The sequence below is a fragment of the Uranotaenia lowii genome, chromosome 2, assembly GCF_029784155.1.
Source record: "Uranotaenia lowii strain MFRU-FL chromosome 2, ASM2978415v1, whole genome shotgun sequence".
NCBI classification, from domain to species: Eukaryota; Metazoa; Arthropoda; class Insecta; order Diptera; family Culicidae; genus Uranotaenia; species Uranotaenia lowii.
Genome location: NC_073692.1, coordinates 197,113,736 through 197,185,824, shown reverse-complemented (window position 1 = coordinate 197,185,824; position 72,089 = coordinate 197,113,736). Strand labels below are relative to the sequence as shown.

Here is a 72,089-nt window from a genome sequence, read left to right as displayed (position 1 = left end):
GACAAAGCTGAAGTTTTATAAAAATCTATGTATATTATAATTTTATGGAATAAAACAAAAGTTAGGGTTGCCATACTATGGAGGCAGTTCATCTATAAGAAAAACTTTATCAAATCTGTTTTTAAATCTTCAATTCTCTCTTAAGATGTTATTCAGAGCTTAGATTTGAAGGTTCAATGATAAAAATCAATTATTTATTCTATTTAACCTGTTATTTTAGGATGGAGGCATTTTACAAACATGATGGGGGCATACAAAAACACTCTATTATTCCACCATATAATCATTATTAAACCTCCACAAAAGCTGAAATATCTTTTATTTCTAAAGTTCATTTAAGTAAGAAACAAAAACCATCCTAGTTTTTGTTTTAAGCATCTTTACGTCTAATTTTTAAAAGTCGAAATATTACATCAAAATATATCAAAACCTTGTATGATTTTTTAAATTTTTCTGAGTTTGAAAATTCATAAAATTCTTTCTTGCCTTATGTTCTAAGCATATCACCCTCAAAATGCATTGGTCAGATATGCTGTCTAGTCAGCCATTTCATCAAACAGCCGTAGGGTCATTTAACCCGATAGGCCCATTTAGGAAACCTTTCCCCTACTTGAAAATGCATGAGGAACAACCCATATGAGTCCGGCTTTGATCAGCGAAAAAAGCCGAAAAGTGAACTAGTCTAATATAGGGGAGGAGCGGGCTATATGCGCCTATTAAGCAGAACACTGATTTAATCAAATATCACATCGAATATGTGTACAAAAACTATATACACGTGTGCAGGCATCTGTTTTCTATACAATGGAGTAATTTTCATGTTAAAATTTTCTTCTGTTTCCAAGAAAACGATTTTATTGTAAGTGTTGTCTAAAATGTCGAACCTCAAACCGTGCGGGCTAAATGCGCCTAATTATGTTTTGAACAAAATTTCTGTTTTTTGGGCAATATTTCCGTATAACTTAATTGAAACTGCTAGAAAGTAATAATTTCCGTACGACAAAGCTGAAGTTTTATAAAAATCTATGAATATTATTATTTTATGGAATAAAACAAAAGTTAGTTGCCATACTATGGAGGCAGTTCATCCATGAGAAAAACTTTATCAAATCTGTTTTCAGATCTTCAATTCTCTCTTAACATGTTATTCAGAGCTTAGATTTGAAGGTTCAGTGATAAAAATCATTTATTTATTCTGTTTAACCTGTTATTTTAGGATGGAGGCATTTTACAAACATGATGGGGGCATACAAAAACACTCTATAATTCCACTATAGGGGAGGAGCGGGCTATATGCGCCTATTAAGCAAAACACTGATTTAATCAAATATCACATCGAATATGTGTACAAAAACTATATACACGTGTGCAGGCATCTGTTTTCTATACATTGGAGTAATTTTTATGTTAAAATTTTCTTCTGTTTCCAAGAAAACGATTTTAATATAAGTGTTGTCTAAAATGCCAAACCTCAAACCGTGCGGGCTAAATGCGCCTATTTATGTTTTGAACAAAATTTCAGTTTTTTGGGCAATATTTCCGTATAATTTCATTGAAACTTCTAGAAAGTAATAATTTCCGTACGATAATGCTGAAGTTTGATAAAAATCTATGTATATTATAATTTTATGGAATAAAACAAAAGTTAGGGTTGCCATACTATGGAGGCAGTTAATCCAAGAGAAAAACTTTATCAAATTTGTTTTTGGATCACCAATTCTCTCTTAAGATGTTATTCAGAGCTTAGATTTGAAGGTTCAATGATAAAAATCATTTATTTATTCTATTTAACCTGTTATTTTAGGATGGAGGCATTTTACAAACATGATGGGGGCATACAAAAACACTCTATTATTCCTCTGTATAATCATTATTAAACTTCCACAAAAGCTGAAATATGTTTAATTTCATAAGTTCATTTGAGTAAGAAACAAAAACCATCCTAGTTTTTGTTTTAAGCTTCTTTACGTATAATTTTTAAAAGTCGAAATATTACATCAAAATGTATCAAAACCTTGTATGATTTTTTAAATTTTTTTGACTTTGTAAATTCATAAAATTCTTTCTTGCCTTATGTTCTGAGCGTTTCACCCTCAAAATGCATTGGTCTGATAAGCTGTCTAGTCAGCCATTTCATCAAACAGCCGTAGGGTCATTTAACCCGATAGGCCCATTTAGGAAACCTTTCCCCTATAATCATTATTAAACGTCCACAAAAGCTGAAATATGTTGAATTTCTTAAGTTCATTTGAGTAAGAAACAAAAACCATCCTAGTTTTTGTTTTAAACTTCTTTACGTATAATTTTTAAAAGTCGAAATATTACATCAAAATGTATCAAAACCTTGTATGATTTTTTAATTTTTTTTGAGTTTGTAAATTCATAAAATTCTTTCTTGCCTTATGTTCTAAGCGTATCACCCTCAAAATGCATTGGTCAGATAAGCTGTCTAGTCAGCCATTTCATCAAACAGTCGTAGGGTCATTTAACCCGATAGGCCCATTTAGGAAACCTTTCCCCTACACACCAAATTCGTTATTTCGGTTGAAAAACGTTTGCGTTTTAAGTCGCTTGATATCGAAAGTGTTTATCGGAACTCGAAGTGTATCTGGCAGTGATAGCTGTTCGCAAAGTGCATCGTGCGAGGCTAATAATAGACTATTTAGTTTGCCGTGGCTAGTGACAGAAGCTGTGTATTGTTTTTGCTCGCTGATTTCACCACAAGCCAACTAGAAAGCAGCTGCGTGCAACATTGTGTGCAAGCAAAGCTTGCTTGGCTCAAATTCAAGCCCTCTAGTTGCGAGCGAAACAGTTTCACCTACAGCAGTGACTCTTTGACGCTGGTGAGCCACCTGCTGTTAAGCGGAGGAACTTCTACCACCTACTAAACGTAGCCTACTTTAAGGCGCATTGCAATTCGTCGTGTGCATCCCGAGCTTGCTTGCACCTTTTGGTCGTCTTGGGCAAGTCTCGTTGGGAGAAGGGTAAAACGTCCCTACTTCAGGTTGTACCTTGAACGCTTGGCCGAAGTAGTGTTTAAAAAGGTTAAAGCGTAGTCGTTACCCGCCCCGGCGGAAACGCAGATCCGATCACCTGGACCTTTAACCCTTGGGTGAATCGAAGATAGTTGAGGTCTCACTTCGGTGAGAACGCACTGACATTTTATTCTTGCTCTCGTGAAAGAAAAAATCCTGTTCTGAGGTTAAATTACAAGCTTTCTCAAGCCAGGCAGCCGGCATGGCTGCAAAAACTACCCCTTCAGGGGTAGCAACTACAGCAGACCCACCCGACAAAAACGACCGCACTCTTCCGGAATTCATGGATAAAGATGGCATGTTTGGAAAACTTATCGTACTTTCCTTAAGCCCAGCTGATGAAAAACAACCCTTACCGAAAAACCCTTTCCTTATCAGCAAATCCATTGATCAATCAATAGGAAAAATCGATGCTGCTTATACGGAAAATAATGGTACAAAGTATGTCATCAAAACCCGCAGTGGAAAACTTGCCGCTAAACTGATTCAGATGACAGAGTTGATTGATGGAACCTAAGTTAAGGTCATCCCTCATCCCGTTTTCAACATTTGCCGTTGCGTGATAAGTTGTAAGGAAGCAATAGATCTGACCGAAGAGGATTTTGAAACAGAACTGAAAGAGCAAGGAGTACTTAAAGTTCGTCGGATTACTCGTACGGAAAATAAAAAACGAGTAAATACCCCGACAGTCGTGTTAACCATTTCAGGAACAGTTATTCCTAGAGAAGTTCGGGTGGGTATCATCAACTGCAGAACGCGCATATTCTACCCTTCCCCCTTAGTCTGCTACCAGTGTTGCTCCTATGGACACACTAAGGAGAAATGCAGCAACGAACCAACATGTCGGAATTGCTCCAGAACACACAAGCTCGATAAGGAAGAGGAATGTAAGGACGATCCTTTCTGTAAGAACTGTTCCGGAAATCACTCTCCAACTTCACGCAAGTGCCCTCTGTATCGAAAGGAGGAAGAAATTATAAAGATAAAAGTCGAGAGCGGAATAACATTCGGGGAAGCCAGAAAAGAGTACGCTAAAAAATATGCGGAAAATTCTTATGCCAGCGTCTGTGGCGCACAGCAACGCCTTGACCAAACACGCAGAGTACAGGAAAAAGACCTGCAGATTGCAAAGCTCATTGCAGAAAACGCAGCACTCAAAGAAAAACTCCCACAAATTCCTGAAAAAGAAGAACTTGAGAAACTGAAACAAGAAATCGTCAATCTTCGCAAAATTGCAAAAGAATTTTATCTTCTGAAGGCACAGACCAAAACTGTTGATGATAATTTAACTATCTCTGACAGCGAGTCCGAAAAACAGATGGAATTAGAAGATGAGTCCATTCCATCTTCTGTCCAGGAAAAAACATCTACGAGCGAAGATACACCAAGGCTTAAAAAACAAAAACTAAGCTCAAAAAACTCACTCCCACTCCGCCAATCCGTGGAATCTGAAGAAATGGATGCAAGTCAAGATCAACCTGAAGTAGTTGTTAAGCGACGAGGACGGCCTCCTAAAAGCAAAAATGAACAGCCAAAGTAACTACAAGACGAACGACCCTGCACCGGCAAATGAACTTGACCACGGAAATATGAATACTGAAACTGAGACAAACGGCATCAACCAACGCAACACAACGGACAATTCTAATGGAACGAATGGAATAATCTCATGGAATATTCAAGGGTTAAGACCCAAAAAAGCGGAATTGGACATCCTGATCCAAGAATATCAGCCACGAATAATTTGCTTGCAAGAAACGATGTACAAACCAAATCACCACCCACGCATCACAGGATTCAAAATATTTCATCACCCACGCTTGACAGGTGATCGAGCATCGGGCGGAGTCTTGATAGCAATAAAAGAGAACGTAGACTGCGAGGAAATAGAGCTCGAAACTGCTTTGGAAGCTGTTGCTATAAAAATTGGAGCTCCATTCAACATGAATGTGGCGAACATTTATCTCCCACCGAGTGCGAACATAGAAAAGGCAGAACTTACATCTCTAATCAACCAGATACCGAATCCCGTCCTCCTGGTTGGAGATTTTAATGCCCACCACTCATTGTGGGGATCAGATCAAGTCAGCACGCGAGGCCGAATAATTGCCGAATTTGTCGAAGAAAATAATCTAGCAATGCTGAACACTGGAGAGGCCACTTACGTCGACCAAAGACATGGTACCTTGTCCTGCATAGACCTAGCCCTATGTTCAGACGAGTTGGCCGAGCTACTTGAATGGAGTGTTTTACCAGACACTTACAGCAGTGATCACATACCGTTAAACATTAGTTTCCCTGGTCCCTGTGAAATACCTCATAGCAGTCGACCGAGATGGAGAATGGAAGATGCCAACTGGGAGCAGTACCAAGGCGCGCTAAATTTCGAGCGTGATGAAAACATAGAAAAACAAGTGGTAAAAGTAACCAAGTCTATGTTAGAAGCAGCTGAGCTTTCAATCCCTCAAACGAAAGGATTCGCAGGAAAAAAGAGTGTCCCTTGGTGGAATGCAGAAGTAGCTGCGCTTGTCAAAAAAACAAGGAAAGCGCTGAGATTATTGAAGTCCAACCGGCTAAACCCCGAGCAAACGGAAAGTAACTACAAAAATGCAAATGCTATTGCAAAGGAAGCTATCACCAAGGCTAAACAGAAAAGTTGGGAAGAGATGGCAGAAAGTTTTTCATCACAAACTCCGTTGAAGGAGATGTGGGGAAACTACCAGAAAATCCAAGGTAAGAAGCGACGAACCCTAATCAACGCAATCCAATATGAAGGCAAAATTGCTACGGATCCAGTAGCCATATGCGAGTTAATAGGAGACGCATTTCAAAAAGTGTCTAGTGCGACTGCATACAACGAAATTTTCCTGGACCACAAACGAACTGTTGAATCAAACCCGTTACGCGTACCTATCGATACAGGCCCGCATAATCGGGAATTTAGTATGTATGAACTCGATGAAGCATTAGAGGGATTGAAAGGCTCCTCTCCAGGACCGGATAACATACATTATGAGATGATTAAACACCTACCGTTAGATGGGAAAGTTATCCTTCTCGAAACCTACAACCGTTTGTGGGAAGAATCCGTCCTCCCCCGGGAATGGACAAAATCGTTCGTTGTTCCTATTTTTAAAAATAAAGGTCGCCGTTCAGATCCTCAAAATTATCGCCCAATCTACTTAAACAGCTGCGTGGGAAAGGTGTTTGAGAGGATGATAAATAATCGTCTAATGCATCTGCTTGAAACCAAAGGACTATTGTATAGCCACCAATATGCATTTCGAAAAGGAAGAAGTACTACTGACCACCTTTGCACCCTAGAGGAGACCATTAGACCGCTGCAGGCTTTGTATAGGAAATCTGAAATTTATAAGTTATCACAACTCCCATACCATTTTTTGACGGAATTTCCACATACAAAAATCTCCGTAAAGTTTGGAAGCGATACATTGAGTCCTGATTTAGCGTAACGAGTTTTAATTTTGTATGGAGAATTACATGGGGAATCAATTTTTTTTATTCAAAAATCGCTACAGATTTACAGAAACATCGGAAAAATAAAGAAAAGGCTGAATACTATTCCTCGAGTTAATATCTACAAATGATGTGAAGGTTCTATGATGCTTAGTTGTAACACAACAAAGATATTTGGAATTTAGAAAAGATTTATTAAAAACTCAGACGAGTTTACTTCACTCATGGCATCGCTGACTGAAAACTTGCATGCAAGTTATTCCTTCCCAGATCGAAGAAACAGTCCCGAATCGGCCCGAAATCGGTCAGAAATTAGTCCAAAGTCAGTCCGTTTAACATGTGAAGATTTATAATGTTGAATTCTTCATAAACTAGTTTAGTAACTTTACTTTACACTATGGTGGTGTTATTTAGAGAAAAAGCACCATTTTTACAGTGAAAAAAATCATAACTTATATAATTTTCAATCGATTTCGGTAAAAAACCTCTTGAATCATTTGTTTTCACTGATTCACAGAATCCACAGGAAATGAATTTTTTTCAAATGTTAAAATCAGGTCCAAAACCATAACTAAAGTTGATTTTTCTAAAAAAAATGCGTTATTTATCGTGTTTTCTATCATTAATTCACAAATACTGTGTGTATTGTGTTAAATTTACCCAAAAATGAAGTTCAGATGATCAATTGCAAATTTAACACTAAACATACCGACATTTTTTTTTATATATTGTGCGTTTAGATAAAAATTTTATAAACGTCGTTGGTGAACTGGCATCATGGCTGACTTCCGACCAAAACATATTGAGTCGTTTTATTTGAGCGTGCGCCACGAAATTTTCTGTTTTCAAATTCACATAAAATCAACGTTGCCAAAAATTCATTTCAATCGTTTGTGTATCTCATTTCTGTCCGTAATAGTGTAATGTATGTAGAGAAACTCAGGTGGATACAGATTTATGTGTGGCAACGTTGCTTATAATACACTTTTATTTTTTAAAACACAACTGTCAAAAGTTTGGAAGTAAGTTCGGGATCGGAAGTCCGGACTTCCGAAGTAAAATTTAGTGCTGGCGCTATTATATATTCATACCGCGAGCAGTCATATCTTTTCCGCTAAAACTCTCTTGTTTATTTACCGATTTCTACAAAGTTTATAGTTTTGGAAAGCTCGTAATGTGACTCAAATACGGTTATTCAAAGTTGAAGAAAAAAAAATCGAAAAAACAGGCTTCGGGAAAAAGGCTTTAAATCAGTTATTAACTACTCGAAAAAAAAAATTCACTTAGTGCCTGAGAACGCTGAAGTTAGAAGCTATATGTTACACATATGGAAATATTTTTTGAAATTTTCTTAAGATCATGGCCACTGAAAATGTGAAAAAGTGGTGTAAAAATCGTAATTTTTATTAAATCAACCGCCAAAGCTGTTCTCGTTACAGTAGAAAATACTAGTAAAGTAAACTGGAAATTTGACGTAATTGACATTTTGGCATCTTTAGATTTCTAAAACACAGAATTTTTGACGACTTTTCAAAGGTAGCTGTTTCTTTTTTTGCAATCTGCCTTTTCTGAGACTATTCTAGCACCTAGATTTGGCTTTGCACTGGAGCGCAGCGTTCTCAGGCACTAAGTGAAATTCTTTCTGAGTACCTAATAACTTAATAACTGATTTATAGCCTTTTTCCGAAGCCTGTTTTTCGATTTTTTTTTCTTTGACTTTGAATAACTTTGAGAAAAATAATTGTATCTAAATTTTGTTTGAAAATCGTATTTGAGTCACATTACGAGTTTTCCAAAACTATAAACTTTGTAGAAATCGGTCGAGAAACAAGAGAGTTTTAGGGTAAAGTGTTTGCCGTCATTTGATCGCTCGCGGTATGCAAAGGTATACCATGCGTAACTTAATCTTATTTTTCAACTTGGTTGTGAATTTCGGGATCGTTTCACCACATCTATCACCGTGTATCTCCAATAATCTCAAAAAGTTTGTATCTTACTTTCTACATAGTGCTGCAGTTTTTTTTTCTATCTGCGTTACCCGATTAAAAACGCCTTTGTGTATGCCACGCATTAGCTTGTATTCAAGAATTCATCTAGGAATATTGCATGCAAGTTCAGGTTTCCAGTGCTGCTGACAGTTTTGACTGTTGATCTACTATGAATGATTTTTTTTTACAGATTGCTTTAACTTTTTTCTGGTAGCATCTAGCTGAAAGTAACCTTAGTAAAAATTGAAGTTTAAGAATACAGTAACCCATTGAAGAAGTTATTTTTTGCATAAAACCCAAAATCGCTTCCCTAGCGATTTTAATCTGAAAAAAAAAACTTTCCCCATACTAATTTCCATACAAATTTAAAACCCGTTGCGCTAATTCAGGGATGAACCAAATAATCTTATATTTAACAGAGATAATTGGAGAGCAAAAAGGAATCGAAAAAACACATGGGAGCAAAAAGTCAGTTTTTGCAGCGGTCTAGAGACCATTCGAGAGGCATTTAACAACAACAAAGTAGCTCAGGTAGCTTTCCTGGACATAAGCAAAGCTTATGATACAACATGGCGTAGGCTTTGCTTAGATCAGATATCAAATAATAACATTGGTGGGAAAATGCTGCGCTTCCTAGAGGCAATGCTAAGCTCCAGATCGTTTCAAGTGATGATAAACGGTAAAACATCCGGAACAAAAACAATGGAAACTGGCCTTTGTCAAGGATCGGTTTTAAGCGTTACCATGTTCCTAGTAGCTATCAATACTGTCATCGATTATCTCCCTACAAACATCAAGTGTCTAGTATATGCTGACGATGTGGTTCTAATTGCAACGGGTAATGATGCCAAGGAGACAGAAATCAAGCTCCAGGTAGCCTGCAACCGATTAGAGCAGGGGTGAGCAACCCGCGGCCCGCGGGCCGCATGTGGCCCGCGAGACCCTTTTGTGCGGCCCGCGAAGCTTTTTTCAAATGTTTATGCCTTAACTCTTTTATACAATGGATAGTTAGGAAAATTTCAGATTGTTTACTTTTTACTGGCATTTTAAGTGTTCTTTATGTTCTATACTAGGCTTAAATGCAATATTGTTTATTGGCATAACGTAATATTGGAGTGTTTTTTATTCAGTATCCTTTTTTCCTTATTATCTTACTCCTACCACTTTGAGACCAAAATCCATTAAAGTGAGTCGGAAGAACAGCCAAAAATAGGAACCTTCACATGATCAAAGGAATTTCGAAGCCCGTTTAGTGAAGTCATTACAAAAATAAAGTTAAATGATAAAAAATATGTTCAGCAGATAATTTTTTTTTAAATTATTCTATCCAATTCGGAAAAAAACTTGTTCTGTTAGCATTCAAATACTGGCTGAAAAATTAAACCAAAAACTTGTGATATATTTTTAATTTCTGAATATTGACAAAAATTACGTAAATTCAATAATAAAGCCTGGGTGAACGATTTTTAGATAGTTTATCAACATGAATCAGCCGGCATCAAAGTTACCCACAAAAATAACTTTGACGATTATCTGTGAAGGTTTTTTCAGAAATTTGATTGAAAATTTATCACAAACAACAATAAAATGAGTTATTTCACTTATAATTCGCTATTCACATTACCAGAGTCAAAATATAGCTTTGAAAATCCTATCGCAAAGATATCTAAATAAGATAAAAATGATAAAAATGTGGATAAAAATTCTAAAATCAAGAATGAAGATAGTTGCCTAAAAATATGTGATGTTTAACATTTTTCTGGACAGGACTTCAATTTAAAAACAGGGTTGTTAACGTGTGTAGAAAAAAAGAATCTAGGCTTTGAGGACAATTTTTAATTGTGGAAAAAAACCACAGAAAGTCAAATAACGATTCAATGTCCAACGCTAAGAATACTGTGATTTATATAAAAATATATTTATCACACTCTAAGTTATCACTGTGATAATCTTCAGAAGATTTTTAAATGGAAGTGATGATGAATAGTATCTTCGGTTTAAACAAGAATGTTGTAAGAACGAATGTTCGCCAAAAGGTTCTATTAAAAAATTGAGAGAATTTAAAGATGACAAAGATTTAGCAGGGTTCCTTTTCAATATCGGGTACCTATTTATAAAGCCTTGTTGAATTACTGTTTTTGAACACGTGAATTCGTTTTATGTTTCCTTTTTCAGATTTGTATTCGCCAAATTTTGTAGTTTTGAAAAATGATGTGAAGCACTGATAATTGTCACAAAAAAAAATATTTTAAGTGCGGCCCGTCGGCAAGATTTCAAATTTAAATTGGCCCGTTGGTTCAAAAGGTTGCTCACCCCTGGATTAGAGGATTGGCAATCTAAAACAGGTTTTCAAATATCGGCACAAAAAAGTGCTTCAGTTGTGTTTCGTAACCCACGTCAGAACAAACCGAAAACAATAAATAAGCTGAAATTGAACGGAATTATCGTGCCCCGAAGAGATAGCTACAAGTGTTTGGGTGTAACTTTTGACCAGCACCTAAAATTTCGAACCCACGTTGAAGAGGTTAAAGCAGCATGTCATCAAAGAGTCCTTTTTATTCGTAGCATAGCTGCTAGGACTTGGGGAGGAGATAGGAACACGCTTATAAAACTGTACCGGGCGACTGTGGTGGAAAAGCTTCTGTATGCTGCCCCAATTCTATCAGCAATTGACGACAAAGTCCTTCAGTCTCTAGAAACGGTGCATAACGCAGGACTTCGAACGATAATTGGAGCATTTAGAACGAGTCCCATCTTAAGTCTCCAAGCAGAAGCAGGAATCCCCAGCTTGAAAACACTGATCAATCAGCGAACTATTCTTTACACAACCCGTCGAGCAGCTGTTGACCGTCTTGAGGAAACGCTCGAAGTAGAAGACACATCAATCGAGGTTAGCAGCGATAGCAGCATAAGTGACGTAGATGTAAGTTCCGGCGAAAGGTGGGGTGAACAAATCAGATCTCAGCCCAATTCTTATAAAGTTAGAGGGCAAAATATGATGGCCGAACTAGACCTTCGTCTACCCAGAACAGCTACTTTTAGAATCCCACAGACCCCACCATGGCTAAGATCGAAGCTTCACGTTGACAAAAGCCTCCATTACAAACTGTCTCAAGGTGCATCTGCAAACGAACTCAGGTGTATGTTCAACGAACTCCGAGCATCGGAATATCGAATCCATAGAACGATTTACACGGATGGATCGAAAAAAGATTCAAAATGCGGATTTGGAATAGTCAGCGAAGATTTCGTGTTCCGAAAACGCCTTAGTGATATATGTAGCATATATGCAGCGGAGAGTGAAGCAGTCAAACAAGCACTGTTATGGATAGCAGACCAGCAAAGACCTCAAGCTTATCTCATATGCACCGATTCTATGAGTGTAATAACCAACCTCCAAAAGTGCAAGATTAAATCTAGATGGAAGGATAGCATACAAAACCTGAGTAATCGGATCGCTCAAACGGGCGCAGAAATAGTTTTTTGCTGTGTCCCAAGTCACATCGGGATACAGGGAAATGAGAAAGCTGACTTAGAAGCAAAACAAGCGCTGGATCTGCCACTTGCAGAACAAGAAACCGTTGAATTTATGGAAGTGCGGAAAGTTGTGAAAACACAAATTACACATAAATGGCAGATGGAGTGGCACAGAAATTTAAATAATAAACTACGTGAAGTGAAAAACACTGTTCTACCTTACAAATCAGTGTTCTCAGGAAAAAGGAGAGACGACGTTATTTTAGCCCGCCTGCGGATCGGACATACACTGCTCACCCACGCGTTCCTCTTGGATCGAGTCGAATGCCCATTATGCCCAAGATGTAACGAAACTCTAACTGTAAAGCACATCATCGTAAACTGCCCACAACTAGAAGAGGAGCGTAGAAAGCATGGCATCCCAGGAAACCTACGCGAAGCATTATCAGACGACAGCGATATGGCGGAAAAAGTGATAAAATTTTTAAAAACCCTCCAATTGTACGAAAAAATTTAAAAATGTATTGTAATTTTCGAATAAGTTTTATGGACCCGAATGATAAAAAAGGTCCCTAATAAAAAAAAAAAATATACACACATCTTTTTTTATATAAGTACAACTTTCATCAGCAATAAACTTAATAAATAATTGTAAATTTGAACTTATTCCCAAAAAATTGTTTTTTGTCCAAATATAGAGTAGTGAAAAGTTGAGTCCAAAGTTCCAAAGGTAATTTTTGTTGATGGTTCTCGAAGGTTCCAAAAATTCCATTTTTAAAAAAATACACCTTTCTCTAAAATATTACTCGAAATGACATTCCAACGCAAAATAACAATAACCGAAAAATTTGGTTCACCAGCCATTTGTTGCAGTTTGTCGTCGTCAACCCATAATCATCATCATTTGTTTTAACAACCTTATTTCTGTACCAACGGCAAAAGAATACATTCCGCACTTAGGGGTCGGGAAACCTCAAATTCAACCGTCAGACTTTTTGGCAGATGAAGTCGTTCGTCCGCACAAACATACTTACACACGCCGAGTCGACTGACTGACTGTAACTTGACTCATTAATCTAATTGTCTTTTCCGGCAGTTTGCGTTCAGCAGTGTGAGGGTCAAAACATATCGTTCTGAGAGCACTTTGAGTGGAATCTATTCCGATGTTTGAAGGCTGTTGGGGATGGGAGAAAAGGGTGACCAGATGAAAAAAATAGCGGTTTTCGTACGAGCTACTTGCAAAATATTGTTTTTGGAATAGCTTGTATTGGGGATATTCATTATTTTGTTAATTGTCGTCATAATTATAAAATCATTTACTTACTTACTTAATGGTCCCGCGTCGATTCTCCGACGCATAGAGCCGTGGTAAAAGACCTACATTTTTGACGATCCGGAGCCAGCGTCTTCAGTCAAGACTCTCGTCGACTGTTCATATTTCGGCGGCTAAGCTTCGCTGCACGAGTCGTTGAGATATCTGATGTGAGCGCCAGATGTTGCGGAGACTCGCAAATGCAAATCGGGCTTTTCTGATCCGGGTTTCGATGTCTTTCACCATCAGGCGTTATCTGGCTACCAAAATACTGGAAGCACTCCATTTTCTCAACCTGTTGCCACTGGAGGGATTTCCTGTGTTGATCTCCATCGACTTGGTCTTTCCTACATTGACTTTGAGATCTGCTGTCTTGAAGCTTTAAGTGAGGTCGTCGAGTTTTTTCTGCATATCTGGTTGTATTTGGGCGAGCAAAACAATACCGTCTGCCAGGTCAAGGTCGTTCAGCTGTTCCATTGTTGAAGGATTCCAAGGTTCGGTTTGCTTCGGTGCACAGTCGATTGATCCAGTAAGAATCTCATCCATTACGATGAAATAGAGCAGCGATGATAAGATACATCCTTGTCTCACTCCAGCAGTTACCGGGATTGGATTGGACAAGACACCGACCAGCAGAAGAGAGTCCTGGAATTTGTTGATTTGTTCCAATATGATTCGTAGCTTTGTGATGTAGTCCACACATGGTCGCCCGGATCGGATTTCAGCTTATTGCCGTCGAAGGGTAGCGTCGATTTTCTCCTGGATACTGTTCAGGATCACTTTGCAGAGTTCTTTGAAGGTTATACAGGTACGGCAGGTAATTTTGCAGTATCCCAGATGTCAGCGAAAACACGGTGCAACATTTGTGCTGACAAGGCAGGGTCGGTTTTCAGCATTTCAGCAGGGATGCAATCGATCTCATGTGCTTTGTTGGATTTCATGTCTTTGATTGCAGCTTCTTTTGCAGCCAGCGAGGGCGCTTCCGACTTGAAGCCATTAATGCGGCTTACTGTTGGCGCTTCGAGCTGCGGGTTCTGTTGGCCATTGCTATTCGTGACTCGGAAGAGTTGTGCTCAGTCCATCGTTTGAGCTGATCTGTTCGATCGGTCAATAACTGACCTGCTCGGTCTTTCAGCGGCATTCTTGCATTAGTCCTTGCACCACTGGCGGCGAGAAATGTCATAAAGTAATAGAAAATCTCCATTGGCGGCGGCTCTTTCTCCCTCTTCGGCTAGGAAGTTTGTCCAGGCTCTCTTGTCTTGTCTACGAGCTCGTTTAACTACCTTTTTCTGCTCCGCATATCGTAAGCGGGCGGCTGCCTTGGCTGACCCGGTACATGCCTGCTCAATTCCGACTTTCGCCTTTCTCCGATCATCGACCATCCTCCAAGTTTCATCCGACATCCATTCACTTCTTCTTCCACAAACTTCACCGAGCGTACCATGCTCGTCGTGGTAAAGGCATTCTTGATTCCACACCACTGTCCTTCAACTGTTTCGTGTGTCGGCAAATCCGAGGCTCGGGATTCTAGCTGTTCAACGTATGCCCTTTTCACCTCTGGATTCTCCAACCGGCGGACGTCGTATCGATACCCGACTATCTCCTCGCGCCGTTGGACACGCGCAACTCTCAGTCGTATCTCGCCAAGGACGAGGTGATGGCCAGATGCAATGTCTGCGCTTCGTTTGTTGCGTACATCAAGAAGGCTCCTTCTCCATTTTCGACTGATGCAGATGTGGTCAATTAGATTTTCTGTTCAGCCATTTCGGGATACTCAAGTGACCTTATGTGCTCGTCGATGGGGGTAGAGCGATCCACCGATCACCATGTTGTTGATGCCACAAAATTCTACAAACAGCTCTCCGTTTTCGCTCATCTGTCCTAGACCATGGCACCCCATGATGCGCTCAAGGTCCTGATTTTTGGAGCCAATCTTCGTGTTGAAGTCGCCCAAATAGATTTGAATGTCACCCTTTGGATTTTTCTCTACCATGCTGTTCAGTTGACTGTAGCACTCCTCTTTCTCCTGCAAATCGGCAACGTCAGTCGGTGCATAACACTGGACCACTGTAAGGTTTCTGCGAGCTTGCGAGAGCTTACATGTATAGAATCTTCCATAGTAGGGTAAATGTACCCGACCTTGGCACCTAAGGCATGGTTTACCCTGTTTTCCAACATTCCAACCTTCCTGTTGAGTGCACCATAGAACATCCTTTGAAGAATTTACTTGCTAACTTGCTTAGAGTTCAACAAAAATATGTTTTCTCTATGGAACTTTCATTAATATGAGCAAAATGCATGCAAAGTTCTCACTGCGGTGCTCCAATTACTTGGCCGCCGTACCAATTGTTTGCCATTTCGATGATCCGATTCTTGGCCACCAGCAATGTGCAATAGATCTTTACCAACGATGCTCAATTGACAGTTAACAGAATCGTTAGCTATTCTGAATATAAGGCCACGCTGACAGAATGACCTCAGCTGAGCGTAAAGTTCTATGCGACGATAGAACACCGGGCTTCACTCATATACAACAAAAAGGCTTCTGAAAACATTGATGAAATTTGGTTGGAAGGGAAGCAAAAAATAAGCTATCTTTTCAAAAAGTCGGAAGTCCAGAATTTCCGCAATTTTTTTTAAATTTTAAAACTTTAAACTTTTCACTCACAAAGTGATGATCATAAACACCTCAGGTTGTTTCAAAATATTTGTGTATGAACAAGAATCATTGGTTTATGAATGACAACCAAACCTTCATCAGGGACCGATAAAAAAACGAATTATGTCCGCGAGTGGTTTGAACTGTCTCTTTTTTATGAACATTAAATCCCTTTGATGAAATCTAAACTAACATATTTTGTTAGCAAACTTTTTAAACTGAACACTTCAAAAAATTTCTCCAATATGTTTACAGTAAGTTACTTTGGAAAGACTGATAAAATCTTGATAATGCCAATCAATCTAGGAAAAGTATTTGAGATGACATGGGCTTATCTAGACTAGCCCAGGTTTTCAATGTAGAGTTTAAAAAAAAAAGTTTGTTTGATCCAGCTGCCAGAATATTGAGGTAAAATATCCGTATCTGGCCCCGATTGATTCACATTCCTCATTCCACATTCCTTTTTTAAAGAGAGTTCACAGTTCACAGTTGCAAAGTTTTTTGAGACCAGTTCATCAAAATAAAAATCAAATACGACTTGAACGGGAGTAATACTGAAAGGTTTGAGCCGTGTCAAATAAACGAATTATTAAAAAAACTGCTTGAACAGCAGTTGTTGTGAAAGTGGTATTGTAACGTTGAATTGAAATATCTTATTTTGAACTTTTCTCAACGATTAGATTTTTCCAAATATTGGAAAATTTTCTTAGATTTTCTCAGTTTTTTTGGAAAAAATCCTTACTTGAATGCTAAATGGATAAATTCAGGAATGCTAAGCCTAAGTACAGATTCATTTACGACATTTATATGGTTTTGTGCATCATGATGTGTTGTCATTTATATATTATTGTTTGAATTATTCCTTTTGAGTTTTTATAGACCATAAGTTGATAGTAAAAATACTTTAGGAGATTGTCAATGGCGACACATAGGGTTATTTTCACTACCAAACAACTATCTTCATATTGTGGAGTTTGGTTTCATAAAGTAAGAAATTGAAAAATTCCCTGAATGGTATTTTGAAATTTTGCCCTTTTGAATTTATTAGCTGAGATTATGAGCTTCTAGCAAGAGCCACCTCGAATGCCCGGGGCGTTGCGCAGTGGTTTGACACGCCAAATAGATGTTAGAATGTAAACCTTGCTAAAACATTTTTTTTTAATTCGACTCACATCTAATATTTTAAGGAATAATTGGAAAGAAAACGATATTTTCCTGTACTTCCAACTTCTGTTTCCAAGAAAAAAATAGAAGAAAAATCCAAAAAAATTAATATGAGTATATGGCTCCCAAGCAAAAGAAAACGATTCCAAAACTCAATCAATTATGAATTTTATATACTAAAGTCATAAATTGCCTTCGATCTAACAGTTTTTAGATAAGAAAAACATCTTAAGTCTTGTGAGTTGCTTGATTTCACTTATTTTTTTTTATTTCGAACCACTGTGTTCTGTAGGAGACACCGTGAAATTTGCTCGGCAGACTGCAATGCAAATGCTATTCGCACGCATACCAATGTACCTTCGATTCATGGTTCCCAAATAGCGATTTTTGCATTTTCAATGCTTGGATATGACTTTTAGTTAGTCGAATCACTTATGTTCTCCAACTTATTTCGAAGCTTAAGTTGATAGAAATGGTCTTATCATACAACCCAAATAGTATGAAAACATTTTTGTGTAGTTTAGAATGAATTTTTAGGGAAAACATCAGCCCAAAAATACCTCTTTAATGAACATGTATTTTTTTCAGCTTCCAACACTGGTGGTGTATTTCGATTGAAGTTGCATGCCAAGAAAAGGAACAAAATTAGTTTTAAATTTTTATTCAAAACCTAAATAAATAATCATTCTTTTGTCTTTCTAGTATTTTTTGATTTTTTACCGAGTTTAACTGTAGCTTTATTGCAAATTTTTCAAATGAATGTCCGCGTTTGAAATCGCATGTGAATTTCACAGTTACACTAGAAGGGTGAGTTCATCTGATTTTCATACGGTGATTTCCAACATAATTGCCTCGGATGTAGATCGAAAAAAATTAACTGCTTCAATAAAGTACAAACAATCAAAAAATTCGGTATGCACAGATTTGAAACAAATTATTTTCTTCGCAATGAAAATATATTCAAAAATTTTTAGCTCAATTTGGACCTGAAAAACATGAAAAGACATGTTGGCATGCCAAGAAAAGGACCATGCCAAAATAGGGCTCACTTACCCTTAATTAATCGAAAAAAAACGATTTTCGCCCAACTTTTAAGTGGTTTTGACTCCTTTGTCATTTATGGTTGCAGCTAAAGTTTTCAGAATTTTTAAGTTCAGACCTGAAACATGGATAAAATTAAGATTTCTGTCCTGACACTAGCTGGCAAAAACAAAAAGCATCCAAAAACTTTGAAATTTTGAGTTTTTTTTAACTTTTACTTTGTCTCATGCGTTTTCTTCCTTTTTTTCTTTAAATGTATTTCAAAACCGAATGTTTTCGAAATTCTTATTCATTTATTGTACAACGATGTAACATACTTAGTTTTTTTTTGTCATAAGTGCTCTCAAATATCCGGTTGCAAAATATTATCCATTTGAAAAATTTTCATTATTTCCATTTTTATCTTTATTCATCAATATCTTGACTATGGTACCCCTTACAGCCCCAAAATTTGGAACGTCTTTTAATCAAAATTTCTTCTTTCCATAAAAAATATAGAAACATATATTGGTGACAACACTTTTTTGATTTTTGTCCGCCTGATCTCTTATAGTGTCTTATAGGGTCTTCGTGTTCGCACATTATCCATCATTCGCTAGCCCAACTCATGGTAACCCCTTACAACTTCTACCAACGCACGATGTAACTACATATTTGCCCTCTGGAAAAGACAACACCGCTTCAAAGTGAAAACTATACCTACCGCAAGCAAACTCGGCCGGTCGAAAAAGCGAGCGAGTGAGTGAACTTCAAGTTTTCCCATCAAAAGCCGAAATGAGGAAAACCACACTCACTGCAGCAGTGAAAATGTGTAGAAGCTACCCATCTCGAAGAACCCTCCCTCCCACAAACTACTGACTGAACTTCTATCGTTCGGCGGCGGCGTATGTGGAATTAGAATATTTCGCAGATTGGCAAATACCTCCATATGACCCTCCGTGCCCCACCATCAGCATCATCTTCATCATCGCATGTAGCTAACCCTTTTTCGGGGGAGAAGTAGTGCCTATTTGAAGAGTAGACATCCATTTGTCGACAAGTAAAACCCACGGCGGCGAGCGCACCACATCCGTAGCACGGGAGTCGGGAAAGCTCGATGTTGTTTTTGTTGATGGTGGTTTGTCTTGGGCAAAACTGAGTTGTGCAAATATTTGCATTTCGTGGTAGCACTCCAATGAGGAGCCCCCAATTGCTGCCGAAATACCTACTACGTGTTGTGTAGTCAAGTGTTTCGGGCAAGTGTTGCCGACTTCTTATGGTGATTATCTTTAGTGTTTGAAATCAGAATTTAGAATTAAAACTAAAAAAAAACCAGACAAACGGTCTATCGTATAGGTTTAGTTAAGTGATTTTTCAGTTTTTTGGAAAATACATCAGATGTTAGGAGAAGACAAAGGCACACCAAGTAAAAATGTAAGCGTTATTACGGTCATAACAACTTCGTTTGAGCCCCAGACAACCATTTGGTGGGTATTTCGAATTTACAACACAAATATTCGTGTAAACATATCGTATATGATGCAACAAAACCAGTATATACGTATCATTTTGGAGGCCATATAGGTACATTAGCACACATATTCTTGATTTCGATTGTATTGTCGTAAAAAAGTCATGCAATGTATTCAAATATGATAAAGAATATGCATGGGCCGCACGTTGTAGGTGCAGATATACGAAAATAAGTTTATATAACATTCTATACGATTTAATCTGTAAAATAAAATACGACCTCTGGTTGTTAGGGGCTATTTCATTAAACTTCATAAAAAACTAAAGTTGTAGAATGCGCATCACCTAAACTTGGACCTGAAAGCTTGATTCTGGATGTTTGGCTATGTTCTAGAAACGGCATCATGACTAGTTTTTTAATCTATAATATAAAATTCTCTTGTAACGGTGTTTGTAGTACTACTCCTCCGGAATGACCAAGACGATTCAAATGAAATTATTTTTAGAATATTCTGTAGATATGCGAATCGGTTTATATCGAATAAAAATAACAAAAAGTCGCATCCATTGTCCGTAATTTTTAAATTTGTAGTTTTATAAATCAAATTAAAGTCATGGCTTCCATTTTTCGATTTTTTTTCCTTTGGGCGGTTTGTTTTTCGTTTCCAAGGTCGAGGCGTCGCGAGCAAACGTCGCAAGAGAATAGTAACCATGGCATAGCATACTGATATGTAGGAACATTTGGGCGCGTATTTCTCAACCAAGCATATTCTCAATGCATGTGCTGGCGCTATGAAGCCTAGATGTGATTTTTTTCTTCCTGATTCCTAGATCATTTGTACAGCACATTGTAATGAATGACGCCTAGATGTGACTTGGATTGACATTTTGCCAATCGAATCAAAACCGTTTAAACGATTTTTAAATTTAAAACTATTTTGACAGACACACGGCAGACATCCCTTTAAATTGATCATATGGGATTGATGTATTAAAGGCCGAATGCAGAGAACTTTTTGATTTTTTGCAAGCAGTTATCAATAAAATAAACCACCTTTTCATAACAAAAAGTGAGGATATGCATTCTCCGGAAGAAATTTCAGTTGAGAAGGTACACTAGAACAAGTGCAAACGTTCAACATTTTCATAAAATGTATAAATTATTTCTTCATCTATATATTGTTAGGCCCACACAAACAATCTGACTAAATAATTTCAATTTTTTTAAAGTAATTCACCGAAAAACACTGTATTGTGTTTTTGTTTTACATATTTTGGCTTCATAGAAGAGACTTTTGATCCGCGTTTTTGTTTAAATGTTTTTTTTCGTGATTGATGTTCCAGTGGAAGCAGAATTTGTTTGATAAATTTTAATCTGACCTGAATGTGTTGAAATTAATATAAACTTCTGTCATTTCACACGAGGGAACAAGTTCAAATGGGCCTTTTAGCCAATAATAATCCATCTTTAAAAAATTTCCTCTCCAAAATGATTCAGCATTATGTGAGAAAGGTCAGAAAGGGGTATCCCGTGTGTTGAATCTGAAGTGGATATTCAAAATTATTAAATGTCTATGTGAATGATGGTCTTTTGCTTAAAACAGTATTCAGTAAAAGTGGAGCATCAAACATCAACAAATACTGCAGAAAAACTACAGATATATCAATAAAATTTGATAAATCATCCAGGAACATGTATTAAACTAATTTCAAACCCTTTACACTATGTTACGCATCTATGAATAAGTTCAGAAAAAGTATTGTGTTTTCACTTGCCTCAATAAACAGGACAAATGTTAACTTATAAACATCTTTTTGCCAACATTTTACATTCAACAAGAGTTTGTTTAGAACTGATTTAGTTTTGCAACAAACTAAAATTGATTTGTTTTAAATAAAGATTCACATATTTTTCTTAATTGATAAAAGTTAAACTATGGTAATAGGAACAGAAGAAACTTCGAAAACTGTTACCCTTCTCGGCACAAAAATCATCATTTTAAGGTTTTGTGTGAGGTTTACATGGAAATTTTTGGAAAATATTCATACCACCGTCGAAGCATAAATAGAATTTTTTTATCCATTCAATTTTCGAAAATCTGCTTTTCAATCAATGATAATGAACATATCAGGTCAGTAAGTTTAAATTTTGAAAAGTTTTAAAATGGAAAAATAGAGAAAGTAGTTGTGATTCAGTTGAAAAACAAAATTTCTTCTTTGAAAACCATTCTTTTCCTTGGTTCATTGGGTAGCAGCTTTTTCTTCAAGGGAGTTTAACTACCAAGGTCATTCTTTCTTAATTCAACATCTTATCCATTTGAATTTAGTTTGCACTTTATGCTCAAAGAAACAAAAATATAGTAATTTTCAGTATCAAAAGTCGTCAGATTTCATATTATGACAAGTGCTGTTTGGTATCACTTGAAGTTGTTATATGTCATGTCAACAATTTTGGTACATGGCGCAAAAAAAATTATTAACATGATTCTAACATAGTAAGGTATTTGGGTACGAGATGTATTTCTATGATTGTTACAAATTTTTCTGCATTGCAGTGTGGAGAAAGGATGGACAAAGGGAGTTCCATATAAATTGCGTTGTTTAGCTTGCTCACTTATTAACCAATCAGGGCTTCCATACAAGTTTGTTGGCATTAATCGAGAACTTATCAAGCATAAGGAAGAAAGGTTGTTTGCGTACGAATAATTTAAGACTCCCTTATTTCTGGGTGGAGTCGAAAAGAAGGAGGCGAATCTTTGTTCATATTGTGTTTGGCACAATTTGAAAACTTACCAGACAAATAAAGTGAAATGTTACGCCATTTGGATACTAAAAATGATTTTATAATAGTTCGTGAGCACTTCTTGCATTGTAAAAGGGAAAGGGCTGGAAGTACAAAGCATTAAAACATACATTTTGACATCATTATAAACTCTATGAAGTTTATAAAAACAATGTGAAAAATTCAGATATTGAAAAACAAATTCAGTGTTCAATTTAAAGAAAATATTATTAAAGCATCTTTGTACTGAAATTCTAAACTCCAGTTGCAGCTCTCTTTTAAAAGCGTTTGCTTTATGTTGAAATTTGGTTTGAATGCTGCCTAGGAAATAAACCTAAATTTCAAATATTTTCCCAAATTTAATACAGTTTTGGAAGGTGTAGCAAAGCACACCGGGTCAGCTAGTCTTCGATAAAATCATGATGCTTCTGAACACCGAAGCTTTTATAAAACATGAAATATTACCATAAAATAAATGCGCCTTTGTCAAGCCTTTGGAATAGAGAAATTGTAATGAAATTTTTTTTACTATGAGAAAAAATAAAATCAAAAATATTTCGAGGTAATGATGTCATATACGACATAAAAACATCGCAGACATGATATAATTGATTGAAAAAAGGCCTGAAAATATTTTCAAAAACTTGACAATGGGAACCAAGACCATGCGAACGGGAGAGATTTTAGGGATTGAACTCCTTTTCCCACATGGAGATTTTATTGCAAGAAAAATTTTCAGTTCAAGAAATGAATCCACCTTAGTAACGGAATATAACTCGATTCCAAAGGTATTCAAAACTGAGTGTTAACAAACATGTCAGAAAATTGGCACGCCTCCGGCGGAATTTAGTCCTTTGTCACTCTAAACCTAAGTATTTTATTCACAACACTATAAGGCATTCACGATTTGAATCTAATTTTTAATTTTATATTTTGATTTGCAATTTAAAAAACTTTTGTATTGATACTCAAATCTAGACAAATAAATAAATTCATTCATCAAATACTTATTTAACACTTCAACTTCAACTTCAACTTCAAGTTGGTAGCCACGTGACAGGTGTTCAAATTTTCACGGTAGTCCACAGAATAAGCAAACTAAAATTCTAAAGAAAACTTTCTATTACTTTATAGCTAAAAACTTTGATAATAAAAAATTGGGTTTTGTCAATACAAATTTTGATGCTGATATGAATTTACTTTGTGTTTCTTGTTCTTCTAAATGCTCAACTCCACATTCAAAAGGATTTCGAAAAAATTACACAAGGCCACAAAATTCTCTTTTTTCCAAGGAGCAGACAATTTAAGAACTATTTTTGATAAATTTGGGTGCCCTGAATCCAAATGTGCAAGTTTTTTAAATCACTTTTGTAAGTATTTCAAAAACATATGAGAAATCTCTGCACTTTGTTATCACTTAATTGTAAAAAATATCTTAAAAAAATTAGGGTTTCAAATCAATTTTCAACTTTCCCAAAATTCGCAAATTATTTTGACTTCTGAAAAAAAAGTTTATAGAAATGTTCTTTGTCAACCTTTTCCCATTCTCAAAAATACGGAAATTTTACCGAATTTTAAAACTATGAAACTTATTTGAATTTAAAATGATTTTTAAAGCAAAAATCAATTTTGAGAATCTAAAAAATGGTTAAATCAAATAAATCCTTTTCTCACATTCTTTTGTCATGACAGAAATACTTTTAATGGTATGATTCGTAATTGTTTAAAACGGTTGAATTTAACTTTTACAGATCATATTTTTTTGAAATATGCATATTTTTAGCCAAAATATTATTCCTTGAGTGGATAAAGCATAAAACATATACAAATCCAGAATCAGATTTTTTTTTCTTTCATGTAAGTTTGTTAGTTCTTCAAGTATTATTGAATGATTTCACTCAAAACTCCATACCACCAAAACTAGTGATAATAAACAAAATCTTACAGAAGATTATTAGCATGATTTTTTTTCAATTTGGCTTAATTATAATAGTTTTAAACAGTAAAAACATGAATTTTACCATGTTTTACTGGTTAATCTAATATAATTGAGTCGAATTGAAAAATTTTATGCTAATATAAGTTTTTACATAAATTTTGACTGATTTGAAATAAAAATCAAAAATAAAAAAGTGACAAAAAAACCGTTCGATTTTGGCAACATTCGATTTTGGAAACATAAAATTTACGGGCGTGTTGCCAAAAACGAACGAACGTCTGTATATCTTCCGTAATTGTTAAAAACTGTAGTGTTTTACTTCAACAGATTAATTTTGTTAAATAAGAATGTTTTAGCCAAAATATTATTCCTTGAGTGGATAATGCATAATAAACAAATCCAGAATCGTTTTTTTTCTTAAATGTAAGTTTGTTAGTTCTTCAAATATCAATGAATGATTTCACTCAAAACTTTATATCACCAAAACTAGAGGTGATAGACAAAATCAAACAGTAGATTCGAGTTCAGAACGTCAAAATCTTTCAAAAATATCAGAAAAAATACGCACTTGATACACTTTTTCCTTGAGTTATCATATAAATTTTATAAATAATTTTTAAAAATGGTAAGACGTTTTCATTAAAATATTTTCCTCCAAATATGTAAAAAGTCTTTAATTTTTATCTTAATATTTTGTTGTAACTTTTGTTTTTGTTGAATTTACCGAATTTTAAAGAAATTTTTAAATTTTTAAATTTATTTACCAAATTTTAAAGTCAATCTATTTAATTTTTTTGGGATTTTTTTTAATAACTTGGCGATGTTTTTCAATTCAGAAGTTTTGTATGTGATTAAGTTATTAATAAGAAAATCTTCAAGATTTCGTAGATGATGGAAAGAATTACAGAAAAATGAGCTATCAAAGAACGAAAGAACATTAGCCGTAAATATCATGAATTTTTTGAAAAAGATACAACGGCTCACCGGCAGGACTCGAACCTGCAATCTCCGCTTCAGTACAACAGCGCGTTAGCCAATTTCACCACGGTGAACGTGATAAAACCGGCGAACCCGAGCAATCGAGCTCTGCCGATCAGCTGCTGGGCTGGACCTTCTATCGAAAACACCACAGCTCGGTTGCTCGGGTTCGCCGGTTTTACCACGTTCACCGTGGTGAAATTGGCTAACGCGCCGTTGTGCTGAAGCAGAGATTGCAGGTTCGAGTCCTGCCGGTGAGCCGTTGTATCTTTTTCGAAAAATTCATGATATTTACGGCTATAGAGCCATAGAAATAGCTAAAATTTGATGTTTTTTCACAAGCCAATCAATTGCACCCGTAGAATAAGTTCCTCTTATCTGAATTGTTAATAATTAGTACAGTAAATGAGGAAAGACTTTTCAAATGAAATAAATAAGGGATTGGTTGTGAGTGTCCGGTGGGATGAGAGTTGAAGTCAAATTTCGTTGTCTGGCGCCATCTTGAAATCCAGAAGAAGCCAGCTTCCGTATAAATTTAATATGTTCCAAGGACTTAAAATCGCATGAAGCTATCAAAATATGGGGTTTGGGTGAAAGGGCAAACTAGAAGAAGTCGAGTTTCACTATCTGGCGCTATCTAAAAATCCAAGATGGCTGCTTTTTCTTAACTTTATGATGCTGTTAATAATTGCATGAAATTCACACAATAATATTATTGGGTGATATGGCTTAACTAGAAAACGTCGTATTTTGCTTTCTGAAGCCATAAAATCCAAGATGGTGGCTCCCGATTAACTCTAAAATACTGTGAACGACCAAAAATCACATGAAACCCTCACAATATGGATATTGGCGAAAGGGCTAAACGAGTAGAATTCAAATTTCACCACCCAAGATGGTGACTTCTATTGATCTTTAAAATGCTGTAAATGGTCGAAAGTCTCATTTAAATTTCATGTGATCAGTGATTTAAAGCACTTTCCAGCTTAATGGAAGCCGCCATCTTCGATTTCAAGTTGACGTCAGATAGCTAAATTTTACATCTTCTAGTTTACCCCTTCAACTGATACCCATATTATGGGGGTTTCAAGCGTTTTTCAATAAATTACAGATAGATAGCGTCAGAATATAAAATTCGACTTCTTGTTGTATTTAGGCTTTTCACCCAATTCTCGCATTGTGGGGCTTTCTTTGATTTTCAGTGATTTACAGCATTTTAAGCTTAAGCGGATGCCGCCAATTTGACTTCTTCTTGTTTTTCCCTTTCTCCCAATATTATGGGGCTTTCAAGCTATTATCAGTAAATTTACTGGTTTGAAAAGAAAAGATTTCAAGATGGTGTCAGATGGCGAAATTTGACTTGTACTCCAATATCATGCGGCAAGCATGGAAAGTGGATGTGTTAAATGCTGTTCTCTAAAATTTAAAATTTTATTAAAAAATAAAGGGAAAGATGTTTTTAAAAAAAAAAAAAAAAATTAAATGTCAAAAACCAATTTACCCATCTTGATAGTTTTTTTTATTAAATTTTAAACACAAATCAATCAAGTTGGTAGAACTTATCGCAGAACAAATATTTTGTACCGTGACAGCGGGTAATTCCGTGCAGCACATAATTCCGTGCATTTTCCAGAAAAAATGTTTTTTTTCTATGCAAAAAATTATTTATATCTAACATAATTTTATGCTATCGTGTAGACATTGAACTTACGCACAATGCTGTCAAATACCTACAGCATTTTATGCTTTACACAGCCCAAGAAAAAATAAAAACGCCAGCACTCTTCGGTTGAAACGTCACTTTCTGGTGTTGCAAAGCGTTAATGCAAAGTTGAGTCCGCAATAATTTAACGATTTTGGTGTGAAAAAAGAGTTTTTCGTGGAAAACCGTTTTCCTGGAGGTAAATATACGTTGCTTTAAGCATTATTGATAATTGTAAGCCCAATTTTTCCTTCGCTGGTTTATTTATTTCTAGTTTTCCCGTGAGCGGAATTAGGAGCTCCAAAGCAGGCGTTGTTTATATTTGCGGAAGGAGGATGTCTGATAAAAACAGCACGAACTGTAAGAAAACTGAAAACTCCCAACAAAACAACGTGCTCATATTATAGGCAATTTTTACTTCACCTTAAAGAACACATTTTTTTTATGTTAATGGAAGGGAGGGACCATTTAAATGGCCCACCTCCTTGCGTAAAATAATGTATTGAATCCTTATGTCGGTTTATTATAGCTTGAAAGTCATCGCATTTATTTAATCAACACAAACTGTAGATAGGGTGAGTGCTCCTACTTTGGACCTAGAGCCTACTTTAGTCCTAAAATGCCGAAAATTGTAAATAATTCATTTTGCTGGCACAAAACAAAGATATTCCTATGCACACAACGAACTCTTATTCTTTCTTAATCCTACCATACCGTTTTTTGCCATTAAAAGTCTTCCTGATAAAATTTTCAACGTTTTTGAAAATGTACCTCCTCATCAGTGGTAAATCAGACAGCTCAATTAGTAAGGCGCGTATTGAGAAATAAGAGTGTTTAAGGATAAATCACGATTTTTCACTGTTCAAGCCAAAGTTTAAAGAAAAATTACTTTAACTGTGAAGAACATGAACGATACTACCTATTTTCCAAAAATTCATGAAAATCAATGGAAAACTCGGAAAATTTGCAAAGGGTCCAAATATAGGATATTTTCAACTTTGATGTTCCATGTTTAGACCTGACATCACCAAATCTTTGTATCAAAACCAACAAATCAACAAACGTGGGAATTTTCAATTTTGGTATAATTCAGAACCAAAAGTGAATATTTCTTACATTTTTGCCAGCTTTACGCAAATAAACTACAAGTAAGTAAACACAATCAAGTTTCAGCTCATGTTCTGTTGATAGAGCTGACGGGAAATGAAAGTATTTGTGATATTCATAACATAAACTTAATTTTTTGTTAAATAAAAAGCTGTAATACTGTTTAATGATAGTAATTGATTGAAGATTACATTTTCAATAAATTACTTTCATTTATTTTCGAAGAATCCAACTTTTATAGGAATTTTAGTTCTAGCTCCAATAAAAGGAACCGGCCAAGTACCAAAATAGGAACAGTAGGTTCAAAGTTGGAAATTTTAATCATCCATATCTATGCGAATCTCTCAATAACGGTGAAACCCATATTGAAAATTTTCGTTGAAACTTGCAGATGAGATTATGACTTATAAATGAAGTTCATGAAGGATATAAATTTCTCGTCCATTTACGAGAAAAACATGATTATTTATAAACCACCGCTTAATGGGTCCAAAGTAGGGCAACTAACCCTAAATAACAAATTTCAAAGCGCACGGAATTAGGTGCAAAAGTGCACGGAATTGAAAACATGCAAGAGAGAGTGCACGGAATTATGTGCACGAAACACATTTTTCAGATGCATTTTCACAAACTTTTTTCGTGTATTCCATCAACTACGATATTTTTTCCTCAAAGTACATAAAAAATCCTAACTAATGGTGGGTTTGTGGCCTTTTGAATCTTTTATTTGAATTTTTTACACAGCCTTGAAAAACAAAAATCGTTTAGGTGCACGGAAATATCCGCAGTCACGGTAGTTCATAATCAAAAACACCTCCGATTGATTCTTGAAGATTTTTTCTTGATGAAGTCGTTGTCTAATTATGATAAATTAAAATCTTAGTGTCACAACGCGCCAAAATAATTTTTTTCTCTGAATTTCGATATTTTAAATATTGTTATATATTATTAAAAGCGGAGATCTTTGTGAATAATATGCTTCAGTGTTTCAGTGGCGGGTTGTTTTGAATAGATTCTCAATAAATTTTACCCGAACTACAATTTTTCAGGGTTTCTTTTGTTGATTTTGTTCGGTGATTTTTTATTTTCAAAATTCGCTAGTGTTACGTTTTCGTCTTCTTTTATTCGATCATCCTCAGAAACTGAATGTTCAACAATTGTATGACATATAGTTTTTGAAACTAGGAATATTTTATCAAGTTTTTTTTTGCCCGGACGAGGTAGAGAATGTCCAGGAAAAATTGATGCAGATTTTACAGAATGCATTAGGGGCTTATCTATCATTACGTAAGTTTCACATTTGCTAACGATCTCTTATAAGAGATGTAGTTGGGGTTTCCAAAAATCTTACGTAAGAAGCAATACATTTAATATTTATCGAACAGATCATCACAGTCATACAAAACCGTATTTCTAAGACTTTTTTTTACTACCAATTTAACTAACTACCCAAGCAACCAAAAGTCTCATAAAACAGGTACGAAAACGCTTACTCAGCGCCATCATCGATATGAAGTACGCTCTATGCAGCTTAAAATTTAAGTTCTTATTGATGCATTCAAGTTCCAAAACAAGTCGTTATGATCTCAGCTTCCAGCGGCCTTTTAACTCAGCTTCCAAAAAATCGTAAAATGAGCAAAAAATCTCTCTCTACCTCAACTGCACCGTTGGCATCGGTTCATATCAACTTCTCTTGATTATTAATTATGTTCTGTACATGGAACCGCCATGGTGTCACGCGCTGGATTCGAAACTCAACAAATTGCTCAATTGCTTCTTTCCTACATTTCCTACATATATAGGCATCAGGACGGACACTCAATTACCAAATTACTTATTGAATAATAAACCTGCCTGGCTTGGGGATCGAACCCCGACCTTCATGATGAGAATCGAACACGCTACCACTAGACCGAAGTGGTGATTTGATTTTGAAAGCACCTCAATGCACTTTTTGTGACTTACCAAATCCCGTTGTAAAATTGTTACTTCCGGATTGTGGTAACAATAAAGCTCAATTTCCAAACTCGTAACGTTCCCTTTATTCGTACGAAACTCTACCGGGACACGTTTTAAATTCCTACGATATGAATTACAATTATAATAGGGAAATTCTAACTTATAATTCGTTTGCTTACGTTTAGTGAGCTTCTACCGTATTCTTCTGCCTCGATTCCAGCTCTTCGCTTCCGCTAGTCCCTACACCTTAAGTAGACTTTGGTTAGAGATATAACTAAACTTTCTCTATGAATTTCTCACCTTTGTTCGTGTTTGGTTCAATCTGGGGATCCGGAATCAAAATCGCTTTGCTTCGTGGTATTGTAACCTAAATTAAACGGTTGCACATTAGGAACCATCACTTTTCATGTCTAAGTACAAGCATACCTGGGTTCAATTTTCCTGCGCAGTTTCACTTCGCACCCTTCCGTACTATAAGTACTCGCTAATGCCTGGATTAAAATAGTTTAGGAGTTAGAATCTACGTTACGCTAATCAAATTTCATTACAGGCCTACCTTAGCATGTAAATTTAGGATAAGTATTTGACTTCTACAAAACCACTGTGCACTAATTAGCTTTAGTTTCTTCGGATCACCAAACGATACTACTGGCATTGAAATTCCACAATCTTTGTTTTGTTTACAATCTATCTCGCTTTTATTTTCCCGCCTAGACTCCTGAACTCACTTCTCACCTACATTCTAACTCATCTTCGAATTCTACAGTTGTCACTTCAGCGCGAGTGCGTTCAATGGCACATTCGGTTTCGAAGGTCAGTTCAGTGACACTCCCCCCTAGTTTGCTGACTCCGCCTCTGAGTCAGCAAACTCCTCCTTAGCTCTCACGTCTATCACTGCAACCTTTACAGCCGGTCTCTCGTAGACACCTTTCGCCGTCTTTATTGTTACGGTACGCACCTGCCCGTCTCGGTTTACCGTTCCGATAACTCGTCCCTTGGGCCAGCAATTCCTTGGTAGCTCGGAGTCGACGATGACCACGATATCACCCTCTTTGATCGGTGGTACGTTCTGATGCCACTTGGAACGCCTGGTGATCTCCGGCAGGTACTCCCGCAGCCATCTTTTCCAGAAGTGGTTCGCGATCTGCTGCGATAGATGCCAACCTCGACTCAAAGCGATGGAGTTGACTTCCAGTTCGGTCCATGGTTTGAATCCGTCGGAACTGCCCAGCAACCAATGGTTCGGTGTGAGCGCTGGTGCGGCCTCGTCTTCGATGGGTACATGGCTAAGCGGCCGGGCGTTGATGATGCCTTCAATCTCGACAAGAGCACTCCTCAGTTCTTCCTCCTTCGGGCGATGGGGTAGCTGCAGTTCCACTAAGGTGCGCTTGACGGACTGCACGAGTCGTTCCCAGCTCCCCCCCATATGGGGAGCTGCCGGTGGATTAAAACACCAAGTGGTTGTCGCCGAAACAAACTCCTGAGCTATCTTTTGCTGGTCGACGTCCTGCAGGGCTTGCTTCAACTCTCGATCGGCTCCGATAAAGTTAGTCCCCCTGTCGCTGTAGAAAACGGAAGGTGTTCCTCGTCGCACAATGAAGTTGCGGATCACCATTATGCACGAGCTTGTTGTTAAAGAGCTAGCTAAATCAAGGTAGACCCCGCGAATAGTGAGACAAGTCAATAGAACCCCCCACCTTTTTTCAACCCTTCTCCCTATAGCCACTTCCATCGGTCCAAAATAATCGATGCCGGTGTGTGTAAACGGTCGAACGAAAGCTGCTAGTCGACACTTTGGTAGGTCAGCCATTGCTGGAGGACGCGGACGAGCTTCCCGCAGCTTGCAGCGTTGACAGTTGGACCTGACCTTGGCGTATACTCTGCGTAGACAACTGATGCAGTATTTCTGGCGAACTTCGTTGATGACTGACTCGTGGTTTTGATGATGGAACTTCTGGTGGTAGCTTTCAACGATGAGATTCGTTATCGGATGGTCGCGCGGAAGGATGATAGGGTTGGCGATTTCCACTGCAAGGAACTTGCACGCTCCAGTTCTCCCGTGCATGCGCAGCAATCCTCTTTCATCGATAAACGGGTTGAGCTTGTACAGCTGACTTTGCTTGGGAATCGTTGCGTTGCGGTCGTCGCGTCGGAGAATGTTGAGCTCGGTTCGGAAGACGTCTTGCTGTGCTGTGCGGAGAAGGTATTCTTCAGCTTGGTGTATCTCCTCGCTCGAAAGGATTTCGATGGTGCGGGTGAATTTCTTTGGTCGAAGCTGGCGTAGATATCGGAAAACGTAGGCGGTTGTGTTGACCAATCGTCTCCAGGTCGAGAAGTCTTTAACTGGGATGATCTCGCTTTCCGTTGGGAAGTGCGCGTTGACGCACGCTCGCATCTCTTCCACCGGTTCCGTCAGTTTTTCTGGGGTATCTGGCCATTCTTTTTCTGCTTGCCACAGGAATTCTGGTGCTTTGAACCATCTGCTGTCGTTCGTCAGAGAGGGTTGACACTGCCACTTCGTGCCTTCGTCCGCTACGTTCCACTTCGTTGGGACCCACTTCCAGCTAGATACGCTCGTGAGATCTAGGATTTCGCTGACTCTCGCGGCGACGAATGCGTTGTATTTGCGGTGGTCGGCACGTATCCAGGCGATAACGTTGCGGGAGTCTGACCAAAAAACTCGACGGGCAACCTTGATCGATAGTCCCTGCATCACAAACGCAGCTAATCTGGCTCCAATTACTGCCGCCTGAAGTTCGAGCCTCGGAATCGAGAGATACTTGAGTGGTGCTACACGACTCTTAGCGGTGACGAGACTGCATTCGATGTTTTCGCCTTCCACGAATCGGAGATAGACAGCTGCTGCCGTGCCATTTTCGCTCGCGTCGACAAAGGTGTGCATCTGGATCTCAGTGTGATGACCAAGCGATGAAGACATCCTGTAGCACCGTGGGATACTGACGTTCTCAACGTCCGGAAGAAGATGCAGCCATTTTCGCCACTTTTCGAAGCACTTATCGTCGATGTTTTCGTCCCAGCCTACTCGGGTCCGCCAGATCTCCTGTAGCAGTACCTTGAGAAACATTAGGAAGTGCGCGATGAGACCTAGAGGATCGTAGATAGTCATCAGGGTGCGGAGTACCTCACGTTTCGTAAGGCAACGATTGCCTTCCAGCAGCTCACGTCCTAGCCGATCCCAGTTGATTTTGTAAGTGAAACAGTCGGTCTTAGTACACCACCACATCCCCAATACCTTCTCGGTCGCTAGGCTGGATGACAGGTCGAGGCTTTTCTCTGCACAGGAATCTCCACGAAGCGCTGATAGTATGCCAACGGAGTTGGACATCCAATTGCGGATTTCAAACCCGCCTCGATTGTTGATGTCCCAAACAGTCTTCGCCAACTCAATCGCCTCCTCTTCGGTCTCTGTGCTACACAACATGTCGTCGACATACGTACACTGCACTATGGCCGCAGAGGCTGCTGGGAATTGCTCGTTGAAACGTTCCGCGTTCATGTTCTTCACGTACTGTGCACTTGATGGAGAACAGCACGCCCCGAACGTCATCACCTGCATAACGTAAACACTGGGTTCACCTAGCTCTCTCTCATCTCGCCACAGAAATCGCTGGCTATGCTGGTCTTCGTCTCTAATTCCAACCTGGTGGAACATCTCCCTGATGTCGCCACAAATACCGAATCGATGTTCGCGAAATTTGAAAAGCACGGAAACAAGCGGAGTGGTCAGATCCGGTCCCGTGAGTAGTAAAGAGTTCAGCGAAACTTCATGCGTTGTTGCTGCGGCGTCCCAGACGAGTCGAACTTTTCCTGGCTTATTGGGGTTGATGACCGGAAAGACTGGTAAGTACCAGACACGCTCGTGGTTTTCCTCCAGTTCCTCCTTCGTAAGCTTCCGAACATAGCCCTTGGTGACGTAATCAGCCAGTTTCTGTTGCAGTACTCCCCTCAGCTCCGGGTCTTTCGCCATGCGTCGCTCGAGATTCAAGAACCGCTTCAGCGCCATCGGTTTGCTGTCTGGCAGGTGCGTGATGTTGTATCGCCAGAGCAGGCCGGTTGTATATCTCTCGCCTTCGAATTTGGTTAGCTCACGTAACAGCTTGAGGGCCCTCTCATCGTCGGCGGAGCGCATCGTCTTAGTGGGTGCTGTTATTCCTAGACTTTCAAGAGAGAAGAAGTCCTTCACCGCGCGATCCAGCTTCCCGTCAGCATCATCTTGCATCTGGTAGTCACAGGCGTAAACGTGGTACGTATAGTGCACCATACTATGCGACTCTCCCGTCGGCACTCCTCCGTAGATCGTCCATCCCAGGTTGGTCTTAACTGCAATCGGTTGTCCGGATTCGCCCTCTCGGCTCTTCCTGACCAACGTCGCGTTAGCGTGTTGCACTCCGATTAGCAGACGAGGTCGGACATCGGTGTACGAATCTACGGGAATTCCTCGTAGATAGGGGTTATCTCTCTGAAGCTGCGTCACGTCGAGCGTTTGAGACGGAAGTTGCAGCTCCTCCACTGTCCTTACATCCTCCAGGTGATACCGCTTTCCTTTAAGTCCGGACACATCTAAACTGACGATTTGACTGTTGTCCTCTGTTCGATATGTGCCTCCAGTCCACTTGAGGCCCAAGGGACGAAGTTCTCCTTTTAGGTTCAGCTCATCTGCTAGGTCTTGGTCCATAAGCGTTAGCGAGGATCCGTCATCCAAGAAGGCGTAGCATTGAATCACAATCCCGTTTCCATGCACCACGACTGGAACATAGCGAAACAGGACAGCGCTGGACCCGGACAGGTGAGTGTTACAGGACCGCTCTTCCCGTTGCGCGTTGTCTCCAGTCTGGATGGGCGTAGACTCTGAGTTTGGCTGCATGGGCGCGGACTCTGGGTTTAGCTGCTTGTGCAGCAATGGGTGATGTTTGCATGTGCATCCGTTGACTCCGCAGTTCCTGGACACACATCCTCCTCTGTGGCGCTTCAAGCATTTCCGGCACAGCTTGGCTTCGCGTGTGATTGCCCACCGTCCATCGTATGACAACTCCCGAAAGCCTTGGCAGTTCGCGAGAGATGCACAAGATCCCCTGCAGACAATGCACGCTGTGGGGTAGGCTCTTCTGGCACCGGCTGATGATGTACTACCTCCTGGCAAATGAGCGTGGTACTCCCCCTGGTGCTCAACGTGAGCATTCACGTATGCCTTAGTTCTCCTGCGTGGCTCCTGGTTGTGAGACGATGCTTTGGTCTGACGCGGCTTCGAAACCAGACAGGCGTCTTCGCCTATTTCGTAAATCCATTTGCCGAATGTCTTCAGGTTAACCTTCTGAATACTTCTGGAGTGTTTCGCCCACTGTAGTTGCATTGGTCCCGGAAGCTTGGAAACCAGTGAGTTCAGCAACGAAGCATCCTGCTTGAGCTCCTTCCGACCACAGGCGTCGATCGTCACCGTCAGGTTCTGGACGTCCAGCGCGAAATCGACCATCGCGTTCATCGACTCAGGGCCGACCGGTGGAATGGCAAGAACCTTGTCTTTCAGGGATTCGATGATAAACCTCGGCTGTCCAAACTTCAACTTGAGCGCATCCATCGCCCTGTTCACTGTCTTCGGATGGAGAAGAAAACTTCGAACGGCAGCAAACGCATCTCCCTTCAGGCAGTTCCTCAGCCGAATCATGTTTTCGTCGTCTGTGTAGCCGCACATCCGGGTCGTGCTCTCAAAAGTGGAGAAAAACATCGGCCATTCCTCGGGATTCCCTGAGAACGCAGGCAAGTCCTTAGCGACAACGTGGCGAGCGGCGAGCTGATTGCGCGTCAGGTTACAAGTTAACCGGCTACTGGTTGCGTCTTTTCGCCTGTTTTCGCCTTTCTTTGCTGGCGTAGAACGACCCTTCGGATTGAAGCTAGATTCGTTAGTTCCTCCCTTTTCGTCCTCACTAGAGTCATCGCTGCTGTCTGACACCGTTTCCTCCGCGGAATCATCGCTGGAATCCATTTCTCCACCTTCTTCCTCTTCTTCGTCGTCGGAGCACTCTTCTTCTTCATCCACACTAGGAGATTCCTCTTCTTCTTCTTGGCGCCTTCCACCAGTGGCGCCTAACCAGTTCTGCACCTTAGTATCAGCGTCCACTTCCTCTTCATCGGCGTCTTCTTCATCCTCCAGGTCGACCAACTCCTCCAGAATGCTGAAGTGTTTCTCCATCAGCTTCTTTTTCTCTTCTAGCAGCTTCTGTTCTGCTTCGAGTTTCTGCAATTGCAGCTCCAGGTGCGCTTTCGCCGACCTTCTCGATCCCGCTGACTTAACAGATGCTGCTTTGGGTGGTTTCGTGGTTCCCACGGGTTTCCTCGGCAAAGAATCTTCCATCTCTTTCATCGCTGATGAAGTCTTGTTCTTCTTCCCGTCGCTGGTTTTCTCCGGCCTCGATTTTTCGACCTTCTTCGCTGCAGCGGTGTTCCTGGCAACCTTCGTAGCACCCGTCTTCTTCTTCTTTTGCTTCGCCTGGCACTGTGCACAATTCCACTTTCTCTTCTCCACACTTTGGTTCACTCCCACACAACTAAAATGGTTCCATCCATCACAATCATCGCACTGAACCATCCGGCTGTTATCGACCGACTTACAGGTTCCACAACTGTGACCGACATTAACGACCGTGTTCGCGGAGGAAGTATGGCTAGTATTGTTATTGGCTATAGGGTATTGTTTTTCGGAAGAGGTTTTCTTTTTGGTTTTTGTCGTGCCTGGTTTCGATTTGCCGTTCTCAGTGTTAGGGCCAAGAGCAACGGACTTGAGTTGAGGGGGGGTATCACTTTTCGCCTTAGGGGAACTACTCGCTAAGCTCTTACCTTTTTGGGCAGCAGTGGCTGCGGTGCTGGCTGAATCGGACATTTTCGTAAACGAATTTAAAATGTAAAATTGTTACTTCCGGATTGTGGTAACAATAAAGCTCAATTTCCAAACTCGTAACGTTCCCTTTATTCGTACGAAACTCTACCGGGACACGTTTTAAATTCCTACGATATGAATTACAATTATAATAGGGAAATTCTAACTTATAATTCGTTTGCTTACGTTTAGTGAGCTTCTACCGTATTCTTCTGCCTCGATTCCAGCTCTTCGCTTCCGCTAGTCCTTACACCTTAAGTAGACTTTGGTTAGAGATATAACTAAACTTTCTCTATGAATTTCTCACCTTTGTTCGTGTTTGGTTCAATCTGGGGATCCGGAATCAAAATCGCTTTGCTTCGTGGTATTGTAACCTAAATTAAACGGTTGCACATTAGGAACCATCACTTTTCATGTCTAAGTACAAGCATACCTGGGTTCAATTTTCCTGCGCAGTTTCACTTCGCACCCTTCCGTACTATAAGTACTCGCTAATGCCTGGATTAAAATAGTTTAGGAGTTAGAATCTACGTTACGCTAATCAAATTTCATTACAGGCCTACCTTAGCATGTAAATTTAGGGTAAGTATTTGACTTCTACAAAACCACTGTGCACTAATTAGCTTTAGTTTCTTCGGATCACCAAACGATACTACTGGCATTGAAATTCCACAATCTTTGTTTTGTTTACAATCTATCTCGCTTTTATTTTCTCGCCTAGACTCCTGAACTCACTTCTCACCTACATTCTAACTCATCTTCGAATTCTACAGTTGTCACTTCAGCGCGAGTGCGTTCAATGGCACATTCGGTTTCGAAGGTCAGTTCAGTGACACCCGTATTAAACACTTTTGTGCCCTTTATCTGACTTACCAAATCCCGTGTTGAGAACTTTTGTACCCTTTATGTGACTTAAGTCCCGTACAACGTACGTAGAAGTTACTTTTGGAATTTTCAAGTTCATTAATGAGTACATATAGTTCACTCATGGGAATTGGACAAAACAAGTCACATACAACGTACATATTAATAACTTTTGCAACTTTCGAGTTCAATAGTGTGTACGTAAAATTCACTAACGGGAATTTTTCGTAGTTGATTCTTTTTGTCAGCCAATATGCAACTTCCAGTGCCTTCACTCAAGTAAATATGTGACTTTTCGTTGCTTGGGTAACTAACTTTCTAACTTACTACCTATTTACTTCTTATTTCTATGTTTTAATTTGTTTATCATCTTTCAAGGTCCTGGCATAATTTAAAATGAAATTTAGGGTTCTTCACGATCATTTAGATCCCCAGTGGACATTGTTTTCGGGGTTTATTTAGTTGATTTTATTCGGTGCTGTTTTTAAAAAAAATCGCTAGTTTTACGTTTCAGTCTACTTTTTTAATTTGACCGTCCTCAGAAACTATATATTCTACAATTGTAAACACTTCGCAATAAAACTCTCGGCAAAGCACCTGTTTATTTATTCTTCAGCCCTAACAGAAATTCAGAATGTGAGCAAAAGATTTTTTTTCTTATTTTAAAACTGTAATGAAGTTGTATAAACTCGTACGTTTTAATTCATCAGCCTTGTTTCAGCAAAAGACGAATAAATTTTGAAATGAATAAATGAATGAATTAATGAATGAATGAATGAATGTTTGAATGAATGAATGAATGTAATGAATGTATGTTTGACCCACCAGTGGCTGATAGGTCTTCCGACCCGAGTCGGTACGGGAAGTCTCGATCGCACATTTAAATATTGCTCATGCTTAACTCATCAACGATAATTGCAGCACAACCAAGGGGTTCGTTACCACTGGCTTGGGACAGGTTTGACTCATCTTACTCGCTTCCAACTGTTCGAAACAAATAAAGAATCCTGAAAAGGTACCTAAGTAGCCTACTCAAGATTTCTGATTTACCGAGATACTCCGGCTGGCTTGAACCCACAATCCATTGTATATCAGTTTTTCGCTCGTTTGATGCCCTGTCCTACCCCCCTCTTATTCCCAATAATAGAGTTGAGCTATTTAAAATAAAAAAATATTAACACATTTTTAATCATGCTTTGCATCTTACCTTTTTTACGACACTTGAAGATTCCATATGTGGCATAAAATAATTTTAACAGAATACTTAGCTGTAGCTCTGGGTGAGATAAAGGCACCAAGCGGCAAACTGCATCCCATCAAAGCAACCCAGTTAGCAAAAGCACAATAACACCAACAAGCACAAAATAGATTGAAAATAAACAATTCGAACTAAGAATGTTTTCAGCATTCCCTGAACTGATTCATATTTCTGTTCATAAATTTTATGATCAACGGAACAACATGACTTTCCCGAACACTTCGCGAGTAGTTTGATAATGATCACCATATTTTTCAATCGATGCACAAGCTCTGGGAAACAAGCGAACAGCTTCGATCAACTTCTTGTGATCTCTAAATGCCGTTCAAATTTGCTGTTGTGGGAAATCCACTTCAAACTCTTCTTCAAAACGGCCGCCACAGTTATCTTTTTACATAGCTCTTCACTTCGGAAAATTATTTTCAAAGATTAGCACAAAAGATATAAGAAACAACTAAACATAAGCGAAAAAAATTAATTATTTCCAAATTTCTGAAAAACCCTGCACGAGCTCATAAACATCGCGTTCCCAATCATTTGAAAAAAAAACCGTTTCCTTCTGATATTTCTGTTTAAAAAAACTTCAGAAAACACTGGAGTTCACTTCAACAATAAACGAAAATTTGAATTTTATTTTCCCCGGAAACTTCAACGCAAAAAAATCACGAGCAGAAAAAAACAAGACCACACTCAATCAAGGCTAGCTTGGTTCTGAAGACGAATAAATTTTGAAATGCAATACAAAATGTTTATCGACCTGGTCAAATAACCCGTGCCAGGTTTAGGCTTAATTGGCCAACTCTAAGAGTAGCTGAACGATGCTCAAGTTAATATGATGGATATGATGGTAAGAATGAAAGGTAAGATTGAGGATAAAATTAATCGAAATTAATGTTTAGATGTTACGGCATGTTACGAATAGTTGCAAAGGACACCTGTGAAGCCTATAAACATTTACATCGTGGCAACACTGCCAAAAACTATCGTTGCTGGAAAGGGCATGATGATTTCATTAGATGCCACCAAATCCAGAAGCGACTCACTTTCTTTGGAAACTTGAAAAGCGAGCTCTGCACTTAAGAAATAGATCACCTTCTTCACCATTTTCACCTCGACGGGCTGCAACTCATCGATTGCTCTCGAGAACCTTGCCCTCGGAAGGAAGGCAAGGAAACACCAAGACCAACCTTGTCCTCTCGGAAGGGAATTCATTTACGGTTACATATATTTCGCAAACTTTGCTGGAACTCAACTCCTAAAAGCTGCTTCAATTTCAAAAGTTCCCTGTTTACACGCTTTTAGGTTTTCCGGAAAATCACAACCCACATACTATTGGCTGACGAGTTCATTTGCCCCGGGAATGGGGAAAGAGAAAACTTTTCCGCGCTATGCAAACACACGAGAACAGCCTTTTGGTTTCAATGACAAGAGTTTTTCCAACCAATTCACAACCCATCGCACAGTGGGGATTTTTGATCAAAAAAAGGTACCTATTTCTGTGACGATCGCCTTAGCTGTACTAAATTCTCAAAATGTATCATTTCTTATGCAAAAAACCACGAGGAATCGAATGGTGTACACCGCTCTCTGATAAAATGAATCTGAATGCCTCATTTTGCCCGATTTCCCCTATTTTATGGGATGTAAAGGTATAAATCCGACTGTAGCCATCTACCTTGCAACAAAAAAGTCATACAAACCATACTTTTTTATGTAAAAATGTCGGCTGAATCGATTGGTGCACTTCAATTTTTTTTTTACTACGACAAGTGGCTCATTTTGCCTCTTTTCCCATAAATTTAAGATTTTTTTCAAAGAAATGCAGTCAAACAAAGTGTAATCCAACAATTTTTCATCAGGAATGGTTATTTTTGGTAGATTTATTTATATTCTAGCAAATCGCGTCACTTTTTTGTACTAGAATGAATATAAATGGCAAAATATCCCCAACTTCCCCTAGGTTTTTTAAATTTATGCATAAATTTTATTGTAACAATCGAGCGATTCACATACCTAATGCAAAAATCATGTGATCTAGTGTAAAATTTGTCGCTGAGTCGAGTGGTGTACACCGCTTAGTGCTCAGCTTACGAGAATGGCCGCAATCACCCCGATTTCCCCTAAAATCAAGCGATATGTGGAAAAAAAAATCATTATAACAAATGACAATGCATCATAAAATGCACAAAAATGATTGAAACAGGTGTAAAATTTATTGCTGAATCGAGTGATGTACACCGCTTAGCGTTAAGTTGAGGAGAAGAGCCTCAATCACCCCAATTTCCCCTAAATTCATTAAATTTCTTTGAAAAATACATTCTTACAAACGAGAATTTAATTTAACAGATACAAAAAATATTGAATCGGGTGTAAAACTTATTGCTGAATCAAATGATGTACACCGCTAAGCGTGAAGTTGACGAGAAAAGCCACAACCACCCTAATTTCCCCTAATTTTATGCAGTTTCTTGGAAAAAATGTAACAAACAAAAAGGTCTGAGATTGGTCTGAGTATAAAGTTCATTATACTACTACTATACATTATACTAAAGTACATTATACTCAGAAGTTATGGAACAAACAAAAAAAGTGGCCCATGATTCCCCACTCTCCCATACCAATATCAATTGTCAATTCAACAAAATATCGTTCAAATTTAGGGGAAAAGGGGGTGATCCAGGCCTTTTTCGTCAACTTAACGTTTAGCAGTGTACATTATTCTGTTCAACAATAGGTTTTTCACATGGTTCAATTATTTCTGTGCACTTTCTGATGGATTCTCGAAAGTTACAAATTTTTTTTTGAATTGCAAGTATTTAGGGGAAATTGAGACAATTAGGACTTCATTCATCAACAGAATTTAAGCGGTGTCCATCATTTTATTCAACAGTTAGTTTCACATATGTTTTAATGTTTTAGTACCTTTTCCGATGATTTCTCATTTGTTACTACGATTTTTATTTCATACTAGCTGACCCGGTGTGCTTTGCTACACCTTTCAAAAGCAAATGATATTTTCAAAAATTATTCATATTGTGGCATTGATATTATTCAAATTTTTCTTGTTTTATTGGCATTATTTTAAATACAAATTATAACATAATTCATAAGCAACCGCTTTTAAATGAGAGCTGCAGCTGGAGTTCCGAATTGCAACACAAAGATAACTTAAACTAAGATTCTGAATCTTGCTCTATAAATTTGTGTTAAAGATTTGATAATTTCAATCTGTCTGGAGGGTATCATATTAATCCTACGCAACAATCTAACTTATAAAATATGGTTGTTTTTGCTTGATATGTTCTGGGTTTATGCTAAAAAACTGATAAGAGAACCCCCTCACCAGTCCTTCCTTTCACCCCCCGCTGAATGGTGGTCGTGAACTTTAATAATACCCATTTATTTCGTTCCCAAAAATCCTCTTATATCAAATATAGTTCCATTGGTTGATAAGTTTTCAAGCTTTATAAAAAAATTTAAATGGAGCCTCCTCCTTTCTTCCCCTCTCTACACTGTGAAGCGTGAGGGTCTATAAAAATCGTAGAAACATATCTCGTAACCAAGTACCTTCCGAAGCCATGCGTTGGCTTCGTTAGCACAAATTGAGAACTTATGCTAACAAAATTGTATTGGGCTCATCTCCCTTTATCTTATGTACCTACTCACTGAAAGGAGAATGGTGTGTCAGATAATCATAGGATCATGCCAAAATGATTATCCATGCTAAGTTTTGTCCATTTCTCGGATTTTGTAAAAAGTTAAATGTAAGCCTTCTCTTCCCTTCCAATATTTCCAATTCTATCATCCTACTGCAAGAAAGGAATTGTTTCACATAGAAAAAGTTTTTTTCGTATTGGAATACATACTTTTTGATGCCAAATTTGATTTCATTTGCTCGATTAATTCTCTACGTATGCGAAAAATTGTATGGAAGCTCCCCTTTCCCCCTTTATATCTTTCCCCTGAAAAAAGGCAGGGCTTCAATTAATAATAGAAACATTTCTCGTATCCCAATACCTCCACATGCCAAATATGGTTCAATTTGCTCGATCAACTCTCCAGTTATACTGGAAATCGTAAGGGAGACCTCTCTTCCTTCTTTTCGTCCACCTCTTTGAATAAGTGAGGGATACCAAATATTCATAGAAGCATTTCTCGTACCCAAATATCGTTTCATGTCAAATTAGGTTCCATTTGCTGTTGCAGTTCTTGAATTATGCAGTAAAATTGTATGAAACTCCCCTCCCTCTTTCCTTTCTCCCCGCTGGATGAAGGAAGGGGTCTCAAACAATCATTAGAACATGTCACGTTCCCAAATACCCGACCATGCCAAATTTGGTTCCATTTGTTTAATTAAGTTTTTGGTTATGTAAAAAATTATAAAAGAGGCCCCCTCCCCCCTTTCAAATCTCCCTACTGGAAAGAGAAAGTGGTCTCAAATAATCATTGAAATATTTTTCGTATCCATATACCCTCCCATGCCAAATTTGGATCCAATATCTTGATCAGTTCTCGAGTTATATGAAAAATTGTAAGGTAGCCCCCCTCCCCCCTTCCTATCACGGCACTGAAAGGAGGAAGGGGTACCAAATATTCATAGAAATATTCCTCGTTCCCAAATACCACCCCATGCCAAATATGATACCATTTGCTTGCTGGGTTCTCGAGTTATGCAAAAAATTGTCTTTTGTTTGGGAGGCCCCTCCCCCCCTTAATGAGAGAGGGAGGGGTCTCAAACCACAATAGGAACCTTCCCCTGCCTCTAACACCCCCACCTGCCAAGTTTCACGCAAATCGGTTCAGTAGTTTCCGAGTCTATAAGGAACAGACAGACAGACAGACAGACAGACAGACAGAAATTCATTTTTATATATATAGATTGTATGAGTTTAGGAATGAATTTAAGATAAATTGGGAAAAATGAGACTTTTTTTGTCAACTCAGTGCTTAGCGGTGTTCTTCATTCGATTCAGCGATGAGTTTTCCACCTGATTCAATTTTTTTCTCATATGTTTATTTTCATTTTCGTTTGTTACAATGTTTTTTTCTAAGAAACTGCATAAATGTAGGGGAAATTGGGGTGGTTGTGGCTTTTTTTGTCAACTTCACGCTTAGAGGTGTATACCATTTGATTCAGCAATAAGTTTTACACCCGATTCAATGTTTTTTGTATCTGTTAAATTCAATTCTCGTTTGTAACAAAGTATTTTTCAAAGAAATTTAATGAATTTGGGGGAAATTGGGGTGATTGAGGCTCTTCTCGTCAACTTAACGCTAAGCGGTGTACATCATTCGATTCAGCAATAAATTTTACACCTGTTTCAATCATTTTTGTGCATTTTATGATGCATTGTCATTTGTTATAATGATTTTTTTTCACATATCGCTCGATTTTAGGGGAAATCGGGGTGATTGCGGCCATTCTCGTAAGCTGAGCACTAAGCGGTGTACACCACTCGACTCAGCGACAAATTTTACACTAGATCACATGATTTTTGCATTAGGTATGTGAATCGCTCGATTGTTACAGTAAAATTTATGCATAAATTTAAAAAACCTAGGGGAAGTTGGGGATATTTTGCCATTTATATTCATTCTAGTACAAAAAAGTGACGCGATTTGCTAGAATATGAATAAATCTACCAAAAATAACCATTCCTGATGAAAAATTGTTGGATTACACTTTGTTTGACTGCATTTCTTTGAAAAAAATCTTAAATTTATGGGAAAAGAGGCAAAATGAGCCACTTGTCGTAGTAAAAACAAAAATTGAAGTACACCAATCGATTCAGCCGACATTTTTACATAAAAAAGTATGGTTTGTATGACTTTTTTGTTGCAAGGTAGATGGCTACAATCGGAATTATAACTTTACACCCAAAAAAAATAGGAAAAATCGGGCAAAATGAGACGTTTAGGGTCATTTTATCAGAAAGCGGTGTAGACCATTCGATTCCTCGTGTTTTTTTACATAAAGAATGGTTGTTTTTTCATGCGAGGCGTTCTTGCTTGAATTGGGTACCTTTTTTGGCTCGAAAATCCCCACTGTGCATCGTATGTAACTTGGCCCCATCCCTTCTTCCTTGAAGGACCTTCGCTTTGGAAGCATACATATTTGTGTATTTGTGGAAGGGTGCTAACGCAATCAGCATCGAAAATAGTTCTCTCAGTTATTATACTTTTGATACGGTCTATTTCAGGTTTAGCAAGCTAGCAAGCTTTTGGACAGAAGCGACAAAGCATGTTTGCAAAATGCGCCTCGCCTCATCAACTTCGAACTTTCAACAGTCGGATTATTTCCTATTGTCGGATGCTGTCTGAACTATTAGTCAGTACCCCGGCAGCATCCAAAGGGCGCTTGGAATCTCCCCGAGAAGGTCCCTACAGGGCTCCCTGAGCTCTTCATCCGCCTTATCCTCCTAAAATGAGTCCCTCTGGCTTTTTCGAAGTGCTCAACCGTGTGCGAGTAGATTGATTTTGCATGTAGATTTGAATATGGCTCCCATACATATGTTCCGGCTAGACTTTTGTGTTCTGGGAAAAAGAGCGATTGTGCCGGAAAATGTAGGCGCTAAAGCATTTCCACAGCCCAGACCCCAAGTCGGTACAAGGAATGTGAAAAGGGCTGAACATGGTCGTAAATGTTTGATGAGGGAATTAGGAGTCAGATTACATTCCTAATAAAACATCGGTTGATGCGAGTTGGGCAAAGTTGTGGGTTAATTTTAAACGTTTTTATTTGCTTTTTCGATTTATCTGCTTAATGTTTACAATTTCTATCCAGATTATTCGTTTCGCTCGGAAAACAATAAAGAAAACTGAATTTGTTTCCCCATTTAGTTGGTGAAGTTTTAAGCGAGAAAATTGATAGCTTTGTAGGTTTATAGAAAAAAAAAACTTTCGAATCACGCTGCAATTTAGAAATAAATTCAATGACTTTCAGGAACTTCCCAAGCAACAGGAATTTTCATAAAACAGGAACGATAAAGCTGACTTAGCCTCATCATTTATCTATACAGCCCAAAATTTAAGTTCTCATTGATACTTCCTAAATAACCTTTCTATTCTTACTATTCAGCTTTCAAAATATCGTATAAAATAAGGAAAATATTCTCTCTATTTCAATTTCACCCTTGGCATAGGTTCGTATCACCTTCTCTTGATTATTTGCTAGGATGTTTAGTACATGATGCCGCTAGCCTGATCCCAAACTCAAAAAAAATTCGGTTTGCCGAGATTTGATACAATTTGCTGCTTGATTGCTTCTCTACACATTAAAAATTTATCGCATCAGAAGGTTATTCAAGTAATTAAATTATCCATTAAAAAATATGTTTAAAACAGTGTAGCTCATGGTTGATAAAGATTTTCACCAAAACCCCCTTTTTTGAATCTAGAGGACAGCAGAATTTGAATTTGTTTATGAAAATTTTACATCATTAATAAGCTTGTGGGCTCATTTTGTACATGGGAAATAATATGTTGGTATATAGTCGAGAGTTTTTAGGATTCACCAATTGTTTGGATAGTATTCGTTACTCCCCCGGATATTGCCCGGATAAAATTCTGGAAAGTTTATCAAAAGTCTTTTGGTCAAATCCGTAAAATCACCAATATTTTTTATTTAGCAGTATTCATTCAAATTATGTAAAAATAAATCATTCAAATTATAAAAAAAAATTAATTGAGCTCATTTTTTTTTATTCAGGAGTTTGAAAAACAATTTAAACGCTGCTGACGTGTTTCGATTAAAAAAAGAAAATTGAGGATGTTTTTCCTCATTTTCTAATTGATTTTTTTTTTGAATACTGGTTGCTTCGATTTGTCCGGATTTGGTCAAGTTTTGAATGAAAAATAGTCCTCATTTGCCCGCCCAAAGCGGTAAAAATTGTGCAATACTTAATATTTTAGAGTGAAATTTTTCAATAAATTGTTTCACGGGGCCTCCATTGTTGGTATACTTAAGGTATTGATTCCAATTTTCTCGTTTCGTTTTGCTTTTCTAGAACTTGGGTTAACCCCCCTGCCCTCCCCTCATGAGGATCCAAAACAGCAAGCGAGGTATTATACTCTACACTCAAAATTTTAAATTCAGGACCAAATTATGATAATAGAGTAAGGTTAATTAAGAGTAGCAATCTAAACTAAGAACTTATGCAAAACAGCAAAAAAAAAATGCTCCCATTACCAAAATTGTATTCCTTTTTTCATACTTCGGATTCTGTATCCAGTTCAGGATTCTTGATTTTCGGTTCGAATAATATTTAGAAATTAGAAATCAAAAGCTGCTTTGAAATTCTGGATAAAGTTTGATTTTGCATTTCATATGAAATTCAAATCAAATTTTTCGAGATCAGATGCATTTTCTATATATTGATATTTGTTCTAGAAACATGAAAAATAAATTGGTTTTATATTCAAATTCTCAAACTTAATTCTTACCCAAAATTCAAAAATTTTAAATATTTTAAAATCAAAAAATTCGAAATGGCAATATTGAAAAGTCAGATTAAGATCTTTGTAAATTTATACTTTAATTATGATTCACAATACAGATGAAAAATAAATAATTTAAATATTGAATTTATGAGGGCTCTAGAACTAGGCTCAGAAGATTTTGATCTGGTATAAGATTCGGGAACCGTATTTTTGTACATTTCAGAAATCGTAATTTTTTAATTCAGGAAAAGAATTCAGATTCAGAATGTAGATTAAAATCTCAGAAAAAGGTTTAACTTGTAAATAAACTTAAACAATCAACATAAATTGTTGAGAAATTCAAGAGATTGGCTAAATTTCAGTTAGTTTATATAAGAAGAAAAGAAAAATGAAAACAATGAAAAAATTAGGATAGTCTTGTAGTCAATAAGAGTTTTAATAAAAAAAACTCACCCCACCGTCTCCCCCAAGGAAATTAGATTGTGTTAAACTTTATTCGACAAAATTGAACACAACATTTGCCGTAACTTAAAAAGGTTAAATTTGTTAAATTTATTTCATGGATTTCTAAGATATAGATTGCCGAATTCCGGTGTTTCTCGTCATAGATTTCTTCGTGGCCCTTAATAAGTTAAGATTGCTTGTCAACTCGAATTCCAGATTTTAATTTTCTAAGCAAAGTTTAAGTTCTTTATTTAATCCGAAAACTCCTAATTTTATTTAAAAAAAATCATCCACGGGATTTTCATTGTGGAATTGATTCTTTTAGAAAAATATTTACTGGTAAAGAAACATCTTCACCTAAGAATCTGCAAAAAAATCTATATTTTCCCAACATTAGAGACACCAAAATTCGGCATTTTATGTTTCAAAAATCAATAAACAAAACTTTGCAAATTTGATATAGATATTTGAGTTACGGGAAGTGTTGTGTTAAATTTTGTAGAATAACATATATGATATCTCGTATTTGGTCCGCTATGTCTTAACCCTCCAAAGCTGTTCGGGTCAATATGACCCGAAGCGCATATTTCAAACATCTTTATCATCATTCCAGTATACTGAAGAACTGAGAGTTTTAACAGACCAAGTATGTTATATGAAAATAAAGCTCAAACTAATGACAAAAAATTAAAATTTGAATTTTGAATATCGGGTCTTTGGGAAATGAAATACAGCTAAGCAAAGACAAAATTGGATTTCGTTTTTTTAAAGTAAATTTTTTCTACCGGAAGATCTGAGATAGCGGTCAAAACTTTCATTGGCCCCAACATATCTTTACATTGTCGGGTAGATGGATTCTTGACGATTTCAAACATCAATGAAACACTTAAGTACAGAAAAGCTGTCTAAAGTTATGAGTAATTTTAAAATTTAATTGATTTTTCGGACTTTTTACTTTCTGAACCAGTTTCTGATAACCAATAATACCAATAATAATGCATAACGACTTAATTTTAAAATGTCGATTAAAAAGAATAAATTACCCTCACAATGAATATAAAATCATCAAAATCGGTTAACATTTACAGCTAGGAGAACAAAATCAAACCACAACTCAAATTTCCCCAAAAGCGAACGGCTTGGGAAGGTTAATATTGCAGTTCTTTTTAAAGCTCAATTTCATACTAAAATCATCAACTTGGTTCAAGTTTGCATCAAGAAAATTTGATAATTCTAATCTCTTACTTTACTCTTACTTAAATTCGATTTATTTTCATTGAAGGTTGTAATCTTTGAATTCGCAAAATTGTTTAGAAGATTGGGCTTGTTTCATTTGAGAATTCTTTTTAAAAAGCATATTTTAAGCCCAAATCAACTGAGTTTGATCTACCAGACTTTTAAACATATTAAAAGATTTTAACCATCGAAGAAAGTGAATTTAACTCACCTTTTAGGTTTAAGACTAATGATGAATCTCATCAATATTGGTCACCCGAACCGAAAGTTAATAATGTCAATAGCAGAAACCCCCTAGAATCGTTGCTATAATTTAAGTCCTAAATGTTGCCAGTTTGTCATTGTTTTCTGTAACCTATTGTTTAATTCCGGCGGGAAGAATTTATGTTATTGATTAAAGTCAAATAAATGTCCTCTTTTAAGTTTTGTCATCAACACGATAACACCTATCTTTAACCCATCCGAAATAGTCTGCCCAAACAACTTATTATCTGAAGTTACGATTTGATTCGGAGAATTTGAATGTCAACGTACTTAAAAATGAGTAATCAAATAGTTACAAACATAATTTGTTTTAATTTTTTTTTTCTTGTGTTCGTGACCACAACAAAAATTATAGGTGAAAATTAATCAAAAACAACCCCTTCTTACTCTCCCCATGATTTGGTTCTTCCTACAGCCCTGCCTTATTTGTAATTAAATCTGATTATCTAATTGGTGTTTTCGAAATATATAATGGGGAGTGGAGAATCATGGATTACTTTTTTTCTTTGTTCCATAACTGCTTTATTATAAGGGATAAAACGAAAATAAAAAATGGTATAGTTTTCTACATTTATGAGGTATCAATAAGCTTTTTTTTAATTTTGAATATGTTATTTTCCCCAAGTTCTCACTTTAAAAAAAATGCAATATTTTTTGGATTTGACAAAACTTAGATCATAAGTGTATTAGCATATTTTTGTTATGAACTTAAGGTTCCCCATCGATGCAATTAGCAGATGTTTTTTTAATTATGTTAGTAAATTTTTCTAAATTTTGTAAGCTTGATAAATAAAAGAAGCATATGATGCGTATTTTTGTCAACAACATATACAAATATATGCTTACGCAAAGCGACGACGATGACAGTTGGTTTGAGATTTTTATCTCAACACACATCTGAGATATTAAATGGCCCACGTTACCCCACTCTACCATACTGATCTTCAATAAACCGAATAGGAAAACTTGTAATAATAAACTTATTTTCTTTTTATTTACAGAAAGATGTTGCTAAAGAGAGAGTTTTCGATACAGTCCTTATTGCAGAAAAGATTTTAGGTTTCGCCTGATCATAGGTTATTACAAAAAATCATCGTACGACCAAATTTGTTTAAAAAAATTGTTCAAAATACATACCTCTATAAATTTTGCTTTTCATATATTTGCATCCAAAATCGAAATTTATAGATCTCGTTTAATGAAAATAAATATCTTTTATTTGTTTTTAATCTTAAATAGTTTTTAAAAGTTGATAATGCGCTTAGATTAAAATTCACTATTCAAGTTTTTTTTCAATAAAACCTGTATTTTGCCAGGAATTGATCGAAACACATGGCTTATTACATTCTACGACGGACCCAACACTTCACGCTTTCACTTAGCGGAAAAAGGATTTGAAATAACCTTTTTTGTCAACCAATTCCGGGCTTGATGTTGCCCTTCTACAGGACAATGTCCGACTGATTTCTTGAAGACGATTGTCGTTCGAATTTCCTACTCATAAGCCTAAGTTGATTCATATACTTCACAAAATAAAAATATCAATAGGATCAACCGGCAAAACTGAGATCCGCTATAGAGTTTCCATTCCAATTTGAATCTGAGATTGGAAATTTCAATTGAAACTTTTCCAACTGATTCAGTCCAAAACTTCATCAGAATCAATAGTCTGGCAAACTTTTATTTTATATACTCCTCTACTGAAGAAAATACCATAAATTCAGAATAAATAGCATTTTCTAAATGATCATTCTAAAATTATTATTATTATAATAACGCTCTCAGAGTTTATTTGCGAAATGGAGCGATTCTCTGAACATGAATATTTTTTCATTTTGAATCTCATCCTATTCAGATTCATGATTCTGTGGCTTTAACATTCAATTTCCATCCTGAATTAATGTTTCCGAAGGTAACTTAATTTTGAAAACGACTTTTTTTGTGATGTGAAGAAATGATTGTGATATCTTTTTTATTTTTTTTTTTTTTTATGATTGTGATATAAACATTTGGATATAAATTGTGAATATTGTGATTCCTGTTTTACTCTGATTGTAACTTTGATTCACAATTTTGTATTTGTAATTCAATATTACGATTTTAGTTTGAGATTTTGAATTTTAGGTATGAATAAAACCCTATTTTAGGTTTGGAATGTCGCTCTTGAAAAGTCGTCATCTCCATGGAATTTGAATTGAATTCTGTTGATTTTATCTGTTGTAGTTATTTTTGTTTCTTAGTCTGGAAACTTAATTTTTCTTCCCAAAATTCATGAATGAAATATTTATCCTGCTTCCTGCACATACCAAGCGATTAATAATTAATGAAATGAGAAGAATTTCAATATCTCTCTTAGTTTTTTTTTCTAATCCAGAGATTATTGGATGGTGATAGAATTATTCAATGAAATGAATTTTGCATTTAACAGGTCTTATTAGCATTTTCATTTCCGTTGATTAATTCTTCCGCAATACTGTACGTGATGGATTAACAATTATTGTTTAAAAGTATCAGACATAATAATTGTTTGAATTCCATACAATGAACTCTTTACAGTTTCTTTAAATGTTTTAAAAATTATGAGTTCTCTGGGACAGCATATGAAAAATTGCCCTGGGCCTCCATATAGCTTAATCTGGCCCTGCCTCTTCTGGAATGTTACTCTGAGAGAAACAATCATTCTAACTAAAACAATTCGGCATAAAAAACTGAGTGTCACATCATTTCAAATAATTCCGTCACTTTCATCATTTACTGAATTAATTAAATTGTATTAAAAGAATATTGTCCCCGTAAAAGTTTACACGAACACAGTAACACTCTACGACACCTGCTCCCTATCGCCAAACTTAACTTCAAAAGCTTTTTCCATATTTCACCATAATTAATTCCTCCTATTCAGAGCCGAAAGCCCTTATGCTTTAACCGGCAAACATTATTACCCAAGGTTTAAATAGTTTTTCCCTCGGTAATCAACGAAAATAATAAGTAAATTGCTGCATTGCCTTCAGCTCCTGGCGGCTGCCTAGGCACTTCCTGTTTAGTTTCAAGATCTCCTCGTCCTCGACCACAGTCCAGATGTTCGGTTTCCGGGACAGCTTGTAAGGTTACCTTCCACCTACAACTACATACGATACAGGTTCAGTACAAGGCTGCAGACAGCCCTTTAGCGTTCTTCCTACTACTACTTCCGGCTAGAGATACAGCCATTAAAAATTGAAATAAAAGCAAACCTAATCATAACTTGTTCCAGAAACGAAAACTCGTTCGTGCACACAAGAAATGTTCGGTCGTTCGTTTACCGGAACATGGCTCCTAGTTCTAGAAGCTGGAGCCCGGCCGCTAGTCTCATTGGCAAAAGTAAGGTCTGGTCAGTAGAAGCTGGACTTTCATCCTCGGCCATGGACCTAGGATGCTGGCTGCTCATGAGGGTGTTGTCTGTTGCAGCAATGCTTCTGCTTATGTCTGGCCCAGACACAGGAGGTTGGACGATAAAAAGACGCATGTGTTCCACTTGGACCTTATCCTTTATGTTACTTTTAATTTCATCAGCAGAAATTCACATCCTACATAACATGGCTTCAAGCGAAAATAATGCGGAGGAGCTGACGGAGGGCAGAGACAGACAATCAGACAGACTTAGAGACGAAGGTAGAGAGAGAGATATGAAGGGAGTCTGTTATTGTTGGGATTCTCAACAAGCAAGTACAGCATTAGTTCAAGGAACGTATAAAAGTTGAACCTTCTGTATTTGCGGCGCGGGGACGCAATCCAGGTGCAAATGAACTCTTTCTCTCTCTCGGTTTTGTTAAACAATATATGTACACACAACAAACAAAAGTACAGGTAAGTATCTGGCTTAATGATGTGCCGTTCACATGAAATGTGTGGTAAATTAAACTTTTTCGGTTGGGCGAACTCCTGCTGTGATTACCTGTGGAGCTTCAACCTATCTCGTTCGTCACCTTTTGGCTAGATCAAAGAAGTTGTGGAGCTGCGGAGCTTGGCAAAGCAGAATCCTTCAAAAGAAATCATAACAAATATTGAAAGTTATTAATCGAATTGCTTCAGATTTTCCTTTTACTCATTTTTAATAAATATTTGTATTAAATAAGACAGGTAACGTCATTCAATTGCAGGGTTAGATGCAACATTTGTTGAGATAGTTTTTTTTAATTTTTGATTCTCATTGAAAATTTTTAAAAATGAGTAATAGATGAACAAATTTTTACATTTTTCGATGCCGTTTAAAACTTTACTCTGTATGACGGATTGGCTTTATGATATCAACCACACACTTAGTGTGGAGCGCCAATGTAACATAGTACTTTAGTAACTCATTAATTGAGGCATCTTACAATATGACAGTGATGCTATTGGATAGCCCCTCGTCATTCGTCAAACTTACGATGACGTTCGTTAAGTGCGCGAGCGAGACAGCAGCCATCATCGCCTCCCCCCTTTCCAGCGTCCAACAGCTCGCCAGTCAGTAAGCCTTCTCCGCCGAGTAAGCGTCCCTTGATCGGAAGTGCTTGGGATCCCATAAATCCATTGAGACAGATAATAACAGGTAGGAGCTTACTGAATATTACCCGTTAGCTATTCTCTCGCCGGAGCAACTCGCACACTTAGTATTGCTTTTACTATCCTATGCGAACACTGTTGGTGGAAAAATATTCTTGGGACAAACACTTTTTTTTTTTTAATTTATTTTAATTACATAGTATTCCGTCTCACGACATAACTTGACGAACATGATTCCTAAAATTCACTCGGTCCATAGCAACCGTTCTCCAATTTCTCGGGCACCCCACGTTCGCCAGATCACGCTCCACTTGGTCTAACCACCTCGCTCGTTGCGCCCCCGCTCATCTTGTTCCTACCGGATTCGTAGCGAACAACTGTTTTGCAAGACAGTCGTCCGGCATTCTCGCAACATGTCCGGCCCAGCGTATCCGGCCAGTCTTCACCACCTTCTGGATACTGGGTTCGCCGTAGAGTCGCGCGAGCTCGTGGTTCATCCTTCGCCTCCAAACTCCGTTCTCCTGTACGACGCCAAAAATGGTTCTTAACGGTTCTTAACACTCGTCGCTCGAATACTCCGAATGTACGCAGGTCCTCCTCGAGCAATAATGTCTCGTGCCCGTAGAGAACATCCGGTTTAAGGCTCATTAAGTATAAGACTTCGTGCGAGGGCGAAGTCTTCTCGACCGCAGTTGCTTGTGGAGTCCATAGTAGGCACGACTTCCGCTGATAATTCGCCTCCGGATCTCACGGCTGGTGTCATTGTCTGCGGTCACCAGTGAGCCGAGATAGACAAAGTCTTCGACTATCTCCAGCTCGTCGCCGTCGATCGTGACCTTGTTATTACTGGACAAGCGGGTTCGGTCGATCTCGGATCCGCAGGCCAGCATGTACTTCGTCTTGGACGTATTAATCATCAACCCAATCCTTCCTGCTTCGCGTTTCAGTTTGCGGTAGATCTCCTCCACCGCCGCAGATGATCTACCGACTATATCAATGTCATCGGCAAAGCAGATAAGTTGACTGGATCTGTTGAAAATCGTGTCCCGCATTTCGCCCACCGCTCGTCGAATAACACCTTCTAGCGCCACATTGAACATCATGCAGGATAGACCATCACCTCTTCGAAGCCCTCTGCGCGATTCGAATGAACTCGACAATTTACCCGAAATCCGCACACAGCACTGCGTTCCAACCATCGTCGCCTTGATCAGTCTGATCAGCTTCTCGGAAAAGCCGTTCTCGTCCATGATTTTCCATAGCTCGTTACGGTCGATTGTGTCGTATGCGGCTTTGAAGTCGATGGTGCGTAGGGACATGGGTTCACGGCATTTTTGGAGGATTTGTTAGGCAGCGGAGTAGGATTCGGCACAACACTTTGTAGGCGGCATTAAGGACAGTGATCGCTCGGTAGTTCTCATTTTGTCGCCCTTCTTGTAGATGGGGCATATTACCCCCTCCTTCGACTCCTCCGGTAGCTGTTCTATGTCCCAGATCCGGACTATCAACCGGTGTAGGCAATCGGGCAACTTGTCCGGGCCCATTTTGATTGGTTGAAGGGAGTTTGGGTCGATTGGTTACCATAGTTTCCTATCGGCAACGATGGTTTAGAACTCGAATGTTTCCCCGGGCCAAATCGACCGCATTCGACCTCCGGTCCCAGGTGGCTTAGTGGGACGGGTGGCCAAGATGGTTTGTTGTTTCGGCTTGACGGAACTCCTTATAGACGACCAGATACTCCGGTAGACCCGGTAATCCGGTACGCTGGACGTTTGGTCAGGTTCGACGTCCTGGTGTATGGATTAAGCCAGATGCTGTGTCGCCAAATTCAGATGAATGGCAGGAATCAGCGACTTTAGTGGCTTTACCGGATCAACTGCCGAAAAGTACGGCCCAGCGGATCGGTTTGACGGCTTCGCTGGGTAACTTGGTTGACCGGCTTTCCTGGCCGACCGGATGCTCGGCCCAACGCATCTGGTCTGGGTAGGGACAGATACGGATGTGTTTGGATGGCTCACTTGGACCTACGTGGTTTCCTGGTTGTTGCTTGGCCGGGCTAATTCGGACGAGTTGTAGGTTTTTTGACGGGAGCTGGATTATTTTGTCAACCGACCCGAACGCCTTTACGGATTGATCCGAATTTTCCCCCCGGACACGTGGCCGACTTTCACAGTGGAATTGATGGTTGTTAAATTTGGCGTTTAGATCGGGCGGTCTGGTCTGCTAGCTTGGGTGAGCGGGTTGCTGGATCGGCGACTCGGTCGGATGGTTCGGAAAACCAATCTAGCCTCCGGATCCTTATATTTTTAATTTCTTGAGCTTAACCAGGTTGCCCAACCTCGGCACTTTCACCCGCGGTCAACACTTTTGGTTCGCCTCGCTTTGAGGAATCGAAAATCGAACCGTACCTATCCGTGTCCCTACACTGAACGCCTCGCTCGTCGTATTTACCAAATATGTTCTCCTCTTTTTCACGATCCGCTCTTTCTTCACTATCTTGCTGTTTCCTCTCTTCGCCCGAATTATTCCTATCCTCTCTCGCTGTTTCCGAAAACTTCGATGACAATTCAATAATGGCCTACGAATGACGTGTCAACTAATCGTTGGGCTCTTAACGCAGGTTGGGTAAGGATGGCATGATAGGGTGACCATGTACATTAGACTGAGTCGATTTGGGGTCATTTTTGAATTTCTCCAACCCTGGGGTCTTAAAAGCTTCGCTTTGGTCCAAAACTCATCCATGATTTTTTGCAGAATTTTTAAGTAACGTTTACATGAGTAAATTTGAACATTTAGGTTTGTATGGGAATATTGAACATTTTGTACTGAAAAATCAACATCATTTTTGTTTCTTATGTGGAACCGAGCCTGGTTATGGGTTTTGTGCCAATTTATAAATTCCTTCAAGGAAATTTCCCGCTGAACAACTTTGTCCAATATCATAACTTCGTATCTTTTTAGACAAAAAAGTTATTAGCTGTTTAACAGGTGCATGTCTTTTTGGATTGATTAACCATAAATTCAATTGACACCACTGCTTGTGCCCCACGAAGTATGGCATGAAAAGTGGTCTTGCAATACCTCGCTAGGCACCCAGCAGTGGTGTCAAATGAATTTATTGTTTATCAATGCCAAAAGACATACACCTGTTAAATAGCTAATAACTTATTTGTCTAAAGAGATACGAAGTTATGATATTGGACAAAGTTGTTCAGCGGGAAATTTCCTTGAAGGAATTTATAAATTGGCACAAAACCCACAACCAGGCTCGGTTCCACATAAGAAACAAAAATGATGTTGATTTTTCAGTACAAAATATTCAATTTTCCCATACAAACCTAAAAGCTCAAATTTACTCATGTAAACGTTACTTAAAAATTCTGCAAAAAATCATGGATGAGTTTGGGACCAAAACGAAGCTTTTAAGACCTCAGGGTTCGAGAAATTCAAAAATGACCCCAAATCGACTCAGTCTAATGTACATAGTGGCACGTTCGATTTTCACTCTCGGGCCACGGAAGACGCCCGCATCAAATCGCCGGACCAGTTGGACGTGCTTTCGGGCATCGCGCCCTCGAGCACAATGGCCAGGTTACCATCCGTGTATGACAGAAGAACGTGAAACCACCCTACTTTTTCTGATCTAACAGACAACACAACTTTTTGCACAATTTTGTCCCTACTATATTTACTGAGCCGTTTACAAATGTACATCTGAACTATAATCTAACTATATTAATTTAATTGTTCCTAATCTAACTATATGAATATACTCGGGAAGGGTACAAAAATTGTAACCAGAGGATTGTTATCAACGGTAACAAATTGCACAATGTGATGAAAAAATTGATACCAATGCTTTATTTTTGGCTATTTTTCGGTCTTGGATTTCAAGCAAACAACTTTCAAACCAACTAATAAAATTCCAGTACCCTTGAAGAAAACCACCAAAAATGGTCGAAACGCCGGGCATATAAAAAAGAAAGTTATTTGCTTGAAATCCAAGACCGAAAAATAGTCAAAAATAATGCATTAAACATCAATAACGGTCGATAACATAAACCTAACCTCACATTGTTACCAATTTTACCTAAGTAATACCTTTTCTGATGGTTTCCATGATAAAGTTAGTATGTGCTCACTCAAGACAAGAATCAAATCCTTATCAATTTTGAACAATTTTTTTTAAATATAACGTAGAAAAAAACACATTATTCAACATGAACTCTCATTTCAAGATGTTTGTTTCGGTGTAACTGTTGAGAAAGCGTTAACCAGAAGCGGATTTAAATCATTGGTCAACAAAAATGGCTCCCGAAAAAGTCCCTGTTAATCTGGTGAAACTGCCAGCACAATATCCTGGAAAAATTCCACAAGGTTGGTTGAGCTTTATTTTCACTCTCGGCGACCTCTCAAACTTGGCTTTGGTTGTTCGTCGTCCAAAAACTGACCGAAAGCTACTGGAAGTAAAAGCATACATCTATACATGCAGTTACTCCACATTTGGGTAGTCCAAGGGCCAGATGCGGAGATGGCCGTTCAAAACCAATTTATATAAGCACCGGTGTCGTTAAGCTTATCTTTCGATGTTCGCTCGGCGCCTCACAACTTGTCTTTCGAAAGTGGCTACCGGAAAATGTTTGACCAAACGAAAAATTATGCGAAGAGGTGTTCAAGATTAGCCCAGAAAATTACGCTTGTAATGGGACAAAACTTGATGATCATAATAGTTTTCTAGAAGAGTTATTTAAATGATTTGAACCCTATTCTATTAGTTCCAAGTTAAAAATTTCTAAAAGAACATTTTAAATTTTGCAATGGCATCCCTAATTTCCAAAAAAAAAACCATACTAAAACTGCACCCCATTACCACACGTGCTGCCACACATACAAACTCTCGAGGTAGTGCTGCTGCCATCGTTATTTAGCTCGGAAAACTGCAGCCGGGAAAAAAGGCGGCAAAAATCCAGCAGCAAACCTCAAAGCCAGCGAACCCGAGAAGCAGACCATGTGCATATTTTCCACGTTTGTGCAATAATTTAATTTATTGAAACGAGCTGGGAGCAGAGCAGCGAGAAACCAGGCGGCAGTTTGCGGTAATGGCCAAAGTATGGCATCCACACATCGGCACATCTACACCCACATGGACAGGGTCACGGATTGGAACTGACCAGAAAGTCTGCCCAGGGAGTTTCTCTGGTATCGGTTCGAGAAAAAAAAACGAATAAAAAATCCTGCTGGGTATCGCATACATTTTGGCGAAAAAGTCAAATTTCTCCTGTGCTTGGACTAGGAACGAAAGCACAGAAAAAATCCAAACACCAATTGAGAAGGTGTATAGTAAAAGAAAATGCGATAGGAGCGTCGAGTGAAAAAGAATACAAATTGAGAAAAGTAGCGAGCGAGTAAGTTAGTGTGGCAATTACTTTGACTGTGGTTTCTGTTTTACGATAGTGACTTTTTTATGGTCCAATGGGAGATCATTTTCAATGACTGCGCGGAACTTTTGGCACCGAATTGAATATCAAGGGCAGGACCTAGTGGTTCCTGCATTGGCTTTAAAAGTTGCCTGAACTTATTTTTTATATGGAGATTTTTACAAGTAAAATTTTCAGTTCAAGAAATGAATTTAACATTGAAACGTGAAATAACTTGAACCCCAAAGGATGTTTTAAAAATACATGTTAGCAAGCCTGTCAAATCAAGTATGTAGTCTTGTATCACTCTAGGCCTGAGATATTTCATTCTACGTTACTTTTCGTCGTTCAAGAATCTAAACAAATTTTTAATTCCTTTTGTATTGAAACTCAATTCATAACACAATTCTACCTCTTCAATAATGGTTTTTATTATGAAGTGCATCTCAGCAAGTTCATCCAATACTTTATTATTCCTCATCCGCATCAGATTTCATTACCCTAATCAGCACTAGGAGTGTCAATTTGACACTACAAGCTAAAATCGTTATAACTTTTGGCGGCTTCAACCGATCTAAACAAAACTTACATATATCAATAGAAACCTTGTAATGTCAGTAAAATATGTTTAGAACTAGGTCAGGCAAATAGAAATTTTGCTGCAGCATTTTTGCAGCATTTTTTACATTTTGACATAAAAATGAGCACTTTTTGAAAAGATTTGTAATCGTTTATGATAAAAATTCGTGCCGGAACCAAACAATATCAACGAAGCTGTTGTTTCATAGATGAGGCATGCGCAATTTGGTGAAATTTGTAAACTTATCCAATGCAAAACACTCTCAACGGCTTAAAAAAAGTTTTAAGAATGGACCTTCTAATGAAACAAAATTTTATGACTGCTCACTGGTCGGTGATTTGATCAGATCAATTGGACATTTTGAGCACTTTTTTGTTTTTTTTTCTTCTGTTTGCCACCCCTGGGTTTAGAACATTATATATAGCTAAAGCTTTTAGTTTTCTCGTTATTCAGCATGAAAGAAAAAAAAAACTCGAAAAAACATGCCTCAGGAAAACTGCTGTAGTTCATACATTACACGTCTAAAAATATTTGTCTTATGCATATGAAAGCTGAAGTTAATGTTTACATCATGAATCCAAGAAATATTTTTTTATTTTTTTTTAATGAAATGGTCGTAAAAAGTTCAAAAAGTGGTCTAAAAAACCTACTTTTCATTCGATTGCTTGTAAATACTGTTTGAGCGATGGTAGAGTTTTTGAAAAAATATGACTACAAAATCTATTAATATTCTAACATTTTGCTGTCTTTAGATTTTCCATTCAACAAAAATTGAATTTACTGGAATTTTTCAAAGTTCACTACTTTGCGCGAAGTGTGCAAAATGTTAGAATTTTAAAAGATTTTGTAGTCATATTTTTTCAAAGACTCTACCATCGCTCAAACAGTATTTACAAGCAATCGAATGAAAAGTAGGATTTTCAGACCACTTTTTTGAAATTTTTACGACCATTTCATAAAAAATTTTTTTTTTTAAATATTTCTTGGCTTCATGATGTAAACATTTACTTCAGCTTTCATATGCATAAGACAAATATTTTTCTGGACGAGTAATATATGAACTACAGCAGACACATTCCACCGTGACGTGAAATCGCTTTTCCGGACTTTTCTGCACTGTTATCGTTCTAGAAGTCAACCAATTTACTTGAACATGAGAAAAATTGTAGCAAACGGTCGCAAATTGAATTTCCTTCAAAATGAATACAATTTGGTCATTTTAAAATTTAAGTTGTTTTTGTTGTGACTAATTACTTTTGTGACGTGAATTCACGCTAGAATTAACCATTTCGGACTTTAGTACATACATCCTTGAATTCCTGTTCTCTCTGTGGAAATAGAATATCGGTGTCTTCGAATGAGTTGTAAAGGAAATAATTACCCACAATTTGATGTGCAGAGCTTCTCGATTGAATCACAACGAACGAAGTTATGCTGATTTGAAATTGTGACGTGAATTCACTCAGTTCAAACAGAACAGGGTAGTTGACTGAATTCACGTCACGAAATATAAAGTTATACTGTGGCTATACTGAACCATTCTTTGGAGTCTTCAAATGTTATGTAGACTTTCAAAAACGATATTTTGTTGTTCCGACTTTTACAATCATAATTTTTTAGTATCTGCACCTAATTTTTTCCTTATTTTGATTGGCTCTTGAATAGCAACATATTGAGGGATCATATGTTAAAATAACTACTGTCTTTATTTAAAGATTCACCAAAAAATTTTTTTTTTAATTTTTTTTTTCAATATTTTTGCATTTTTATTTGAAAATAATGAGCTTATTAAAAAATCAACTGAATTATGCTCGATTTGTCAAAATCCGACCATCTGGAGGGTCAAAACAGCTTTCAGAGCACATTTTCATATACAATTTAACGAAAAATCAAATTTTGTGACGTGAATTCACTCATTCGCGCTGTTGTAACTCAGCTAGATTCCGACCGATTTCTATAAATTTTAGTGTTTCAGAATCGTCTTATCATTTTTGAAGAAAATCTCATTTTTTATTTAAAAAAAAGTCAAAGTTTTCTCTTAAATTAAAAACTACCCTTTTTTTGTGACGTGAATTCACTCATTTGCGACTGTTTTTGTTTGCTTTTCAAACCAACTATATTGGATATAAAAAAATTCTTTTTTCTACAAAATGAAGCCGTGTTTTTTGGCTTCTTAACATACTAAAAATATTTCCGAAAAAAATCAATCATATATTAAAATTAATGATTTTGTAAAAGTTGTCAAAAACACCACTTTTTTCAACAAAAAAACTGATTTTCAAAATCATCTAACACATGTGTAAAAAAACTTTTTTCTCTTTTCTCGTTGGTTTCGTGTGAATTGAATTATCAAAATTATAGACAATTTTGAGATTTTTTGATACGCGAACGAATAAAAATCACTTTTGATCGGTACAAGCGCGTGGAATGTGTCAGCAGTTTTCCTGAGGCATGTATTTCGGATTTTTTTAGTTTCATGCTGAATAACGAGAAAACTAGAAGTTTTAAACATATTTTACTGACATTACAAGGTTTCTATTTTATAAGTTTTATATGAAATTCATAATAATTCAGACGACTTAGATAGATTTTACTTTGGGAGTGTCATATTGACACTCTAAGTCGGAAAAGGGAGTTTTTTTGTCCAGGCTACCAGGGTTCGTCCATAAAAAAAGGTAAAGATACAATATTAAAGAACTTTTGAATTCATTTAGGGTCCCCGAAGAAATTTTTGTATTTTGAAGCTTCTGAAAAAAGTTACAAGCCTTCAAACTTGCAATAGTGTCAAAATGACACTCTAATGCGGAGCTGATCTAAACATACAAAAATAAATCTCTTTATGTCTGTCTGTTCCCTATAGACTCGAAAACCACAGAACCGATTTGCTTGAAACTTGGCACATGAGGGTATTGGAGTCCGGGGAAGGTTCCTTTAATAGTTTGGAACCCCTCCCTTTTTCTGGAAGGGAGGAGAGGGTCTTTCATATAAAAGTAATAACTCTTCATAACTCGAGAACTGATCTAGCAAATCAAACCAAACTTGGCATTGGTGTGAATTTAACAGCAGAGAGTATTTCACTAGAATTTTTGTCTATAATTTGAAAAATTTAAGAGCTCATCAAATAAATGTAACCAAATTTTACAGGGGAAAATAAAAGGGTGGTTATTAAAAAAAATTAATTGTAGAATAAAAAATAATCAAATTTTTTAATAAATTGACAAAATATTGCTGGCAACAAACTTGCACACAATCTACATCTCACAACATCAAAAAATCAAGTTATAACAGATCGAAAATATGTATAAATCTCAAATACAAAAAGTCATACAGTTCCTATACTCTGCAGTTTGACTTTCGCTCTTCCAATTGTTTAAATTTTCAATAATATTATTAAATTTTTAAACAAAACACCCTGCAATTTATTTCTTTGCCCTTTCTGAATTTTCGAAAAAATCAAAAGGGGGAGGAGGGACGACAAAAGAAAAAATTGAATTTGTTCAGGCCTAATTTGTTAAATTGAATAAAAACTTTAATTTTTAAACTTTCTTCAGTGATGTCAAAAATACTTGTATTTGCAAAATTTAAAAAACTGTAGAATTCAATTTTTGAAGATCATTCATCATCATCATCATCATCATATTCATTGATTGCATTGAGTGTAAGGAACGAATTTAGATTCAGTTTATTTCTTTTGTATAGATGTGTAAGTTCATCAGTTATCAATGATTGGTTCAACTCTAAACTGATTTATTTATAAACTTAAAAATCCCATATCACTAAAACGAGAAAAGATATACGAATTCTGACAAAAGATTCCAGTTCAGAACACCAAAATTAACTACAAAGTTTTTATTGAATCTTTTGTTTCTAAAATGGTAAACATATAATTTATTTCATCCTCTATTTAAATTTAAATTCATATAGAGTTCAATCATCGTGATTTTGTTTGTTAACATAACTTGTTTAATCAAACTTATAATTTTGTTTTTGAAATATCTTCAATATGTTATTCTTTGTTTTTTCACCCTAAATTTTTGGTTCTGAAGATATAATCTTCTGGGAAGAATATAAATCAAAAATTTTGATAAGAAAAATTTAGTTTCTTGCATTTGTCCTTTCCATTACTAAATATTTCAATTGACGGGGAAAAAAATATTCAGAGCTTGGAATTTTAAACAATTACTGCTCACGAAAGTTTATACTCGTTTCACTTATTTTTATTATTTTAAATAATCAATGTTCATGTCATTCAATGTCATATTTTTTTAATAAATCCAAGAAAAAATCGAAAAAAGAATTCGAAGTAGCAACATCAAAGCTTAATTTTAAAGCACAATGGAAACTAAATTGGTATATCCTTTAAGCTGTCAATATTTGCAAGTTGTACAGTAAAAATAAGGAATTTAAAATTCTGTTGTACATAAAAACAGAAATTTAAATTCCTTATTTTATTGTAAACAGTTTCGTATTTGATCATTGAAGATAACACTTATTTTCCTTCGTGTACTTTTTAAGTGAGAATAAATTGAACATATTGATTTTTTAAACAGTAGTTTTTCGATTTTATCACTGTTCGGTTTTTTCAATAGGGTTGTGTTATTTTTTTGGCAGGAAAATTTTGAAGACTCTCAAACCATCCAATTAAAAGTTCAATTTGTGCCGTTAAGTTTTGAAGACTGCGATGGTGGAAATAGAAAAAGCGAGGAATGAAAATCAAAACAAAAAAATAGTCGTCGGTACGGGAAAATTGGAACAATTGACGACGGGAAAATTGAATGTTCGAAAAGTACTAGCATTTCTGCAGATATTCGAAAATGTGTCTCACCATAAATCCTGATTGAAAGATAAGTATCAGATTTTAATATGTAAAAACCATCTGAAACAATCCCTTACACAATAGACGATCAGAGAATCACTCGTAGTCCCAATTAATTTAATAGTTGTGATATTTTTTTAGATTCAGATTTTTTCCTAATTAATGGCTTTGAGCGTATTGTTCATAACCATCACTTTTAAAAAATGACACACAAATATTTTAAAGGAAAATTGTCGATAAACATTGTCATGGTATTTCTCACAAAGAATTAGGTGAATTTGTGAGTGCTCACATAAAAATTTAGGCTGAATACAAAGTTAAAAATTTTATGCATTTATGCAATAATGGTTGTATTCGTGTATCTTACTTTCATATCTCTTATTCTTCTACACGTATATAAAAAACATGGATTAGCATACATCAGTGCACGTAATTTAAACACTTTTCTTCAGGTTCGGCCTGAAAATCTGAGCTGCTATTTTTGAATGAAAAACATGTTTAAAATATTGTAACAAAACTTAAAGCTACAAGAATTCTGGTTCAAATAATCCGAATACCGTAACAGGGTTTCAAACTCGACTTATCGACGAATTAGGTTAATTTAAAATATGTCAAGTATCAGTCAAGTTCCACTAGAAATTTAAAAAAGAACTCTAAGATACTGGGCACTGTTAATTTTAAGCTCGATTTTATTGGGTAAGATTTCAATAAGTTTGCAATAAAAAGAGAAGCCGTTCATCTATGAAACCATATAGAAGAAAATATTTCACAATGGCAAGTGTCAAGTTTTATTATGCGTTTTATTAAAACATAGTTTTGATTGATTAAGTCTATAAATAAATAGTTATGTTAAACACAAAGTCTATTATATTAAAACTGTAATAACATTAACAGAAATTTTCGAAATCTCTTGAATAATTGGAAACAGACTTTAAAAAAGGATTTAGAAAAACAAAGAATAGAAATGATAATCTCAATAACACAGGAAGGCCAAAAAGAACAGTATATAAATTTTAAATAGCACTAGTCAAAAGTGTCTCCTGATCATATCCTATCCTCCATTTCCAAACCAAAATTGTTTTGCTAGGATGCAAAGGTGACCTCGGTCCTTAAGCATGAGTTATGAATCTTTCAATCCTTTTTCTCTATTTTCCTTCTATACATTGGCTACTAGGACGTGGCCGGCGCCGTTATTGATGATTAAAGAGAGAGCATCAGTTTTGTTCATTGTGAATGTGCTGTCAATCCCAGACACCATTCATTTGACCTCTGGACAAAGTTGATGGCCTCGGTCAATCACGGAGTAGCAACCGTTGGCGATGTGGAATTGGGATTTGAAATGCATGTTTTGTAAAAAATGATTGCTTCAAAGTAATTTATTTTCGATCGAGCAAGGTTTTGAAACGAGGGGAAAAAATACATGCATTATAAATTGAATTTTGTTGATAGAGCATATGAGGTTCAATGATTTCAATCAAGCAGTCAATCAAGCTAAGCTAAGCTTAAACTTTTTTAACCCATTTTCTATATAAACTTATTTTGAAATCCTTTTATAAAAATTCAATCTACAAATCCATTATTTTCCCAACGATAATATTTCGATTAAAAGCTGATTTTCGTATTTTGTATAGTCCCAAAAATTAATATACTTGTTGTTGAAAAGGAGAAAATTTAAAAGTGTCTTAATCTGTATCTCTTTTCCTGAGTTTTTTTTTCACATTTTACACAACGAAATTTCAGTGATTTTCATTTGCAGTTTTTCGTTCGAAAAAGCAAATGGTTGAAATAAGTTTTTGATAATCATTGCTTTGAATTCTAAACTTATTGTTATAACTTAGATATTCAAGAATTGTTCTGAAATATTCTCTGAACAGTGAATTGAAAACATTGTGTTGTTTTGATCGGTTTGTGATTCTGATGTCTGGAGCTTTTGGAACTATACTTTCATTTATTCGGTCTTAGTTTAAAGCTTTCATACAAGATTTTTAACATTATTCAGCCTGCAACGGATGAAATGCAATTTCAAATCTTCGTTTCAAGTAGTAGGAAATTCACAACAGGGAATGTACGAAAAAAAAAAGAAAAAAAAGTACTTCTTAATAAACAAATTATTTTTTTTAATTGATTCTTAAGAAATTATTATAAATCATGAAACGATGGATAAATTTCTGATACCACGAAGCAACAAGATTCACATTTTTTCGCTATGCAAAAAAAAATAAGAGCTGGTTTAGACGTGTTGAATCCAAATATGCATTCAACTTCGTTCTTCCAGATCTCACTTCTTAGATTCAAGCTAACATTGGAAAATAGGTAAAAACTCATTTTTACATTTGTTCACTATTTAAAAAAAGACTCTTAAATGCTATAAATATATTGAAAATAAAGTTCAAAACTAAAGATGTACTTTCTCGATGACTTCGAATGGTTTGACTTCTGAGAAAAAGACACATAATTTTTTTTGATGATTTTTCCAGTTCTACGAAAATTCAGGAGCTCAACGAAATTTTGAAGAAATTTTGCACAAAGCTTTTTTTAGTCTTCAACTTTTTTTCCCCAAGGAATATGACTCCTTCAAAAAATTTAATTTAGTTAATTAAAATATTTAATATTCAAATCATTGGAACAAAACTTGTGAGGTCATAAATAAATGTTTTATTTTCAATTAAATTTTCTAAAAATTTGAGAATGTAATTTTTTCTAAAGCATTGTTTCTCTGAAAATTAAAAACCATGGAAAAATCTGTATATTGATTTAAATATATTCAATATTTGCAATCTAAAATGTGAAAATTTTTTAAAAAAAATTTAAAAAATGCTACATGAACGATAATTTTTTTTTGTAAATCTTCAGTTGTATGTAATCATAAAACAAAACATCCGTGAATTTTTCAACGAAAGAAAAATTAAGTTTTAGGCGGTTAACTTTGAATAATTGTACAATGTTATACGTAGAATAAGAAAGTAAGACGTGGATAGACTGCAAAAGGAAGTTCTTCGACGCTGAAGCGTCTATTGGAAAATTGAGTACCCCCATGGAAAATTTTAGTGCAATTTTAATTTCTAACGGAAATTTGAATTAGTGGAAAATTTGAAAAATTTAAGGATATACCGAGTAGGAAAAGTTCTTAATTTTCATAGAAGATCGCGCATGATTTTCATATGTTTAATTTGTGGAATTTGGGCTTTAAAAATCTTTAAGTGAGCTTTTTTCATTTTTTAACAGAATTAAGAATAAAAAAAATTATAAGAATAGTTTTCAGAAACCAAACTCTAAGCTTAAACTTATTTCACTCATTAAATTTTCAATTACAAAATTAACCCATTAGTTCGATGAATCAGGCTCCAACTCATTTTTCACTCCAATAGGGATTCTTTGTTTTGCAAATGCATTCTACCGAAATAGAACTTAGTAAAAATGGGTTGTCAAATCTTTTTTTACCACATTTTCCACCAGAAAGGAATTGAACAGAATGGGCAGAAGCAAAAAAATGCAATTCGTTGAAACAGTTTGTCGAATCTAGATCTAGTAAAATGCTTTATTAGGATGTTCCCAATTATTTCACAATTCTTATAGAAAAAGTCATAAAAAATATAAATATTAATATTTTGAATAAAATGTTAGCTAAATATTAAAGGTAAGGAATATAATAATAATTAGGTTAGGAAAATTGACTTGCACTTTCATGATTTATGTCTTTCGCGAAACTGACATCAGAGTGACCTCTCAAATCGAGCCCTTTCAAATAAACAAGATTGGTTGGGGAGCACGAGATTTGTATTTTGTTTCAGTTTTGTCAATCATTGAATGCTAGTTTTTTACCAGGATGCAGCCGCCCGGAAAATCTCGGGGCTTCCATTTGTTAATGAGTTTTTAGCGTTCTATGCTTTGTTACACTTTAGCACAAATTGTGAGAGCAGCCTTTGTTTTGGTAGTTGTATTACGTATATTTAAAAGCTGGGTATATCAATTCTTGATGATTAATATGATGCTAGATTCCACGAAAAATTTAGTGTTCATCACTCTGACATCAATCTAGAACAGTTTCTGGTTTGATGAATTCGAAAATTCCAAACTAACAAGGCATCATTCCATGTGAAAGTCCTCCCAGGAAAATTGACTAGGTACATTTGTGTATTGATTTAAACAGATTTATACAAAGCACTGCAAGCAAAATTCCACAAATGAAACCATAAATCATCGCTAGTCGCTAATCATTTCACTAACAATCGGACGAACTCAACCACAGATATATCTACCCATGAACATTTCCGGAAGTTGATACAAAAGAAAAGCTTCCTACCCCCGACCAATAAAATGGCGGCATGTAGGCACAGGAAAGGGACAGTCGTCATGGGTCAGGATTGTCGGAAACAATCATCCACCATTGTCTCAAGACACCGGAATCGTATCGGGCGCCAAACCATCCGTGGCTGGATGGCGTTGCCTCGATTCCGCCCGCATTGAGGGGAACCTCACAAAGAACCGCACACACCAATACCAACACACATACAAACCTACCCACTCTCACACATACTTTGTCTTCATTATCGCCGTTAATGCTTGGTCAAGCAATTTCCGCACCATCTTTTGGCGCGCCAGCCACAGACCAGGACCGGGCAACAGTGGCAGGGACCTGATGTTCCTGGCAATGCTGGACTGCTCGGGTGGTTCACGGTGGGATCCGGATTATGGAGCTGAGATAAAATATCTTAAAATCAGAAATTGAGGACGGAAATAAGGCTTTCATTTCAATGAAACAGTTATTGAAAACGGAAACGACCAATGTTTTAACGTGGTTTTGATGATCGTTTTTAATTTCTGGTAAAAAAAATAAATATTTTTATTTGATAGGGAAAATAAGGGCATTATGGCCATAATGGAAGAGGACGCATATTTAACATAGAACAGCTATAGGAGAGATAAGGGCAAAACGAGCACCCGGGGCATAGTAACGCTCCTTTTTTTTCTACAAAAGTACGAAAATTAATTTAAGAAAAAACGTACTTTTGTAAAAATAAAGGAGTGCTTACTTTTCCCGGGTGCTCGTTTTGCCCTTTTCTCCCCTATAGCTGGTTTCTATGGTTTATTGAATGTCTTTCTTAAAGTGACCATTATGCCTTTATTTTCTCTATTATGTGAGCTACATTATTGTTTCGTGTACAGACACTAAAAAAGTCTATTTCCCAACTAGCTAAAACTTGAAAAACATAATAAAAACATTGAAAAGTGCATTTTCAAATGTTTTGCCAAAAGCTGAAAATCAGTCACTGTAGAAGAATAATGAGCACTATTCATCCGGCACAATGATCGTTTTGTGCTGAAAAATCCAGCAGCGAATTCAACTCGATGAAAACAACTGAATTATAGAGCTACAGCTAGACTAGTTTACATCTGACGAATTGGCGTATTGGTAAGATGCCGGATTGGTAATCAGAGGACTCGAGTTTGGTTCCTGGTCGAGGCGATTTTTTTTTTCGTTTACCATTCATGATCGATACATTTTGAACTAATCGGTGAGCCGTAGATCCATAAAACAAAGCAATAACAAAATAATTTACACAAACTGAATCATTCACGACGATTTAGATTTTTTTTTTTTTAAAACATCACCGAACAAAATCAACAAAAGAAACCCCGAAAAAAAAACTGAATCATTATGTTTCTGGTGTATTGTTTGACGGATTTTGCTACTAGCCGTTCTATGCAACAATCAATATATTTGATCGTGAATAGTAAATGAAATGAAAAATCGCCTTGACCAGAAATCAAACTCGAGTCACTGTAAGCTATAGCCCTGAAGTTGACTTTATCGAGTTGAATTCACTGTCAGATTCTACGGCAGAAAAAGCTCATCGTGCCCCGATAAATGTTGTTCTGTTTCCCCCAAGTTAACAAATTAAAGTACAAACGCATTTTAAATTGATGAAAGTGAAAAATCAAAAATTTAATGATAGTGAAAATTGAGGAACAATGTGTACATCAAGTTACAATGCACACATTTTAGATCAATTGCAGATTCGAGTGCAATTTGGTTTTGCGACGTTTTGCATTGCACTGGATTGGCGTGCAAAACAAAGGTCGCAAAATAACTGTTCGGCTCGTTGGTTTTTACCACCTTGTGCATTTTCTCACAAAATGCTGCGGCGAGTAATGTTAAGTTAAAATATTTAAACAGAAATGGTTCGTGAGAGTGTTTCAAGCCAGTTTAATTATATTACTTCTTCTATTTGTTGTAAGATAAGTATGATAGCGTACTTTTCATGACTGGACTGATTTTCAGTTTCATAATTTTTCCACCACAACGGCTGCCAAAAAAACTAAATGTGTTAGGAACATGGATAGATGCTGTAGATCGTATATCACCCGCGAGGAACTAGACAACGCTCCAGGGATCCAAACGTAAGTCATCTTTTTTTATGCTCTATATTAAGGTGATCGGCACATGGAGAATTCCTTTAAATAACATACCAATCATTAATAGCCAATATGCAGACGAGCCATAAATATAATGTTAGAACTTGAGGGCTTGAAGCAAAATAGTAATGATAGCAAAGTTTAAGACGCATGAAATGAAATTTTGAGATAAAATTTATCAGCATGCAAAAAGACGTTTGAGCCAATCATTCAATGCCAAACGTCATAAGTACATGTTCACTCAAACAACTAAATATATGCCTGAATCGAATACACTAGCCTAATTCTCATCTATTTTCGTATCGCATACCGATTTCTTGAGACAATCCCGAGCGATATTTTAAATAATAGAATTAAAAAGAGGTTACAAAACTTCAACAGCGATTTTCTCGAAACACGGCAAGTGGCTTATACGACTTAATCAAAACAAACTCTAGAAGTAATCTTTGATTTATATTTATACCTAAAGAAACTTTTCAATTTCATTTATTTTAAGAAAATGCTGTAAAGCATACCGAGTCAGCTAGTGAACTTATAAATGAATACAAAAAAAAGATTCTGAATTTGTTTACTATACTTTATTTAATTAATGAAAAATATAACGATGCCCACTAGCTTCAAATTTAGCCAATTTTGGAGAAATCTAACTTTTTCTTGCATGAGGGTTTCTAAAATAACAATATCGTGTTTATGTAATAAGTAAACGGCCCCTAAAGAAAATGTGATAATTTATTGAAAACCTAAATTTTAATTTTTTTGTTATGTTTTAATATTTTGTTAAAAAGTACAAAATTTTGTTAAATGATTGACAATAATTATCAATTTCTTTGCGAAAGTTAAGAAAATGTGTTATAATGTGATATCAA

At 36.9% G+C, this 72,089-nt stretch overlaps 1 protein-coding gene across 1 annotated transcript; it reads right to left on the bottom strand.

Annotated features, from left to right (window-relative positions):
• Positions 1-30,907: 30,907 nt before the first annotated feature.
• LOC129742240 (uncharacterized) lies at positions 30,908-36,967 on the bottom strand. The gene has a single exon (XM_055734114.1). It carries the CDS (start codon positions 36,965-36,967, stop codon positions 30,908-30,910), a length of 6,060 nt encoding a protein of 2,019 aa, XP_055590089.1.
• Between the last annotated feature and the right edge of the window lie 35,122 nt (positions 36,968-72,089).

What these genes read in the sequence shown, in the direction of transcription:
- LOC129742240 (XM_055734114.1), bottom strand. Translation starts at nt 36,967, where the DNA reads ATGTCCGATTCAGCCAGCACCGCAGCCACTGCTGCCCAAAAAGGTAAG.